Source organism: Trachinotus anak, unplaced genomic scaffold, assembly GCF_046630095.1.
Source record: "Trachinotus anak isolate AG129_WGS33_773 ecotype Australia unplaced genomic scaffold, CSIRO_AGI_Tana_v1 ptg000046l, whole genome shotgun sequence".
In the NCBI taxonomy this organism is placed as follows: Eukaryota; Metazoa; Chordata; class Actinopteri; order Carangiformes; family Carangidae; genus Trachinotus; species Trachinotus anak.
In genome coordinates this window covers 107807-174940 of record NW_027273897.1, presented here as the reverse complement: position 1 = coordinate 174940, position 67134 = coordinate 107807, and the positions used below count along the sequence as shown (strand labels likewise).

The window sequence follows — 67134 nt, the reverse complement described above, 5'->3', positions numbered from 1 at the left end:
ACATAACATGAACTTCGCCACATGGCTTCTTCAGAGGCTCTTTGTCGCCCAAAATGCTCAGAAGTAACAGAAAACAGTGAATGTAAAAACTGTCACGCAGGGAGGAAGTCCTGAGCTGTAGAGACGACGACTCCGATGTTCAAATCATCATTTATGACAGTTGATGGCAGAATATTTATATTTTCAGGTCAGATTCCTGTGGAGTTTTCTTATAAATCCTGTTTATATTTAAGTTGAGTGTTACAGTCAGTTACAGTTTTGGTCTGAGGTCAAACAAAGTGCTGAGTGAATTTCCTTCCTCCTGAAAGATTTTTAAAGTCAGGTTTTCTTACACATTTGGATCCTCTGTCGCTGACCTCCATGTTTACCAGCTTCCAGTCGTCTTTCCAGCCTTTGTTGGTGCATCTTGGCTCAGCGTTGCCTTCTGGAGATCGCTGCGATTTGAAACCGTTTCTTATCGTTTATTAATATCGTGTCATGTTGCTTGTAAGATAAGAGGAAACAGACCAAAGGTGACAACACCTACACAACACCAGCGTCGATGGGAATCAGTGGAAAAAATAGGTGAAAAGTCACTTTTGTGCGTATTTAAGTTGTGTTTAATGTTGATTAATGTTTCCTTCTTCTCTTCTCCTGTGTAAACTATGTGAGCTTTTGTTTTAGTCGAGACTTGCAGCATCGCAGACAAAAGCGCTCGCACAAACTCCCCCGAGGCCCACATTTGAAACTAATAACGCACACTTCTTTGTCAACAAAAGAAAACGGTGTCAGAGCCTCGACGGCCCTCAGGTGACGATTTACTGCACGCCGCGTTTTCAGACGTTCGCCTCAGACCTGCGCTGCTAATCATTTAGGCCTCGCTAAGATGTTTTGACAGCGCAGTCAGAGCAGCCCCGGGGCCGACTGCTGCTCTCTGAGGAATGTGTGTGTGACGTAGGCTGGAGAGGTCTACACACACACACACAGACACACACACACACACACACACACACACACACACGTCACATTTTTATTCTTTAATTTTTTGTGCAGAACACTTTTGTGTAGCGATGGTCGCCATAGCAACAATACTGGCAGATGGAGTGGTAACAGAAATAGAAGTGTATTTGTACTATGAAAGAGAGCGAAGGGAGGCAGAGGAGTGGAAAAGGATCATTTGTGCTACTTTAATGCTTCATTGGGTGAGTTCATGTCTGCCAGGAGGAGGAGGAGGAGGAGGAGGAGGAGGAGGAGGAGGAGGCGGCGGCGGCGGCCCATCCAGGAGGGCAGGTCAATGGAGGATATTGAGGATGATGATGGTCTACACACCTACCTGACTGACATCGAATCCCATTTTCAGTTGCTGTCTGAAACTAGAGGAGCTGGAATGAGCAGTTAAACATCTCACACAACTCTTGAGTTACAGGCGGGACTTCAGTGAGGTTTATCGCCCCCCCCCCCCCTCAGCATTGACTCCCCACAAAACCTCCGTTCCTGCTCCTTTTCTCTGTGCACTCGCAGCAGTTTTTTTTGAGAGAGAGAGAGAGAGAGAGAGAGAGAGAGAGAGAGAGAGAGAGAGACTCCTGCTGCTCACTCAACATGCAGCTGACTGAACAGGGTAAGAGGGTAAGGAGGGGGGCAAGAGAGGGCAACTGTGGGAGGTGGAGACAGATAGAAATGCCCTGAGCGGTGTGCTTGTCTGCGGTGGAGGCTCAGAGGAAGTTGAGTTAAACCTGAAGATGCATTTGTGTGTATCCTGTAGCTTCAAAACACACACACACACACAGCAGCTGTTGTAATGATCAGCTCAGAGGTGTAAATGTCTGTCACTGCTCTGCTGCTGCTGCACATACAGGAGGTGAATGATGAGTTCATGGCCGGAGGCTCTGGTTGTGCACATGTGCAGATCAGCTCCAGGAGTGATGATGGTGAAGGTTTGAAGGTAATAAGTTATGTGGTATTTCTGTCTCGGGTCACTGGAAACAGCCAGGTAGTTGTGCAGATGTCACTTTTGACATGTCATGTCTGTACTTGTGTTGTTATGGCTCTGTTTTTCTTCAACATTCCTGCAAACCAATGTTTTATTTTCTCTTTGTTGCTGGTTTGTGAGCAGGATATTTTATCAGACGCAGCATGTAAAGGAAAACACGGCGTCATTTAAAGTCATGAATCATCTGCATCTGCTCCTGCAGTTCCTCTGTTATGTGTTTTACACAAGTAGAACCAGGACACGTCTGATCAAGTGGTTTTTAATGCTAAAATCAGTCATTTGTGTTTGTGCAGAGCAGGTTGAACACATATCGGCCACAGCATTGACCAGTTGTCCCACACTGGCTGGTATATTCGCTCGCAGTTTAACTCAGAAGTCAAAACATTGCCAGAAGCAAAGATCAAAAGTCTTTGCTTCACTGCTTCTTTGTCTTTCTTGGTTTTCTCTCAGTAGCTGTGTAGTACACTCTGTCACTGGACTGTCATTGGCTGGATTCACATGTCAATCAAGGGGCCACAGTCTCCAAACTCTGAGAGAAAATGCTGAGTTTTTAGAAGCAGAGCTTGCATCATTTTATATTTATCTTTTGTTGACATGGGAGAGAATGTGTTTGAGCGTAATTTAATTTTCTGCAGGTGTCATTGGACGTGATCTGCTCCTGCATGTGGTGGCTGCAGCGCAGGAATCTGCAGATTCAGAGTCAGACCTCTGGTTTCTCTGGGCAGGTGGAAATGTATGGATGTGAAACGTGAAGCTGTTGAAATGAGCCTCAGGGTCGGCCTGTCTCCCGTTGTCATATTTTATGTTGAGATGTGTTGGTTAGTGATGGAGGAGTGTGGCCGGGGGTTCAGAGCAGAATCAGGGAATTTGCAGATTTTATAGACTGAAAAATATCCACAAATAAATCAGCAAGTTCAGTGGATAAAGAAACGGGCTGAGAGCAACACACAGGCGGCACCAGAGCAGCAACGATTCACTGTTTAGTGAATTATAAGAAAATGTATCAGCAGCTACTTTGATAATGGATTAATCGTTTCATAAACATCTGCTGCTTTTCTTGGGTCATGTTGTGGTAAATTGAGTGTTTTCTAATGTTTTATGAACCAAACGATTAATTAACTAGCAGAATATTTGAGACGCAGCCTCACACTGTTGTGATTTTCATTGGGATTATTTAATTTTTCTGCAAATACAAGCATTTGCTGTCAGAATAATCGGTGCTCACAGCAGCTGCTCCTGTCCGCTCTCTCCCACTCTCTGTCATCACTCGCTCCTCCTCTCATCCAAACTCCCTTCACTCCTCACCTCTGCTCACCTCCACCTGTCCCTCACTCAGAGCCTGTTCACGCTGAATCTCTCTCCACCCTCTCACTCGGCTCTCAGGTGTAACACATGTGGGTGATTTTGGTTCACACACAGCAGCGGACGTCAGCTTCTCTCCCCGAGCAGCAGCAGCTCCTCTCGCTCTCTAACCATCTTGAGCACACACTCGCTGCTCAAGTTCACTGAGTTCATTTATTATAGGGGAAATTTGGCAATGAGAGAACACGCGAGAACACGCGTACACTCACTCACTCACTCACTCACTCACTCACACACACACACACACACACACACACACACACACACACACACACACACACACACACACACACACACACACACACACACACACCCACACACACACACACACACACACACCCCACATGCGTTCCCTGTTTTATGACGTTGAACAATCACAAACAGCCTCAGATATGTGTAGCTGTGATTTGGGTTAAAAAAGTCAGCACAGTCTCACAATTTTCCATCTGCTTCACAGCTGCTGCTCCTTCTCTCTCTCCTTCTCTCCTTTCTCCTTCTCTTTCTCTGTCTCCTCTCCCCTTCTCTCCTCTCTCCTTCTCTCTCTCCTCTCTTCTCTGCTTTGTTCCTGATGTTTTGATCCAAAGTTTAGAGAAACAGTTGAGGGACGTTGGACTTTATCATTTGTAAAATTAAGAAGGAGAAAATGACGACCATAAATAGCATCGAAATGTACAATGAGTTTGAGCTAATTAAAACCTTATATTCTAATTTAAAATATTAAAGGTCCCATGTTTTACTCTTCTTCTGTGTTTCATCTGAAGTGTTGATCTCCATCAGAAGATATATTTGTGGTTTTAAGAACCAAAATCTATCTCAGTGTAGTTTTTCATCTCAGGTTTCTGTCTGGAGCTCTAGTAACAACAGGTCAGAAAACAGTCAGCCAATCAGAAGAGTGTCAGATCCTCTCTTCTGATTGGCTGACTGTTTTCTGAGTGATCCAATAAAAATATAGCAGATTTCAGGTAAACACTCAGAGAAACCAAATCCTGCAAGATTGAATGGTGGGCAGGGCTTGGGGCATGGCTGAGAGCGGTGACTGCTTTGTTCTGACATCACAAAGTTCCAGAAGTCCTGACGGCTGGTTTTAAGGCTCAGTGTCTGAATACAGGCTGTGTGCATTTCTCTGTGGACTGAGGCTTTGATACTTTCACAGTATTAATATAGAACCTAGACCTGCTTTATAATCACAAACACATGGACATCTGCCTTTATATTATATGGGACCTTTAATTTCCGACACTTTCACAGTTTTCAGCTGTAAGCTTCCTGCCTTAAAGATGCAAATCAAAAGTTATTTTCACCATCAATCACCAAAACTCACTCTGTGCGTCCTTGAGCTCTAACATTGTATAAATGTGCATTTTCATCTTCATGAAACATTAACAAAGCTGATTTTAAAGGATTTTACATCCAGAATAGTTTATATCGTTGTTCTCTCTTCTTCTGCTCCGGGCATGTTACCACCACCTGTTGATCACCTGCTGATAGTGTAACGCCATTGGTTGGACTATACATGTGCATGTGCATCCTCGTGCATGTCCACAAGATAAACAGAGGTCTAGAACTCCACAGGGAAACTTTTAGAGCATCGCTTATAGTTTTGTTGCCTTTGCTAGTTTTCACCTCCACTCACTGTACATATGAGCATACTTACATCACAAGCACACACATAAATCTCCGCAGGTGTTACTTAAACACGTTAGTATCTGTGTGTCTTTTGTGTTCAGCCAGCCTCTAATCCGAGTGGCCAAAGGGGGGGATTAGGTGGATTCCCTGCTTTAAGTGGGATGATGCAAGTTCAAGTCCGAACAGAGCTGAGCTGAGCGGCTGCCACAGACGCTCGCCCGGCCGGCTCACATGGTGCAGGAGAGGTGAGGTCTCCGCCCGCTCTCTGGCCCCGAGCTGATCCCTCTGGCAAACAGGCCGCTCATTCTGAACACATGACTCACCGTCACCGGCGGCGAACGCCTCACATTCATCACCCGCTGTGTTGTTCTTGAACGCTACAGTTCAAGTTTGTTTGAATGTGTTGTCCCAGTTGCAGAGTTGGTGTTTGGTTTTATAATCTTTGCACCTTTTCTGTGACTTTGACGTGAGCAGGGTGAGAATACGCCTCATTGATTAAAAAAAACGTGGCACAGAGGGAAGGTGGGGTTCGGCTCCGCACTGCAGGAGAGATTGATGCTTTAGCTTTAAGGTTTATCTTGTTTGATGCTTTTGTTTTTTTGCTTCCGTTTGTTCTCTGCTTGCAAGACGTAGCTTGAAGTAAATGCTTGGTTGAAATAGTCATGTTGTTTCATAAACAGTACACAACACGTGCATGCTAGCTGATACAGTTAGCCAACACATGCTAACTGGAAGTTATTCCAGAGGTTTTTGGAAACAAGTGAGAAAGGTGTGAAAGTTTCTGGTGAAGTAATCGTCCACCGTTCTGTGGGGATTAGAAGATACAGGACGTTGGGCTTCACGTTGCTGCTGATGACTGAACGACAGGACTATGAGACAGCTGAACAGCAGTAACATTGTGGACGTACTCCACCACGGACACACAGACAGTCTTTATCCGAGGCCTTGGGAATGTTGAGCGTTGATGTCAGCCCTCTGTCAGCGGCTGAGCCTTCAGCCAACACATCAAACACAACGTCATCATCCTCAGCTCTGGGTGGGCCGGCAGGTTTCAGGTGTGTTGTCTGTGGCAACGCTGTTTGTCTTGGTCTGAATCTGACTGATGTACTGATAATCCTTTGAGACTGTTCGTCAGCAGCTCCTGCGAAGATGCTGCTACATGTCTGAAATAAATCCCTGTATCAAATTCTTCTCAAAGTAGAAATACAAGAGTCTCCTGCATGATGTAATTGTTTTAATTTTAATTTTTGTGGATGAGAAATCAGCCGTTAGTCCGGCTGCAGTTTGTAAAATCAGTTTAAATCTCAGTCAGACCTGGTAATTCTTCCCCTGACGCTGTGCTGCCTCTGTCCTCAGGCGGCGGTGAACGGAGACACGTCTCCGGCTGAGGGCCTATCAGAGAACGACAGCGGCGTGGAACTGACCAATGAGAACAGCCCCCTAACTGCGGCCGAACCGCCCTCCCCCTTTAGCCCCAAACAGAACGGAGACGCTGCCTCGCCTCAAGGTAACACACACACACACACACACATACTTGTTCTTCTATCTTTGTGAGGACACTCACTGACATAATGCATTCCCTAGCCCCTTACCCTAACCTTAACCATCACACCTGAGAGCCTAACCCTGACCCTGACTCTAACCTTAACCTAAACCTAATTCTAACCATAACTCTGAAACCAAGTCTTAACCCTCAACATGTGATTTGAAGGTGTCTCAAAAAGTGAGGACCGGCCAAAATGTCCTCACTTTCCCAAAATCTTTACTGTGTAGCAAGTACAAATACAGACACACACACACACACACACACACTATATTTGTATTTTCTAACACTTAGTACCAAGGTCGTCTTCTCAGGAAACTCCCTGGGACATTAACTAGCCTGTCAAATAAAGCATCACTACCTAAACCCCCAGTTTAAGTTTAAATGAAGTGAAATAAAGTCTCAACATTTAATATTTTGTGTCAGATCCTTTAGACAACGTCAGCATCCGTGTGTCCTTGTTTCAGTCTGGTTTTTCCACCGTCCACTGTTCAGTCTCGGAACAGATCCTCGGCTGGATCACCAACCTGCTGCATGAAAATATTGAGTTTCTTTTCCACCATCTGTCTCACCGTCTCTCTCTCTCTCTCTCTCTCTCTCTCTCTCTCTCTCTCTCTCTCTCTCTCTCTCTCTCTCTCTCTCTCTCTCCAGATGATAATCAGTGTTCGCCGGGAAGCAGGAAAAGGAGCAGGAAGAGGTCAGAGGAGGAGGAGAGCACCTGGGATTCCTACAGCGAGGTTAGACCGTAGACACTCGCCTGATTCTGTGGTTAATAAATCATTTTTGGGGGAATGCACATGTGATATTTAATCCACTCTGTGTGTGTGTGTGTGTGTTTACAGGAAAAGGCCTCAGGAGCGTCTCAGCTGGGTTTGAGACAGAGACCTCGACCCAGGACCATCTTCCAGGCCGGTCTGACGCCGCACAACAACACTAAACCTCGCAGACCGAACCGCAAACAGGAGCACAGCATGTTACTGGTGAATAAACACACAAACACAAAGTTTAGTGATAAAACACACACACACACACACACAGAGAAGCAGCATGAACCAGCGTTTTTGTTTTACCCTGTGCAGAAAGGTTGATTCATCATCATGTGTAATGATGTGATGGTTTTCATTCAGCTGCTGTGTTTCCTTCAAAAACATGTTTATTTTAACAAAACTTTTCCTCCTAAAGTCTGAATCACTTGTGTCAGATCAGTTTGATTTAACCTGTGGATTTTTTATAATGCAGTGGAAAAAGATAAAGTCAGGCAGTTTAATTTAGTCTCTACTTCCCCTGTCAGTGAGAGGAAACAGGTCTCAAAAAAACAAGTTCATTTTGCTTCAAACACATAAATTTCACCCATTTATCAGAGAATAAAAATGATTCTTCATTTTCACCGTGTGTCTTTTGTTGCCTTTCTCTTTATTTATCTGTCTTTCTTAATCTTATGTTTCCATCCAAATGTCAAACAAACCAAACTCAGCTTTGCAGAAGAAAATTGGAATCATTTTTTCTTTTGTCTGCTGATCAGCAGCTCCTCTGAAGACAACACAGCAAGGTTGAACCGGAGGGAATATAAAAAACTTCTCGAATAATAAACAGCTCTATTCTCATGTAAAGGAAAATAAGGGCTGTATGTTAAGAACATAACTGAGCTTTTGAAAAATGTGAGTCTTAAAATACAGTGAAATACGCCTAAAAAGTTCAGGTTTAGTTTTTCTTCTTTTTGTTAATTTGATTTCATGTCTTAAGTCTCAACTATTTTTATAATAAATAATCTCAGCACATATTTACTGTTCACTCTCTCCACTTATTTCTCACTGACTGGAGTCGCAGTGATTGGCTGAGCAGCATCATGTGACTAGAAAAGCTGCAGGTTAAAATAGAATAAAGCTCCATCATTTTGAAGTTTCTAGGTCCGGGTCTGGATCTGGACCACAATGCAGCTATTGGTGTGTGAGGTGGAGATTTGATGTGCGCGTGGTTTGATAACAACCTGCTCTCAGGGGGAGAGTGATTCACTTAAAAACACACCTCCACAGTGAGATGATGTCAGCTGGTTAAACACAGATGCAACACGATTCTGTAAAAACCTGCAACCGTCCCTAGAGTCTAATAAAGTGTCTCTCTCGCTCTCCTTCAGTGCGCCGCTGGTCCTCGGACGATCGTGGTTGTGTCCAGCGAGGTCCCCGAGGCCCCGCGTCTGGAGCTAATGGAACAAGACTCCAAAGACTCGGCGCAGAGCAGCAGCACCACGTCCAGCTCCGAAACCCAACCAGAGTACAACGTAAGATGTGTGACAGAGTGTGTGTGTGTGTGTGTGTGTGTGTGTGTGTGTGTGTGTGTGTGTGTCTGAGAGAGACACTGACAAATGAGTCGATGGAGACTTAGAGACCAGGAAGTATCTTAGTATCTGCAGAAGGTCCAAACCAAAAAGAATAAACAGAAATGTAAGGGTTTTTGTTTTGGTTTTACTTTTGCCTTGCCTATTTTTTTTTTTTGGCATACTTACGGGAATCTACAGCCTGTAGCTGCACCTTTTGTATGGAAACCACCACAAGTCTGAGCCGATTCTGTATCTGCAAATGTGATATGGATCCTGAAATGCTTTGCACAGATGGACTCAGGAGATGTAGAGATTTCAAGCAGTGTATAATTTATCAAAGACGTGTGAAGAGAATTGAACAGCTGAATTAAACAGATGGGACATTGATCTTTAAAGGGTTAATCTTTGAGGTTGATCAAATACTGTAAAAGAGTAGAAGTGAGCCGCAGATGTCGGGAAGCATCTGTGAGATGAGGCGGAGGAGAAGAGAGAAGGGAGGAGGAGCAGAGGGAGAGAAGAGGAGGCGGCAGAAAGCTGCAGGAGAGGGAGAATATTTTAGGAAGAGGAAGTGGAGGTTTGGCAGCGACAGAAAGAAGAGGAGGGTAACTCCCTTCACAGACCACAGAACCTCCTCCACCTGGCCTTGTGTTAGTGCAGGTGGCCACACACACACACACACACACAGAGTCTGGCCGTGTTTGCTCAGTATCAATAGTTTCATTCAGGTCAAGACGACCACCAGTCTGCACAGTGGGGCCTGTGTGTGTGTCTGTGTGTGTGTGCTTGGAGACACACTCTGGAGACACATGCATGTCTCCACACTGAGTGTCTGTGTTTACTGCCACCTCCCAGTGCTTTTGTGCACCCTGCTGCGTGTCAGTGTGTTTGTGTGTTTTTTCACTGGATCCTGCCTGAACCCAGTGGAGCGTGGCTTCCTTTAGTGCAGTCAGACTCCATTACAAAGCCTAATGGGTTTCCTCTCTTAAGACGGGCTGAGGGATCATGTCGCCCGGGCTCTGCTGGGATTTGTTTGCAAGCATAGAAATCCCACCTGCTCGTTAACCAATGCACATAACTTTCAAAAGAGAGAAGTGGAGAAAGAGAAATGGCATTATCAGGGAGGTTGGATGTTTTCCTTTAAGGTTCTGGTCACAAAGAGGCCGAAGTGCAAAACAAACAGCAGAAATAAAGGAGACACCTGAGCAAATAAGGAAATCAGGGTGCACAGGCATTTACTGACAGGTGCAGAGTGATGCCAAGGTGGCCACATACTCTCCAATTCATGTTTGTTATGCTTTTAAGATTTAGACTTTTAATCATAATTCAAATCTGATATTTTTTTAATGGATCATTGAGGTAAAAGGTCAGTTTTGTCTGTGAGATTCAGTGTGTTGTCCATGTGTTTGTGATTATAAAGCAGGTCTAGGTTCTATATTAATACTGTGAAAGTATCAAAGCCTCAGTCCACAGAGAAATGCACACAGCCTGTATTCAGACACTGAGCCTTAAAACCAGCCGTCAGGACTTCTGGAACTTTGTGATGTCACAATAAAACAGTCACCGCCCTCAGCCACGCCCTAAGCCCCGCCCACCATCCAACCTTGCAGGATTTGGTTTCTCTGAGTGTTTACCTGAAATCTTCTGTATTTTTATTGGATCACTCAGAAAACAGTCAGCCAATCAGAAGAGAGGCTCAGGTCCTCTCTTCTGATTGGCTGACTGACCTGTTGTTACTAGAGCTACAGACCTTTTTAAGAGGTAAATTCTTTTATTATTAAAATGAATAAAGGACATTATTATATTGTTGGAAATGGAGTCAGAGGCTTGGGTGATATCCAAATTTAAATATAATATATTGATACAGTCCAGCCCACATATTATAGTATAATAATACAATGTATATAATAAGGTACAGTTACTATAAGTACTTGGTAGCAGGGCAAAACTGTAAAAAAAAAAAAAAAAAAAAAAAAAGATGTTTTCAATATTATGAAAGATATCACGATTTCATTCGTGGTTGTAGGAGAAAGTTGAAATGTTTTTTTCTTTCAGGAACTTTTTCACGTTACTTTGGCAAAAGTTTTTGGCCTTAGCAAAAGTCCAGACTATCGTTTTCAGCTCGCTCCTCTCGTCTTTCCTTCATTTGCTGTTTCTTTACTCATCCTTGTGAAGGGGTTTTTCAGCTTTTGCACAATACAGATATCATTACAGATTTCTGTCAGCTTGTCAAACCATCAGTCTTCGCTCCTCTTCCTCCTCTTCTCCCCAAGACTGATTTTATTTCTCTCCTCTGTTTTCTTCACCTGCAGAGTCAAGAAGAGTTTCCCAAAATATTTCAAATTGCTCAAACCTGATGTTTTTCTGTGTCGATTTCTGTGTTGAATCAGACGTTTTCTCTGTTTCAGGAACAATAAGACACTTTTTGCTGTGGTAAAGTATGAAGGACAAGACGTGACCTCATCCTCTCTCTCTCTCTCCCTCCCACATCCAGGACAACAAGGGTTTTGGCATTGGGGAGCTTGTGTGGGGGAAGATCAAGGGATTTTCCTGGTGGCCCGGCATCGTGGTGACGTGGCGCGCCACCGGCAAACGGCAGGCCAGCCACGGGATGAGGTGGCTGCAGTGGTTTGGAGACGGCAAGTTCTCCGAGGTGAGGAGGGAAAGAAAAACACACAGACTGAGGGAGAGAAATCAAATAATGATGGTTGTACACGTGGTACTTTGTCTGATGCCATGTTTTTGTCCCCAGGTTTCTGCAGACAAACTGGACTCCATCACTGCCTTCCCCAAGTTCTTCAGCCAGACTTCTTACACCAAGCTGGCCTCCTACCGCAGGGCGATCTTCCAGGCGCTGGAGGTGAGAGTCGGGCTGTTTGTTAAAGCTCAGAGGAAGTCGTCTGCTTTTCAACACCCTGAACGGCAGCACAGATTTATCAGCTCAGTAAATATGCGCTTGCACCACAGATGATAAATGTGGAGCAGGTTCTGTTCAGGTCCGTTAAAGTTCACGCAGACGTATATCAGGACTGTTTCCTCCGTCTGAGATTTTATCGTGTCTGACACCAGCTGTCGAGCAGAGGAGACGAATTCCCAGTGTCTACGTGTAGAAAATGTCTTTGACTGCACATCAGTACCTGTACTTTCACTTTCCTCTGTTTGTTTTTCTGTGTGTGTGTGTGTGTGTGTCTGTGTGTGTGTGTTTGTGTTTGCTTTAAGGCATCTACCTGACAGCTGTGTGTTTTTGTCAGTTATGTGAGTGTTAAAGTGTCGACACTGTAGTAAGAGTCTGACTGCAGGCCTCTTCATGCTGCTCTCTCTCTCTCTCTCTCTCTCTCTCTCTCTCTCTCTCTCTCTCTCTCTCCTTGCGGCTGCTGTTTTTTGTCTGCCTCGTTTGCCCCATCATCTCCCGTCAACCCAGTGTGATGGCGCTGCCTCGGCCCTCGTCCGTCACTCAGGCGTCTTCTCTCCTCCGCTGTCAGCCTCTCATCTCTGTCTCAACATTTAAAACTCTGAATATTTCCTTTTTTTTTCTTAACGTTGTCGATGTGTTTTAGATGCGTCACAACGCTGCGTCTTCACACTGATTGGCCTGATGGGGGCGCTATAACTGCACATTCATGTGGTCACTGTGTTTTGACCTTTAAAACATGACACCATTCAGTCTAATTGGTGCTTTGATGTTAAAGGTCATGGTTTAATTTTGGTGAAACTTTAACTTTAATTTTTAAATTTTCTTTGTCTTTGGCCTTAAATTGTATTTTTCTAATCTTGAAAATATCTTCCTTAGAAAAAAGTAGTAAAATTGGATTTATATGTTAATTTATTACAAGATGTGACAGATTGATTTCCTATTATTCTGAATAAATTCTATAAAGTTACATTCGTTGCTTCACTGCTCTCAGAGCTGCCTCTCACCATCACCTGTCTCCGTGTCTCTCACTGTGTGACCCCCTCCGTCTCAGATGGCCAGTATCCGGGCGGAGAAGACGTTTCCCCCCTGTGAGTCCGACAACCCAGAGGACCAGGTCAAACCCATGCTGGACTGGGCCAACGGCGGCTTCCAGCCCAAAGGAGAGGAGGGACTCAAACCTACGCACAGCGCCAGTGAGCAAAGCAGCAGAACTAGACTGTTGTTTACTGTGACTCCTCATTTAACCAAAGAAGAAGAGTCAGACTGATCTGTTTATGTGTGTATGTGTGTGTGTCCTGCAGACAGTAACCCTCTGGACCACCAGGTCCTTGATGTCTCACTGCCAGAGTATTTCCCCAGTGCAAAGCGGCCCAGAGTCAGCCTCTGTAAGAACAAGGCCGCCCCCGAGGAGTCCTACTGCAGAGGTAGAGCTCAGGACTCAAACATCTCACAAAATACTGGAGATTTATATATTTTGGAAATGTGGAGTTTTACTTGTTGGAGATGGAGCTTCTCTAATTTTATCATTTTGACATTTCAACTGAAGAACTTTGTCACATGCATTTGGTAAATCTGTACGAGGAATCACTCAGATCTATTTTAGATTCTGGCTCTAAACAAGTTTACATAATGATTTTCACTATGCGTTTGTGCCTTGTTGCAGTTTCTCTGCTCTATTTAAGGTTTAAAAAAAGAAAATGTGTTTTCAAGCTTGTTGACAATGTCTCCTCTTTTCCCTCAGAACAAATGGTATATGAAGTTCTGAAGAATAAATGTAGTATAGAAGGTAAAGACTCACACTTTCACTTTGTGTTTGTGTTTGACTAATCTGTGAACTATTAACTGTGTCATTTCCTTTTTACTTTCTTCGACCGTTGATTCACGTGTGTGTGTGTGTGTGTGTGTGTGTGTGTGTGTGTGTGTGTGTGTGTGTGTGTGTGTGTGTGTGTTTTGGCAGAGTTTTGTCTCTCCTGTGGAAAGATGAGAGCAGCAACCTTCCACCCGCTGTTTGAAGGAGGCTTGTGCCAAACATGCAAGGTAGAGCAACACAAAAGTGGCTTTTTATGGTTTATTTTTTCAATGAGTCATTGACCCTTTTCTAAACCAAGGGAACAGCCAGGCCCCAGAATTATAATGAGAATAAAATCAATAATAAACACAAGTATATCAGTAGGAATAATATTTGGATCCTTTACCTGGAGGAGAACATACAGACTGGAGGTTTTGACCAGTGCAGGTCTCCAAAGATACTGATGCTGGTAAAGTGAACTTATCATCAGCTGATATTCAGTGTCTCCAGATGAAAGTGCTACATCCCAAAGTCATAAAAACAGTCATAAAAGTGAAGGAAGCACGTCTGCCAGACTCAACTGTTACTGCAGGTGGAACTTTGTCCCTTTGTCTTCAGCCATGTTTGTTGTGCTTGTGATGCGTTCAGGTGCTCCTTCTTCACAGCAGACATTCTGGCTCGTCATAGTAAGAGAAGCACAGGTGTTATTCTTCTTAATCACATCACTTGCTGGAGCTGCACACAAACACAATATGATGGGTTTTTTTTTATTGTGAAATTGAATGATCCTGCCAGGTCCCATTCAGTCTAAAGGCAGATGTCCATGTGTTTGTGATTATAAAACATGTCTAGATTCTATATTAATACTGTGAAAGTATCAAAGCCTCAGTCCACAGAGAAATGCACACAGCCTGTATTCAGACACTGAGCCTCAGTGTTGTGAAATCTGCTATTTTTTTATTGAATCAGCCAGAAAAAACTCACAATCAGAAGAGAGACTCAGATCCTCTCTTCTGAGAGAGGAGATGTAAAACTACACTGAGATGGTTTTGGTTCTTAAAACCACAGATATATGGATGGAGATCAACACTTCAGATAAAACACACTGGGAAAGTGTCAAACTTGGGACCTTTAATAATTATTTCTGTGTGTGTGTGTGTTTAGGACGTGTACCTGGAGATGTCCTACATGTACGATGATGACGGTTACCAGTCTTACTGCACCGTTTGCTGCGGAGGTCGAGAGGTTCTGCTCTGCGGCAACGCCAACTGCTGCAGGTCAGACACACACACATAAAGAAACACCACATGCTGCACATTAACCTCTGCCTGTGTGTGTGTGTGTGTGTGTGTGTGTGTGTGTGTGCTCACCTCCTCTCCTGTGGCCTGTCCTCTTCCAGGTGTTTCTGCGTGGACTGTCTGGACATCCTGGTCGACCCCGGGGCGTCTAACAACGCTCGCTATCTGGACCCGTGGAGGTGCTACATGTGCCAGCCGCTGCTGCAGTACGGCGTCCTGAAACGGCGGCACGACTGGAACCTCAAGCTGCAGGAGTTCTTCGCCAACGACAACGGACAGGAGTTTGTAAGTGTCTTTGACTCAAGATGTCTCACATTAGAGTGGACAAATTTTAATGATCAGTAACTGTTGTGTTGTTTTTCTCAGTTTTTGTAATGCATCTATAAACAGTAAATGTTAATACGTCTGTTGGGTTTTTGTATTGGGTCACATCATAATGTAAGACCTCAGTTTGAAGGGAATCGGCACTAATGATTGATGAAGATTTAAAAGGTGGGATGATCATTGTTGATGTTCATATTTCTTCAGAATGAATGAAGCTGGATTTTAAATCTTGTCTCTGACTAATGAAAGTTCTGCAGCCTTTTACCTTTAAACCCTCTTCTGTCCAGATGCAGTAAGAACTTTACCTTTATCTTCCAGGAGAAACCAAAGATTTACCCAGCAGTCCCTGCAGAGCAGAGGCGACCAATCAGAGTTCTCTCCCTGTTTGATGGCATTGCCACTGGTGAGTGAGCGTGATGAATTTGTCCTGATGTGCCGATGTTTCGTTTATGTAAAATGCAGCAGATCATCATGTGAAGCTGTGTCTGTCGGTTCTGTTTCCAGGCTACCTGGTTCTGAGGGACCTGGGCTTTAAGGTGGACCAGTACGTGGCATCGGAGGTGTGCGAGGACTCCATCTCAGTGGGCGTGGTCAGACATGAAGGAAAGATCCAGTACGTCCATGATGTCAGGAACATCACCAAGAAAAACGTAAGGGAGAAAAACTTGAACGCGTTCCTGTTGAAGTTTAGTTCCTGGTGAACGTGACTGACGGAAGCTGCTGCGGCGAGGACAGAGCTGAGGTCACTCCTGTCACAGTCACTGTCTGTGGGTCTGATGTTTCACGGCCAGTTACACTGGCGTCGAAGAAAGTGTGAATATATGATACTGAAGTGGTAGCTCTCACACACACACACACACACACACACACACACACACACACACACACACACACACACACACACACACACACACACACACACCAGTCATACCCACAGCAGAGGCTGACAGCTGCAGTGATGTGGTTTTGGGGCAGAGGACAAAGAGCAGTTTCAACCTCTGTAAATCCCCTCAGAAACCTTTTCACTTGTTAGTCACGCTGTGTGTGTGTGTGCGTGTGTGTGTGTGTGTGTATAATCTCTCATGCAAGAGATTAATAACCACCTCTCTCTCTCTCTATCTCTCTCTCTCTCTCCCTCTCTCTCTCTCTCTCTCTCTCTCTCTCTCTCTCTCTGTTTCCTTTTTCTTTCTTTCTCTTCATCTCTCTCTTTATTGTCTTGGCTGAAGGAGGATCTTAAGAGATCAAACAGATGTGCTGAGTGAGCAGATGTTAAATTAACAGTTGTGTGCCTGACGCAGGTTAAATGAATTAAATACATTTAGAACTAAAACGATAACACAAATAATCGAAAAATTTCTTTTGATATAATCTTGGACGTTAAAATTCCAAAAAGTCTGAGCTTCTTAAATGTGAATATTTGCTTTGATATTAAACTGTCTTTGGGGTTTGGACTGTTGCAACAAGAATTTGATACTATTTTCAGACATTTTATGGACAAAATGATTCGTCAGTTAGACAAGAAAATAATTGTCAGAGTAATCTACAGTTAAAATAATTTTTAGTTGCAGCCATAATGACGTTTCTTATTGAGAGCATACAAAGAGAAATCATCTGCCTGCAGAAAAAAATTAATTAACATAAATAACCAAATATAAAATACAAAAATAACAACATTTTGTATCAGTACTGGATGATTCCAGGTATTAAAATATAATATTTATAATAAAATGTCAATATTTTAGTAATGTTGTAGAGGACAGAATTTATCAATGAGTTCCGCTTGTGTTCTAGTCATTTTGTTGTTATGTCAGTCGGCCTAACACTAGGTGGTGCTGTTGTCTCCCTCAGATTCAGGAGTGGGGCCCATTTGATCTGGTGATAGGAGGAAGTCCCTGCAACGACCTCTCGATAGTCAATCCTGCACGGAAAGGCCTGTATGGTAGGTACCTGCCAGAGGGAGTCGTGTCATTCACCTCTGATTGTGAAGTTGTATCTGAAATTGTAGAAGTGATGCTGCTCCATTGAAATTATGTTTTAGTAAATTACTGTTCATTTAAAAGCACTAATGCAGGACAGATTTTGAGCAGTGAGTGCGTACGGGGGTTTAACTCTATGGGTTGTGTTTATATGGATGTTCAGTGTGTCCTGAAGCACTCAGGGCAGTTTTGCAGATGATTTCATGGACTCTGACGATGTCTTGTTGCTCCAGAAGGCACAGGGAGGTTGTTCTTTGAGTTCTACCGTCTGCTGAGCGAGGCCAAGCCCAAAGAAGGAGAGAACCGGCCGTTCTTCTGGATGTTCGAGAACGTGGTCGCCATGGGCGTCAACGACAAGAGGGACATCTCTCGATTCCTGGAGGTGAGTCACATGGACTGTGGAGCAGAGACACCTCTAAGTATCAAATACATGGAAATGGTTTTCATATGTATCAGATGACTTGACCAAGCATTTATATTTTTACTTGTAAATTTCTGATTAGAGTGAATTCTCCCTTGATTCTCAGTGAGGACGCCAACAACAAGAACAGTTGTATTTCTATGAGCGTGGTGAGTTCATGACTTTGTGTTGTCTTGCAGTGTAACCCTGTCATGATTGATGCCATTGAGGTTTCTGCTGCTCACCGTGCCCGATACTTCTGGGGAAACTTGCCGGGCATGAACAGGTAGGCAAACAAAACGTATCTGAGTCCCAGTTTGTCATAGAAAAACAGTCCATTCAGTGTCAACATGTTTCAGCACTTGCAGAATCCAAGGCTAACATGTGTGCTATAATCTGCACGAAAGACCAATTTTATATTGAGTGTGACATTGTTTCGGTGTCGGTGTGTGATAAATGTGATTAGTTCTCTCTGCTTCAGGCCTCTGTGCGCCTCTGGGATGGACAAGCTGGAGCTGCAGGACTGTCTGGAGCACGGCAGAGTTGCAAAGGTCAGACATCTACAGAATAAGTCACTGATGAAGCAATATGTTTGTTTTTTTTCACTCTTTGCAGTGTTATTTGCACAATGGCGACTTGTTTGCATTAGTTTGAACACGTTTTTGTTGTCTCGTAGTTTGGAAAGGTGCGTACCATCACGACTCGCTCCAACTCCATCAAACAGGGGAAAGACCAGCACTTCCCCGTCCTGATGAACGGGAAGGAGGACATACTGTGGTGCACTGAGCTGGAGAGGTGAGCAGAACACACACACACACACACACACACACGGCTGATAAAATCAAATATATGAGTCCCCTTTAGCTGGATGGTTATAATTTAGATGATATTTACATGAAATCTTTAGTGTCACACAACTTTAGCATCATTGTGACTCTGATTCTAACGGTCGTTGTGTATTTCTTCCCCTGCAGGATCTTTGGCTTCCCCGTTCACTACACGGACGTGTCCAACATGGGTCGTGGAGCCCGACAGAAACTCCTGGGCCGGTCCTGGAGCGTCCCTGTCATCAGGCATCTGTTCGCACCGCTCAAAGACTACTTCGCCTGTGAATAGAGACCAGCCATCACCAGCAAGCTGATGCCTCTTGTGAATACACACCAGCCTTTCTATTGTGACACTGGCTTTCCAGAAACACCACCATCTGCAAAGAGCTGGGAAAAAAATCCAGTTTCACTTTTTTTTAAAAGAACAAAAAAAAACAAAAAGTTGGTGTAGCTGGAAAAATTGTGAAAGTAGCTGTTAGTTTGTGTCCAGCTATTTCTGGATTCTGGTGATAACACACCTGTAGCCTTAAACACTTAAACACACATAACACACACTAACACAAAGATACACAAATACAACACAAGGGAGAACCATGGCTGTGTTGTCACTATATCCAACAGTGTCAGACAGGGAGGGTCAAAGGTCAGGTGAAAGGTGAAAGGTGAAAGTACAGCCACTTTCGGAGGCCAGAGGGCTTCGTTGCCTCTGTGGAGGAGTTAAAGGGAGTGAAGATGACACCCACTCCTTTGTTTAGTCTTTTAACAGTAGGACTGTATCAACATTAATATGATTTTTTTTTTAGAAGGCATTGTTTTTATCTTGACAACACTCACTAGTTGTAGAAAAATATGAAACACAGCACCAACGGTACAGCTTTTTAAGTGTCTCCGTATCGAACTGTTCGCTGAGGGTGACAGGCAGGTGCTCATACAGGCTGTTAATCTGAAAAACACTTGAACCAAAGTCACATGACGGACAGCTGAAGTCCTGCTCTCTTTAGTCTTGACATAATATTGTCTTTTTTTAATGATTTTCGTAAAGGTCTTTTTAAAACACCAAGATATAATACTACTGTTATATGCCCAAATTAAAATCAAGGTTATAAATGTCTACAACTGTGCTGGACAGTAAAAGTACAGCCTCTCTTTTAAACCAAGATATAATAATGATTATTTTGTTTGCATACCATAACTACATATCCCATAGGTTTTGGCCTCAGAAATACTGTGAAAGCCTCATGGGAGCTGTAGTTGCTAGATGCAAACAAAATAGTGCTGTAGTATGTGTTTAGATTCAAATACAGAAGGAAAAGTTCATCAGTCTCACATTTGAATATTAAGACCCATGAAAGACCAGTGGACCAGAGGCTAACCTGGACATGAGGCAGGGTTTTGGTTTAATGCTTAGATTAGATTTTATTTGTTGTTTGTCATAAAGAAAAAAACAAACAAAAAACAAACAACAAAATGACTATTTTACTTTTTGTCATTTTCTTTGAGATGAGCTCATATGAGCAAAATAGCTTAGTCAAAAAAGAGAGAAAAAAAACATTTTATTAAAGATTTTATAAACATGTTTTTGTATAGATAGTGAGTTAAACAGTTATGATGTCACAGCGACTTCTCCCTGAGAGCTACACATACACATACTTGAAACAAGCCAATGCAAAAACAGAGATATAGAGAATGAGCTTCTGTCTTCTGTCAACCATCCCAGACAGCTGAGAAATTAGGGGCGATGACATTTATCCTACTGTAAATGTTTTAAAAATACAATTGTTTTAGTTTACTGTAACAGCTGGAAGCCAGTGTCTCCACATGTGGATGATCCTGGATTGAAAACAAAAGTGAGTGTCACTGTGTGTAAATGTGGTTTTACAGCAGTTTCTGTTCATAAAGAACAAAAAATGATGGGAAACACTGGTGAACACACTATATATTTTTAAACTAGCACTGACTACTTTTTTTTTTTTTTAAGGAGTTTTTCAGTTTCCAAAAGAAAAGTGACTCAATGGTGCTGGCTGATACTTTACTTAAGTCTGTGTGGTGCACATGCTTCGCTGTGCAGTATATATAATGCTATTTAATGCTCTTCAATATTGATAAAGACCAGTGCTATAACAGCATTGTTGCTGTGCCTGCAATCACATGTCATACTGTTTGCCTTAGCATTAGCATGTTCACCACACAGAGTGATCTACTGGACAGTTTAATTTGGTACTGATTCTCTTGACCAATGGACCAAACTTACAAAAACTTGGTGTAGTCATTTGAAATATCTTTTTTGTTGTTGTTGTTTTGATAACTGGAAGATGTTTAATGCTGTTGGCTGTCACCAAATCAAACTAAATGGGCATTACCTCAGACAAAGGGGCAACTGTGCATCACTCCTCCTAAAGGATCTCTGTTCTGTGAATATATACTGTAGCTTTCTGCTCCCATATGCCCTGTATATATAGCTTGTATTTTTATCACTGGAACTGTTTTTACAGTGTTTTGTGTACTGTATCAATAGAAAGGTTTACAAGTGTTTTATTCTCATTTGACCAAGAACTACATTGTTTGTTTTGTTTGTTTTTTTATACAAAATGCACAGCTTTGGTAAAGAACATTTTACTAATGTTTAAATGACTAGTTCAACTCCTCTGTGGTGGTCAAAAGGCCCCAGACAAAGTGCCACAGCAACCTTTTTTACTTTTTAAGCCTGATTTTAAAGTCATTTGAAAAACCAAAAAGTAATTGTTTACATGCTTCATTAACACTGCTGAACCACAAAAAAGTTTTTTGTTTTTTTAACTGCTCTTTTAAGACATTTTATATTGAGAACACATACAGTATATATTAACACAGTATAAAGCTTGCTTGAAATTTCGAATATTATAGGACAATATAGAGCATATTAATCAATAGCTTTTTGATATCTTGTGTTATTTAGATGAAAACCCTTTCAGTGTGCATTTGTAGGCTTGAGTGTGAATAAGATCTGAGAACTGTTTCTACTTTTTTAACTACAGCCTTTTGTGCTTTATCTTTTATCAGAATCACATTTGAGGATTATTTTTCCAATCCAAAGTGCAAAAGCATTTCAAAAGAACAGATTCTGTGCTATTTTTATACTTCATTTGAACTGTTAGTGGAAAAGCATTGATTTATTTTTTTTATGTTTGTGTACTTCTTATAGCAACCTATATATAACTTTTACTCAATAAAACACAGCTTGGCTGCTAAAAACCACTGATGTGTCTTGTGTGAAATGCTAATCCCTCTGTGTACATTTATTTTGTGAATAATCCTCTCAGGCATGAAAGGCTTAGAAAGGTCAATAAGATTGAAAGTAATTATGTTGTTATTGGTTAATCCACATCGCAAGCAATTATTTTCAATATTGGTTAATCCACAATTTTTTTTCATTAATTACTTAGTATATAACATAACAATAATGACAAATACTCAATGATTATTACCATTATAAAGATCTGAGCCAAGAACTCTAATTAAAAGTGCTTGTTTTGATTAATCAGGATTTCCTGGCAGAGTAGTGGTGTACAATCTGAGTGTCGCTAATATAGAATTGGACGTTTTCATTGCTTCTTGTGGAGGACGTCACCAGCTCAGAGCACATACAATAATAAAACACAGTGGTCCTGATACAGAGCCTTGTGGTATCCCACAGGAAAAAATCATAATGAGAATGATGTGTTCTTGACAGTTGTGATCAGTAGTTTCACACTCAAGCGGAACTGGAAAGAACTTTTGCTCCCTCAGTTGCAAAACCAGAATGAAGGAATGAAGGAAACAGCAACAGTTCAAATTTATATTGGAAGTCTGGAAGAGGTACTAAATTGGGCTAATCTGAGAGGTGACTGCAACTTCTCTCTAGTGTTATTGAGGAGGGAGATTGGAAAATGGGACCCATATAGCAAAATACTTGGACCACATGCTTGTTTTCACCTGGCCCAGTCTGACCCATATACAGCATGACTGGCAGATGCTGTTTCCACATCTGGACCAGTTCTGGTGCACACGCAGAGAATCTTCTGGCTGTCAGCCAGTAACTGAGGACAACCATCAGAATCTGCCCGGATGTGGAAGCATATGGGCCAGACTTGGACCAAGGACCCAGGCATATATTTTGGGTCAGCAGTTGCAGTTTGCTTTGCAACTGATTTAAAATATCTGATGTTTGATACAAAGGCGTGTAGTTGGTATGGAGCCTATACAAGCTGAGAATTCAGTTCAAATGACAGATCACACAAATCATTTTTCATCTTGACCATGAACATTATGAATCAAGCTGTTATCTTGCTTTATTTACATGTCTGGGTCTTTTATTACAGTTTACGTTGCCTTCTTTTCTTCCACAACAATAAAACATTGATGTCTGGACCAGACTCTGGTCCCTCGGAAAGCCTAACTCCTCCGTTCGGTTTCGTTTTATTTACTTATTTATTTCATAAAGGTGTCGATATTTTATCTAGAGTGAATTAAATGTTGTTAATATGGTTCCAACTATCGCCTTAGTGTTAAACTACAGCTCCAGCAAAATGTCAGCTAGCGGCTAATGAACGGCGTAAGCTACAGTTAGCTACAAAGCTAACTGTGAAAAGTTAGACGTTGCTGCTTGTTAGCGAACGTTAGTTTCTATGTGAAGTGATTTTGTGATAACTAGCAGACTCATCTGCGCAGTCTGGTTATTTCGTTATATTTTTAGTCATTTATAATTTGTCACATCGCCAATCTCCCAGTCTAAGAAGAGGGAACGGGGGGACGCGGGTGGGTTCAGGGGGTGTCGGGGTCCGGAGTCTCATACCGGTGGTTTCAAACCCGTGAGACGCGGAGCGGAGCGGGTGAGTGGAGGACTGCGGCTTCTCTGCCGCATTCCGAACTTATTCCTGAAAGATTCAGGATTAACATTGGCGTCTATTTACGCGACTAAACTTCGTAACTGTGCGTTTTATCGCCGTGTTATGTGTTGGGGCGCAGAAGCGTTGTGTTAGTGTTTACGTGTGTAAGCTAATTAGCTTGCGTTATGTAGCCACACCGGCTAATGTCTTGACTGGACGATTGTTTCATCCGTCACACGTTTAGTTACCATTGTTTCTGGATTGAAGTCACTTAGCTAAGTCGCCTTGGTATAGAATAAGACAGCCAGCCTGTCTTACTTTGATAAAACTTTTAGAGTCTTACGAACACTTGACGCTACCGTCCGTCGCGGACTCACTTGGCGTTTGTGTGATTATATCGCAGCGAACAGTGTTTTTGATTAACTCTATTTGACCTGGGGCAAAAGTTTAATTTAGAGCATTACGCGCATTGTTATGTAAAAGTCATGTTGATGGCTATTTAGCTTTCAGAGTTAGCACATGGTTAGGGAATGTTAAGCTCTCCGCTCATTGTGTATCCGGTGTTGTTTGGACTCCTCGCTGCCCATTAAAACGTTCCGGTTCCATCATGGCGGCTCTCGCCGCTGGAGATGTGGAGGTTGTAAAACTTGCTGCAAACTGCTAACTGACCTCAGATCAGATTCTTTAAAACACAACAGGATCTGAACTGAGCCCCAGTATCAGCGCGGCCCTGGTACATAATCTGACCCAGTGTCAGTTGCCGGGACAACTCCGTGTTCTAGAACTCATCCCTACTGTTTCGATTCTATTGGTCAGAATGTTACCCGCTCTAACGTGATTGGTGTAGACACAGAAACATCTGGTTGGGTTGGGCACAAATGGTTGCGTTCAGGTCCCCAAGGTGATTAATAACGGCCATCACAAAATAAAGTACAGTCACTTATTTGTGGTAATTTGTCAAACGTAAGTTGCAGTTGGTGACATTTTTCACACTTAAGTTTGAACTGATGTCATGTTAGTAATGAAGGCAAAACTTAACTGTCAAAAACAACAGTTGCTAGTGTGGTCATTTGTAAAGGCTGTGAGAAGAAATGAATTTAGCGGCATTATTGGCACAAGAAAAACGCCAGTTACCCGGTTGTTGACGAAAGAGAGTCAAATAAACTGGAGCACATTGCCAAACTCATTAGTAATAGCTAGTTCATTAGTAACAGCTTTCTTTTCATTTACTGAAAATGGATGAACGACACTGTAACATAATTTGAATGCATCATTTTCGCGGGAAAAGCCCAAAGTAGCTGTCTTCGTGACGGGTGTGTGCTGGGTAGTAAACGAGACCTGTAGCAGCCTCTTGACAATTTAAAAACACTGTTTATATGATTTTGTCATGGGCTGTTTTCTTGGAGTTCGTCTACACGTCTACTGAAAGTAGTTCAGTTTAGCTAGTTGTTGTGGGACAGTGGTTCAGCTCTGATTTCAGTGCTGTTTGTAGTGTCACCTAGTCCAAAAGGCATGACAAAAGTCTTTTCAACATGCCTGGAAAGAAAGGTGGGAATAATATTGTTTTGTAAATGCACAATGTAATTTAAAATACATGTTTTCTGCATTTTATTCCACAGGATTGTGACAGGAAATAACCGTGACTTCTATGTCAAACATGTTGATTTGTTTAATAATAGACCATAGTTTTAGTCGTCTGACTCTAATCTAAAGACATAGTGATGTGGTGCTTGTGCAGGTCCATCCCTTCAGGAGATGGCAGCAAACTTAGGTGTGGATGCAGGACATTTATACAACCGCTATGAGCTGCTGGCTTGGCTCAATGAAACTTTACAGACAGCCTTCACCAAGGTGGAGCAGGTGTGCACAGGTAGGTCATGAGTTCTGCTGTTATAATGCATATACTTTGGAAAATAGAGGGTCAGTGTAAATTAGCATTATGTGGTTATTTTGTGACAGCTAGCTATTGAACTTCACTCCTCTGTTGTTTCATAAAACATTTCCTGTAGGTCCTGTGGTTATGTTTACCTCAGTATTTTAATGAAAAATCAATTTATCAATACCATCTCCACCTCCAGGGCTGGTGTGTGATTGTGCTTTTTCCATCTTTTAATAATTTCCCATAAAGTCTATATTGTGTGAATGATAAAATTAAACCCAACAATTGTACAATTATAGTTTTATGAGTAATTGACATGAGGCTGAAGTTGTTGTTTTGGAATTAAGATAATTTCTTTTCTTAGCTTAATGATTTCAGACAAATCCCATCACTAGCCTGCTCAGCTGAGCACAACTTCTCTCCTGGGTGCAGTTCAGGAGCTGACTGCATAATGTGCTGCTGCCTTAATAAACCGTTTTCATGGTTAATCTGGTCCTTAGTGTTCGGACTTGAATTAAATATTTTTATGTGTTTGTATGAACATTCAGGTGCAGCCTATTGCCAGCTGATGGACAGGTTATTTCCTGGGTCTCTGGACCTTTCCAGGGTCCGGTTCCAAAGCAGTAACACTGTGGACTCTATCCACAACTACAGTTTACTGCAAGCTGCATTCAGAGCAGTTGGAGTGACCCGAGTGAGTATGATCATTTTTAAAATATAAAATAAATTTGACAACATGTTTTGAGTGAGACTAATAAATCAATATCAGCTCATCACAGACATATTATCAGTGTTTGTTGGCTGATGAGAAGAAATGCACTATAGAAAGACTGAGGATATTTTTGAGGTTAGAAAAGGTGTCACCACACAGTAGTAGTAGTAGTACCAACCCAGCAGATAGAAACAAACAAACTTGGTATTTCTGAGGTTTCTCTTTCCTCTCTCCAGCACATCCCCATTCAGGCGCTGATTATGAGGAAATTTGTGGTGGCTCAGACTTTCCTGCAGTGGTTTAAGATGTTTTTTGATGAGAATAACAACGGCAGGGAGTACCATGCTTTGGAGGCCAGAGGGGGCCAGAGTATGAGCATGGCTGCTGCTGACTCAGGTGCGAACAATGTGTGTCCGTGGATTTTTCCTCATGATGAGAAACCAAAAGAAATTTAAAGTAAATGCTAAAAAAAACAACACTCTTGTAGACCAGGTGCTGAATATTGTTCAAGCCTTTTGGCTCTTTCCGCATCTATCTTCTTTCTGATTAAAGCTGTAATGAACATTTGTGTAACATAGACTAATGTCTGACTGACAGAAGGTCTTTACTTTAACAGAGATATGAAGCCAGCAATGTTACATATTTCTTATGTGTGTCTTTCTTATTCCCGTGACAGATGAGCTTTCCTCCCTGACTTCTCGTCAGAAACTGGAGATTATTGTGAAGATGGAGGGCAAAACAGTGGAAGAACCAAGACAAGAAAAACCCAGGGGGAATTTGAACAGGAATGCTAATGTGGTAGTTGTGATATCTGATGATGATGATGATGATGATGTGGTGGATGTGACGATGGAGCAGAAAACAGAGAAAATGGAGATAACAGTGACAGGAGACTCAGAGGAGGTAAAGAGAGCAGAGCCAGCAGCAGTGGTCAGCTTCATCAGAAGATACTGTTCTGACAATGTGGCTACAAGTAAAGACTCTTCTGGCCCTTCAGTTTCTACACTGTTGAGACCGTCCCGCCAAGAAGACATCGTCGAGGCCTGCTCACACATACCGTACTGCCTTTACCTGTACATGGGGGTGGAGCTGGGTGGAGGACAGAGCACAAGTGTCATCCTGATTGGCTACTTTGACCAGAGCTCAGGGGTCAGTGTGGTGAAGCTGCTGCACACTCTGCAGCTGAGTGTGGACGCTGTGGATCCTCAGACCTCAGCGGACGTGGACACTGATGCACACCTTCTGATTGAGATGCTGAAGAAATGTGGACTTTTTCTGTCCAACCTTGCTGTGTTTTACTGTAACACTCCACAACCAGAGGTGAGCCAGGTGTTTGTATCACAGCTCCAGACTTACAGCCCGGGGTTAGTGTCGCTCTGCGGACTCCCTGGGATTGCAGGAAGAGCGTGTCAGAGCGGTCTCCTTGCTTCCTTTAGTTGCGTGGTTGACCTGGTTAGAGACATCCACCATCACTACTCCACCCACCCCTCTGTCAACGACAGTCTGAAAGAGGTATTTGCTCATGCAGAGTCTTATAACCTATCTCATCCTATCTGTGCACAGTGTTTATTTTTTATCTGCTCTGTGCAGAAGATGGTCAGCAGCTGGAGGGATTTAGTGGAGTATTTTAAGTCACTGGGGCAAACAGAGGATGCTGACCAGATCAGAACTCAGCTGATGGATTATAAAGTTAAACTTCATTTCCTATTCCTCTCCCAAACGTTGGAGCCCCTTCGAGCACTTCAAGAACTGCAACAGAACGGCACAGCGGATGTGGCTGTGGAGCTCCAGCTGACCTCCATCTTGATTCAGTCCTATGCAGCCGAAATCCTCCAGCCCTCCGTCGTCGAGCGTTTCCTCAGGAGACGAGACCTGCAACTCCTCCACAACGAGAAGGAGCTGCTCCCCACGACAGAGGTGGACGTGGGCTCTCATGCCAGAGAATTCCTGTGGGCCACCGCTGTCGTGGATCTTGGTGAACAAGAGAGGAGTGACTTCCTGAAGGGCGCAGTGGCTTTCTATAAGGCAGCACTACAGAGTTTAGTGCAGAGTATTCCTGAGCAGCTCGGAGACACGGCACTGAGGAATATCACCACAGTCCTGAAAAATCCTGAAAACATCAACGTAAGAAGATTTATTTCTCTTATTCCGAGACATAATACAGTCAGTAAGAGCTCAGTATTTTTGAATCAGAATTAGGCAGATTTTAATGTAAAAAGAATAAATGAAACTAAATCATAGTGGAGATGCAGTAGAAACTGAGTCACTGTAAACGGGGAACTTGCTCTCCCCAGAGGTTATGTACAGTATTTTATGTAACATTTTAAAATCTGTCCTGCTCATCTGTACATGTCTGTGTCCTCAGGATTATAAATTGTCCATGAGTGTGTTGTCAGAGTTGGGGGTTCAGCTGGGTGTGTGTCAGGCCGAGTCTCCAGAAACACATCAGCTGGCACTCGACTATCTCACTTTCATTGAGAAAGTGAAGGAGCAGCAGACGGCAGGAATGGGAGGAGATCTTTGTTGGGCAAAGGTAAACTGAGGTTTCCTCATGGTTCTAGAATAAAATGAGTTACTATCTCATTACTGGGATGGAATAACACGCTCCACTTCCACAACAGGTGTCAAAAACATTTTCTCTCTGTGTGATTATAGTATTAGAAATGTACCTACACAGTAAAATAGAATAAAATAAAGTTTTCATCTTCTTTTTACTGACATGACAGTGTTTGATTAGCGATAAAACCAGTTTACTTCATGTAGAAATGTTCTGTTTAATATCAAATGAGCTCCCTGTATCACCTCTACAGATGTTACGAGGCACGAGACCACAGTCTAATCTGCGTCGACTCCTCCTGACCCTCCTGGCCCTGCCGAGCTCTCTGTGCAGGACACAGGTGTTTGATAAGGTGAGTGTTAGAAGCTGAATCATCCAGTTCATTGTGCACAGGTGGGTGAGGAAGGTCTGATGACTGAGAACTGGAGACAGGTGAGACGGTGGATCTTGGGAGTCAGGTGATTGTTGTGAGATTTTGTAAAGACATTCATGGTCCACATGAATTTGGTAACGCCCCAACTTTTCCTCCATCATTAGTTCAGTTTGTGTATTACCTTTGTTTTATGACTAAATACCTGCAGAAATAATGGCATTCCCATCAGCCTCAGTTGCACTTTGTGTTAAGTGCTAATTAGCAAATGTTTTCAAGTTAAAATAAGATGGAGAAATTGTTTGAAATTAATAGATGTGGGTCCATGTGATTGCTCCTGTCTCAAGGTGTTACAGAGCAGCAAGGCTCCTCCTGACAGCAGGGAAGCCCCCAGAGCCACACCTCAGCCGGGCAGGCGCACAGAGAAACCCCGCGTCCGCAGAAGGAAACTACCTGTCCAGAGAGGTTATGACGGCAAGATGAAAGACACGAGTTCATCAGAGGACAGTGACAGTTCTGTGGCCAAACCCAGTCTACATGTTTCTTCCAGACACTTCATCATAGAGGACTCGGACTACACAGATAATTCCTCTGGTTAGTTCATGTTTCTGTACCAGCTTCATCTACAGCTGAGTGTGTTTATTGCCCTGAACTAATGAGGCGATGCCAACAGCAAACGTAGTTAATAATAAACAATGACTGTGCTGTGTTTTTATCAGATGTGGTTGACGTCACTGAAGAGTCTAGAATATCTCAGACCATCAGACTAAAGGCAGAAGGTAAGAAAAATATAATATATAATAATTAATAATTACTTGATCTCCTGTAACTTTGTCTTATTGAGCAGATTTACTACCCAGTGTTTACTCCAATGTCTCCTACTGTACTGACGCTTCAGTGTTGTTCCTCACTTGGATGAAAGCATCTCTCAGATGAGTAAATGTCTGCACTCATGACTTCGATGAAGATCAGATCACATTTTATGACTAGTTAATGCAGGAAATTGGATCATTCCACAGGCTCCAACACTTTTTCTTGCCGCTGTTTGTGTATTGAGACGATTCATTGTCACTGTGTTGCAGGCAGCCAGAGTCCACTGGCAGAGTTTGAATACGTGTTGGGCAGTGATGATGATGATGACGACATGGCTTCATCAAGCACAGTGTCCAGCTCAGCAGGAGTACAGGTAAGGTCCACCATCATAGTGTTTAGAAAATACTCAGTAAATTAACTGACTAGTTTTACTTACAACACATTTGAAGCTGTACTCTTTTTGGCTGATACATAGCCATCACATATCTCATTCACTCACATTCACTCTGCTTTTAGCTCTTTTTTGGTCTCCATCAACCAACACATAAGAAAAATACCTCATTATATCTCTGGTCTCTTGTAATTTTTATATTTTTTTAAACACTATTAAATTAAAACCCTCACAGACTCAGTGAGATTGATAAAATAAAATGAGACGGCTTCAGTCATGGGAGTCAAGTTATTAAGGAAGGAACAGTCAGTACTTGTGCTTTAGTGTGTGTGTGTGTGTGTGTTATACAGGGTGTGAAGGGGGAGCTGGTCTGGGGTGGAGGGGTGGAGGCCTTCTCTCCCTGGCCAGCCATCATCATCCCCTGTAAGGAAGAGAAGCTGTTTCCAGGGAGGAGGTTGGTGGAGTGGTACGGACAGAGGGTGTGTTCTCAGGTGAGTCCGACGTTCAGGGAATCTGAGTTAATACAGTGCATCATACAATCCTGTACATAGATACTTCCTCTATGTAGAGACGCTACAGTAATATTGTCACATTCTCACCAGTGAATCCTTGTGTTTGGTACCAGATGAGTAACCAGTTCCACTACTGGTCAAACAGTTAAAACACTGACTGTATATTCATATGAAGGGCTGATCCCCTGTTGAGAACTTGCCCAAAATGAGAGCTAACAGTAATTTATTTTGACGGTATTTAATTATCCTGTCACATCTCTGTGACACAGGATAAGAACAGTTTCCTGATCTGCTTTTTAATTAGTGTTTTTACTGTGTTTGTGGAATTTCTTGTGCTTGTTTATTTCAGCCTTCCATGTTTTTCGCCTGCTGAGTTCCTGATATTCTAAAAATGTTCACTACATTCTGAAATCTATTTTTATATCCAGTCCCGTTCTCTGCACTGACGTCTTGGCTCTGATTCCAGGCCAGTTTGCAGGATCTGTCACCATTTGCTGCATTCAGCCAGCACTTCTGTGCCAACTCCTTCGCCACACTCGCCACGTACAAAGAAGCCATTTTCTTGTCACTGGAGGTCAGTGAGTCTCTGTGTGTATGTGAAAATAAACAGGAATCAAAGTTAGAATCTGAAACTTTTCCACATTCAAATGTTAAAATATGACCAGACCTAAGTTATATACATTCTCCCATTCTCTCTGGGACGTCCTGTGTCTGCCAGAGAGCCTCAGCGAATGGCTGATTTTACTGGTTTTAATCCCTTTATCTGTTTGTTGTGGAGAGGAGACCTCTGTGGAGAATCCAGCTCCAGGTAGAAACCTCCTGAACCAGTGACACTGCAGGAATCTAAACTGGGAGAAACTGACGGCAATGATGGCGAAGACAACAACTTTTATGATCCCACGCTATTTTTCATGACGTTTTGATTGAGAGACCCCTAGAGGCAGAAGTTAAACCTGAGGTGTTCAGATGTGTTTGCATATTTCTCCACTTGCATTTCATATTTATGTTCTCCTCTGTCAGGAGGCAGCACTTCGCTGTAAGAAACATTTCTCTGTGCATCCTGAGGACAAAAAAGAGCTGCTGAAGAAGATGGTAGACTGGGCCCTCAGAGGTTTCCGACCCACAGGCCCAGACAGACTCAAACCACTGACTTCCATAAACGGTACAAACATCTGATTCAGAGCCCTGAAACCGTGCATAAATTATGTGATGTTCACATGTATGACTGCGATTTTTCCAGGTGCTGCTAAATCATGTCACAGGCAGAGGTTGAATAATAAATTCCTCCTGAAAGCCTCTGCCTCTCCCCGGATAAGGAGCAAGAGTAATGTCAGTGCTGAGATGAAAGAAGTGGCCTCCTCCTTAAACAAACTGTCGTGCAACTCCAGAGAGAAGTCCTCCCTCAAAGGTGGAGGTGGAAAGACTGCATGGGAGGAGAGAAGTGGTTTTGTGGGGAAAAGCACCAGAGGAGGGATGAAGGAGAAGGGATCCAGAGGAGGATGGGGAGGCGAGAAAGGAGGGAAGGGTCAGAAGGAGAAAAGAGGTCTGTTATATGGGCCTGATGTTGACGTGTCACCTGACTTCGTACCATGCAAGAAGAGGACCTACACCAAAACCTACAACAAGACCAACCAGGAGAGCAGTTTCTACACCCAGCCAGACCAGAAGCTCAGAGGTAAACAACAGAATTTAGGCTCCGAGCCTCTCTTCTGATTGGCTGACTGTTTTCTGAGTGATCCAATAAAAAATATAGCAGATTTCAGGTAAACACCAAATCCTGCAAGGTTGGATGGTGGGTCCAGGTAGGCGGGGCTGGGGGAGTGGCTGAGGGCGGTGACTGCTTTGTTGTGACATCACAAAGTCCCAGAAGTCCTGACGGCTGGTTTTAAGGCTCAGTTTCTGAATACAGGCTGTGTGCATTTCTCTGTGGACTGAAGCTCTGATACTTTCACAGTATTAATATAGAACCTAGACCTGCTTTATAATCAAAAACACATGGACATCTACCTTTAGACTGGATGAAATCACCATCATTTATAGGCATGGAAATTTGATGAAAAGCTTGTGATTTAGACATTTAGACATTTTCAGGTCAGGTACATGAACCATATCCCATCACCTCTTCTACTCTTCAGGCTTAATGGGTCATATGTAACAACTTATCTCTATGTAAGAACGAGTTTGTGTGTTTAATTTAGTGACGCATAAATATTCACTTGTGACATAAATAAGTTGACTTTGACCTGAAGAACAGCTGATGGAGCTGGTTCTGACCTGTGATATTTCAGTGAGTCGCCTTCACAGAGCAGCAGATTTTATTGACAACTTGTGATGTGATTCTGCAGTTTTGTATCACACATCATTCGCTCATTATTATTATTCCTGGTTTTCTTGCAGAGGAGACCATTCATAAGATCATGGACATGAAACTGGACATTGAAGGTGAGTGATTTTAATTCTAAATTCTATTTATGCAGGGAAAATTCATTTTGTAATGTTAAAAGGATGATGATGACATTATATCATCAGTCAGTTGATTAGAGGCTGTGCTACATGTGCACATTTGTTAAGAAATACTCCAGTGACTCTTTCATCATGTGTCTTTAGCTGCATTTGTTGTATCCATAGATAAATTCACTCAGTTGCTCATTTGTTCCTCAGTTGTTTTGTCACTGTGTTGAGTTTGCAGGCTTCTGTTTGTGTTGTGGAACTGAAAAGGTTGAGATATCCCACCCTCTGTTTAAAGGCAGCCTCTGCTTAAAGTGTAAAGTAAGAAACCATCCACTTCTCTTTATGTTACTAAAGTATTAAACTCTTCGTATGCACGTCCACATTTTATATATCGATCTTTGGCACAATTCATTATACTGAATCCTCACAAATGATCATTAAACCAGTTGTTTTTACTTTTGTTACTCTAGAATTAAAATGCAAAATGTTTTTATATCCTTCTGTAATGTAATATTGTTATAAATACATAATATATATAAATACTAACTGATTCTGACCAGTCAGCATGACTTTCAAAGCTCAGCCATTAAATGCTATTGTAACGATTACTTCCTAGGCTGCGCACACATGCACACTTGCATGGAAATGACAGCTTATCTTTTTAACTAAGCCAAAGTAAACACCAGGCAAATATGTTGAAGAGGCAGAGCTACTGTTAGCAGGTCAGAATTGTGTTAATATGTTGCTACTGTTAACCTGGGATGCATGCAATGAGAGTACCTAGTTTATCATTCACATCTAAATACTGAGAAACACTGACATGTAAAGAAGAGGACATCTAAGTTTTAGGGAACTGTGGAGCTGTGTCTGACCAGTCTGACCGCTGTTTGTCAGACTGGTGTAAAACACAGTCTCTCATTTTAATCCAGCTCTGTTCTTCAGGTTCTGTGTTCTGTTATAAAACTGGTTGGATATTTGATTTTGATATGGAAATGCAGACGGAGGGTCATCTGAAGCTGCAGATGTCAGAACATGACACATTCCCACGTCTGAATAACACAGAACATAATGGAGTCGGAGCATTTCAGCACGTTCTTTAAACCACTGAAGAGTCCCTGACCAGTGGCTGTGACGTTGTCTGTGTCTCTGTAGAATAACTTCACAGAAACTCTGTATCGATATGATGAAGATGGGTATCAGTCCTACTGCACCATCTGCTGCTATGGCCTGGAGGTCATACTCTGTGGCAACGACAGCTGCTGCAGGTTGGTCTGTTCATCTCTGTCTCTACGTTTCAATCTAACTAACTAAAACAAGTAGACAAGTAGAGTCCAGGTTTTCCTTGAAGTAAATCTTCTTCCTCTCCGTCTGCAGATCGTACTGCAAGGACTGTCTGAACATCCTCGTAGGGCCAGGGACGTTCGAGTCACTGACGCAGCTGGACCCGTGGATCTGTTACCTGTGTCAGCCTCACCGGCCCCATGGAGCTCTGACCCCCAGGGAGGACTGGAGCATCCGCGTTCAGGAGTTATTTGCCAACAACAGCGCCATGGAGTTTGTAAGTAAACAACATATTGTCACCATTTTTTTCACCTTCTTTCTAAATACATAAAAACTTAAATGTAAATTAATTCTTCACTATGCAATGACAGGATCATCTGCGCACAGTTTATATTCTTACTGATCAGGAGGTTTATTAGTATTGAATTAAAAACTGTTTGGTTTTAGAGCTGCAACCTACGTTTATTTTCATCTTCTATATAGAAAAATAACCAACAAAATAAAAGGTGGGATATGTGGGAATATAAATATAGAAAGGATATATGTATATTCTATAAATAGGAAATATAAATGGAACTAAAATAAAATAAATGAGACCAAATATCACAAATAAGTGACAAACTGACGACACTGCATTAAATAATTAAATACAGAAGTGGCACGTGTTATAATATTGCAGTGTACTAATAAGGATCTTAATCTTAAAAACACAAACTTAAATCAGGAACTGAAATTCCCTTTTTCCCAAAAACAAAGTCCATTAATAAGGAATCACACCGGCTCAGTTACCACTTGGTTTTTTCCTCTGTAGGAGCCGCACCGTGTTTACCCGTCCATCCCCGCCAACCTGCGCAGACCCCTGCGAGTCCTTTCGTTGTTTGATGGCATAGCAACAGGTGAGTTCACAGACCTAGACTGACTTCAGGAGTTCAGAGCGTTTTCACAAATGCTTTTTAATTTCTACACGATTCCCAAAGCTTTACTTAAGGACAAGTGCATGTACGTGCTCAATGAGGGTGAAGATGATGCTGAAGTATTACATGACTGATGGTTCAGTCCTTTAATTTGAAACATTCCTTGTACTGTAGTTCACTGAGTAGACCGTGAGCACTGTGTAAGAGCCAACAGAGAGAGAGGACAAAGATAAAACCATCAACGTCGTCTTAAATCTCAGGCTGAGGATGGTTTTGAGAAACAAAATCTGGTTTAGGATCAGATTAATCAGAGTTTGAGGTCTCACTCTGCTCTGAACTCACTTTCTTTCTGACACATTGTTATTATGAACACACAGTATGAATGTGTGTGTCTGTGTCGTGTCAGGCTACCTGGTGCTGAAGGATCTTGGCTTTAAAGTAGAGAAATACGTCGCCTCCGAGGTTTGTGAGGATTCACTTGCCGTGGCAACCATCAACCACGATGGGAAGATCGTCCATGTGGGTGACGCCCGGTTAATCACGGAGAACGACGTATGTCCACACACACACACAAAACATTTCAACCAGAACTGAACATTAGAACCTTGATGAAGGTTTTAGGTCATTTTAGAACAGTGTACCTAATAAACTGAGAACTGGGTGTTGATCTCCTGATGTGACTGAAATGACATTTAGCTGATTATTGAGCTGAACCAGCTCTTTGTTCCTCTTTGACGATCCAGATCGAGCGGTGGGGTCCGTTTGATTTGCTGATCGGTGGCAGCCCCTGTAACGACCTCTCCATCGTCAACCCGTTCAGAAAAGGCCTCTATGGTACGTAGCTGTGTTATATACACATGAGCTTTAAATAAATTGATGGGCAACAATTAAAAATTGAATAATTATGTTAATGATCACCATATTAAGATGCCAAATAGTCACTGATTCAATCTGGAAAGGTGCTTTTAGGTTTTATAAATGATCAAATAAATTAACCAACAGCAAATAATCATTATTTTCAAACCTGATTAATAAATATTATTCCCACCCTCGACTGGCCCACAGTGCTGTGATCTTATTGATTATTTTTCAATCACAGTTTTTTTTTACAGATGGTTGGTATTAGTGTTTTAAACTAGTGTTACGGTGCAGAGGTCTTTGTTCTTGGGTGTAATTCTCCGCTCTCTCTGGCAGAGGGCACCGGCCGGCTGTTCTTTGAGTTCTACCGCATCCTTCAGCTGCTGAAGCCCAAAGAGGGAGACCCCCGGCTGTTCTTCTGGCTGTTTGAGAACGTGGTCTTCATGAACACACACGACAAAGTCAACATCTGCCGCTTCCTCGAGGTTCATCCAGTACAGTTCTCTTTGGTTCCTGGTGGATCCTTTAACCCTGACTCCTCCTCCTCTCTCCTTCCCTCTCCTCTGTCCATTTCCTCATCCTTCTTCTTTTCCTCTCATCTTCTTGCCACATCGCTCTTCTTCCTTCCTTGTTGCTCTGCTGTTTACTTTTAACTTGGAGAAGGACTGGCTGAATGGCAGAGAGCTGACTGTTGCTTCTCTTCCTCAGTGTAACCCGGTGCTGGTGGATGCAGTCAAAGTGAGCCCGGCTCACAGAGCTCGTTACTTCTGGGGAAACATCCCAGGGATGAGCAGGTATGACATTTAATTCATCATCAGTTATAAGAGTTAAATTACTCAAAGTAAATAGTTTCCAGCAGCAGCAGTGGTGGAGTAGACCTCCACACTAAGAGAAAGGAGTTGTTTTGTGTCTCCGTGTGTTTGTTTTGCATCTATTTTTTACTCATGTTGTGTTAAATCATACCTGTCCTGTGTCTCTTTTTAATCTGTTTCATGTCTCTGGATGTTTTACATCTCAGTTTGTCTCTTTTTAGTCATTTTACGTCTGTTTTTATTCATTTTATGAGAAGTCATCCTCATTTTGTGTCTTTTTATGCCTCTTTGTGCCCCTGGACTAGAGCCTCTTGTCCTGGGGCCACCTAACTGTTTATATCCATGAGCCTGTGCTGATAAAGTCGTTCAATAATCCATTCATGGTTTCATATGTTGTCTTTGTTTCTTTTATTTGTCTGTTTGTCCATCTTGTAAAGCACTTTGTAACGTATGTTTTTAGAAATGCTGTATGAATGAAGTTGGTCTGTTTGCTGTTTATCTCCCATCAGGGCCATCATCGCCTCCCAGAGTGACAAGTTGAATCTTCAGGACTGTTTGGAGATCGGTAGAGAAGCCAGGGTCAGTGACTGGACCTGCTGCTTCTGCTCTCTCCTTCCTTTTAGTGTATTTATAACACCACTGATAATTGTGTTAACCGGCATTGTATGTTGTTTTTGTTCCAGGTCACTAAAGTGAGGACGATCACCACCAATTCAAACTCTCTGAAGCAGGGGAAAGGTGTGTCTCTGCTGCCCGTCCTCCAGAACGGCAGAGAGGACAACCTCTGGATCACTGAGCTGGAAAAGTAGGCATCATGATACTGCTGTGTGTGTGTGTGTGTGTGTGTGTGTGTGTGTGTGTGTGTGTGTGTGTGTGTGTGTGTGTGTGTGTGTGTGTGTGTGTGTGTGTGTGTGTGTGTGTGTATGTATACTTGTACTTGCTACACAGTAAAGACCAAAAAAAGTATTTTACTAACAGAGTGAGGACATTTTGGGAAAGTGAGGACATTTTGGCCGGTCCTCACTTTTTGAGACACCTTCAAATCACATGTTGAGGGTTAAGACTTGGTTTCAGAGTTATGGTTAGAATTAGGTTTAGGTTAAGGTCAGGGTCAGGGTTAGGGTTAGGCTCTCAGTTGTGATGGTTAAGGTTAGGGTAAGGGGCTAGGGAATGCATTATGTCAGTGAGTGTCCTCACAAAGATAGAAGTACGTGTGTGTGTGTGTGCGCGCCCACATCTTCTGTTCATCTGCTCACAACTTCATTAAATAAACTTTTGTGTGTGTCCTGCGTGTTGTGTAACTGCAGTCAGTCTCTGGGCTGAAACTTTCAGATGTGTGTTAATGTGCAGAACGTTGCTCTCATGTTGTACTGACTCTGAGCAGAGAAAATATAGTTTTCATGAAACCAAACACAGCACTCCTGTGCTCCTGCTGGACGGCCTTCAGCCCGCCCCCCTGCTCTGCTAACCCCCCTTCAGACAGTCCCACTGATCTGAGTAGCCAACCTTCAACAGTGGTCTCTGCGTGCAGCCATCATGTCTGAGGCTACGTCCACACAACTATGCTTTCATTTTAACGCGCACCTCTTTTGCTCGGGAGTAGTGTTCTAGTCTGGACGGGTAAAAACATTGACCTTTGGAAACGATGCCATAGACACAGCTGATCGCTCCCTGATTGGCTCTTAATGAGCCTCAGCTGCCAGTGGTGAAAACATGAATTACACGTGATACTGACCCTGTTGTCTGTGCTAGCAGCTGTTGTTCATTGAAATCCTGCATGTTAACACTACAGCTGCCTTTGCTTTCCTCGTTGGTAGTATTTACTGCAACTAATCAGCTGCGCACACCTGAGTGTAGACAGTCGGCTTCCTGTTTACACCGGCTCGCACATGCCCAGTGTCCGTGAATGGTCACACATGTATGTGTTAGTATGGACACAGATCGTTTCTGATATTGAGCTAAAACACTTGTCTGGACAGAGAGTGTTTTCAATTTAAAACAAAGACGTAGTCGTGTGGGTGTAGCCTGAGACAACGGGCATTGTTGTTTCAGGAAGCAGTGAAACTAGTACGATATCACTGAGGCCCAGGTTGTAGCAGACGCATGAGTTTGAAGGCTGATCACACACCAAAACACTGCACAGCAGCTAATAATTGTCTGAGGTCAAAACATCAACATGTTGATGTGCGTTGCAGCTGAAGTGATCGCCTTGCAAGAAGGTGTCTGGTTATAATAATAATAATAATAATAATAATAATAATAATAATAATAATAATAATATTATTTATATAGCACTTTTTTTTGTGCTTTACACACAATAAAAATCATCTTCCCTCAAGACACATAAATAAAATAAAAGAGAATAAAACAAGATAAAATAAAACAATTCACACAAAAGCCTGTTTATAAAAGTGTGTTTTAAGAAGGGATTTAAAGGACTCAATGGATTTTGCTAACCTAATGTTCTTGGGCAGGCTGTTCCAGAGCACAGGTGTCCTTACAGCAAACGCGCAGTCACCTTTTGTTCTGAGCGTGGACTGTGGCACAACTAATAGGGCCTTACTTGAGGATCTGGCTCATAGTAGTCTAAAAGGTCTGCAATATAGCTTGGGGCTAGGCCGCTAGGCCATGTAGTGCTTTAAACGTCATTAATAAAATTTTATAGGAAAGAAGAGTCTGCGTTTTTCTTTTTTCACCCACTTCAGTGAGTGAGATCATGTGGACTGCAGCTAACAGATCCCTTCTCCTTCTCACCAGAATCTTTGGTTTCCCCAAACACTACACCGACGTGAGGAACATGAACCGGCAGCAGAGGCAGAAGGTGCTGGGGAAGGCGTGGAGCGTGCCGGTCATCCGTCACCTCTTCGCTCCACTGAAGGACTATTTTGCCTGTGAAGAGCTTCTGACCACCACCACCACTTCTACCTCCTCCACCTCTGTGTCCTCCCCTGCCTCTCCAGACCTGCAGCAGCTGAGATAGAGGAGGTTATGTTTTAGTATGTATAGATGTGTGAGGAAGGTTTTCCCTCCATATGTTTGATGAGAAGCAGACGGAGCATAAATGGTCTCTTGTGTTCAGTCCAGCTCACAGACAGGCTTTTGTGGATCATTGCCTCATGGTCATTTTCCTCCACTGCCCTCTAGTCTCTCATCACACATGTAGTTTCTGTTCATATGAGTCACGCTGGCCCCCAAAGCTGCTCTTTGTCTCGGGTAGAAAATGGCAGATTATGCTTCCTCCAGAAAACTTTGCCGGATGACAGCTCTGTCGGTGTATAAGGTCAAAATGAATGGTGCTGCGCGCTGATGATGTTATATTCAGCTGATCTCCTCCAGGGCTTCGTGGTCAGGAACCGTCGAAACTGTTTCTCATGAACATTCTGTTTCTAACTATTTTTAAATGAATATAAAAAATCATGGTCAGATGCTGCATTTTAAAAACAGACATTTTCACCACTGCTACATTTATTTTTAACTGTGGATCTTGTCGAACTGAACGGACCTGAGAGCTGTCTCGCTGCTTTATTGTCATATTTGAATCATGTTTGTTGTTTACAGGAGAAAAAAAAGACTTTGCATTATTTTTTCTTTACATTAACATCTAACACAGTTTTAAAGCTCCATATTTTACACTTCTCCAGTTTTATCTGAAGTGTTGATCTCCATCAGAAGATATATCTGTGGTTTTAAGAACCAAAAACCATCTCAGTGTAGTTTTACATCTCCTCTCTCAGGCTTCTCTCTGGAGCTCTAGTAACAACAGGTCAGTCAGCCAATCAGAGGAGAGGATCTGAACCTCTCTCCTGATTGGCTGACTGTCTTCTGAGTGATTCAATAAAAAAATATCAGATTTTATACTGTATGGGACCTTTAATACAGACAATTGATTGAATCTTATACCTAAAATGTTTGTGGGCAGTGACCATAATATCCAGTGTTTATAATTTTTACTTTGTTGTAATGAATAATCCTCGACCACACACGTAGTAATTGACTGGTTCTTGTATAGAATACTAATGCAGTGGACTGGGACTGACTGATGATTGTATCATGAACACGGGTTTGGAGGACTGTTTCTTGGGTGGGGGGGTTTAAGTGGACTATATAACATTTTTGCACATAACAACAGGGGAATGATTTTGAGGTATGAAGCCTGTCAGTGTGGCGGTGTGGAGGGGGACTGAAGTCTCCAACCCATCTGTGACCATCTCTGTCAGGCACCAGATACTGTTGTTTCATACATGTGTACCCCAGGTTTATCTCTCATCTGTTCATGTTGTTTATTTGGGATGGAAACGAGGAATTTTTACTTGAGATTGTTGACAAGACCAATACAAGAATAATAATTAAAACACATTTCAGAGTGATCCAGGAGAAGGAGTCTTTATTTTACTTTATTTATTCTGTTGTTGAGGTTGGTGTTAACAGCCTGGTGGGTGTAATTTTATTGGCTAAGAACTATTTATTTGGGCTCACTGTATTTAAATTTGACTGCTTTGGGTGAGCAAAAAATGATTTTATTTTATTACTTGGACCCCTAATAATAAAAATGACCCCCACCCCCAAAACAGATCAACTGTTTGGCTCAGTTTTTGTAGATGCAGCCTTTTCATGCTTCCATGGCTGACTGAAGAGGAAATCTCTTAAATATCTGTTCTAAAATTCTTCTTTTTTTCCTCAAGGTTTCATTAAACTTGCTGCTTATCATAAATCATAAAACATAAAAGAACAAGTAGCTATGATGAAATTTCACAGGCTGAATCTCAACGAGCAGTGAGAAGTGATCAGAGCTGATTGGAAACAGCTGTGTCACCTGCATGGTGGAGGTTTTAAAACCTCATGAGGCACAGAGAGTGTTTTTCCCTTAGTGACTGGAGCCATGGAAGAAGGTTGGGCCTTGCTTATTTGTGTGCTCACTGCCTGGTTTGCCAAAGGTTTTTATATTTCTTCTGTTTGAAGCTTGTGTTTAATAAATTGGTGGTGGAGTGAATCATGTAAAAATAAGGTTAAATGATTTCAGTCAGTCGTTTTTTGAGTGGGGTATATTTTGGCATGAATTTAGAAAATCGAATTCCCAAAATGTCATTTAGTTGTAACAAGATTATGAAATATAACATTTAATTGACATCATGTTGACTGTTCACAGGCTCTTGTTTGCCAGTTAGTGGCACAAATGAGAGGAATGATGATCGACTGAACGGTGAGAGCATTATGTGTTAAAAGAACATCTTCTTTTCTGAGCTATTTTCTGAAACTAACTTAATTTCTCTTGGCTTACAGATCTGTTTCCCAATGATCTTTCCATAAAGAAGGCCCTTGGACTTTACCAGTCATTGGAGTCCATGTTGGAGCAACATGCTAAAGAAGGTGAGCAGCTCCTCTGAATCAGTTTAAGGCTTTGCCAGGCTTTTAATTGCCTGATACTGAAAATCCAACAGAATATTATTTAAAACTATGTGAACTGTACAATATCAGGTTTACAGTTGTTTTTGTTTAACTAAATCATTAAACTAAGGTATACCTTCATACATGATCTCTTGAATGTAGTAAGAGCTTTCAGTTGTCATGGTGGAATGCAGCCAATTCAACTGAAGTCCAGCGATTTTTATCCTTTTAGGTCAAAACCAAGTTAAGTCTGAGAATATAAATCAAGTTTTTGTTTCAATCTAAAGTCTTCAGGAAGTGAATTCCTTCTGTGTCAAAGTCTAGAAAAGTTAAACAATTTGTTTCTTTACTTTAGTTGCTTTAGCTCATCAAATGTCTTTCAGTTCAACTGGAAACTAACGAAGTGGAAGCTGAGATATTGGGTGGCCGCCTGACACCTTCACAACAACCCATCACCGGACCAAAGGACGTCACAAGCGACAACACAACTGCTAGCATGACAGCGAATGACAATGCGACTGCTAGCATGAGCGACAATGCGACTGCTAGCATGACAGCGAATGACAATGCGACTGCTAGCATGAGCGACAACGCGACTGCTAGCATGACAGCGAATGACAATGCGACTGCTAGCATGAGCGACAACGCGACTGCTAGCATGAGCGACAACGCGACTGCTAGCATGACGGCGAATGACAGCGCAACTGCTAGCATGAGTGACAACACAACTGCTAGCATGACGGCGAATGACAACGCGACTGCTAGCATGAGCGACAACGCGACTGCTAGCATGAGCGACAACGCGACTGCTAGCATGAGCGACAACGCGACTGCTAGCATGACGGCGAATGACAACGCGACTGCTAGCATGACGGCGAATGACAACGCGACTGCTAGCATGATGGCGAATGACAACGCGACTGCTAGCATGAGCGACAACGCGACTGCTAGCATGAGCGACAACGCGACTGCTAGCATGAGCGACAACGCGACTGTCAGCGTGACGGCAAATGACAACGCGACTGCTAGCGTGACGGCAAATGACAACGCGACTGCTAGCATGAGCGACAACGCGACTGCTAGCATGAGCGACAACGCGACTGTCAGCGTGACGGCGAATGACAACGCGACTGCTAGCATGAGCGACAACGCGACTGCTAGCATGACGGCGAATGACAACGCGACTGCTAGCATGACGGCGAATGACAACGCGACTGCTAGCATGATGGCGAATGACAACGCGACTGCTAGCATGAGCGACAACGCGACTGCTAGCATGAGCGACAACGCGACTGCTAGCATGAGCGACAACGCGACTGTCAGCGTGACGGCAAATGACAACGCGACTGCTAGCGTGACGGCAAATGACAACGCGACTGCTAGCGTGACGGCGAATGACAACGCGACTGCTAGCGTGACGGCGAATGACAACGCGACTGCTAGCGTGACGGCGAATGACAACGCGTCTGCTAGCGTGACGGCGAATGACAACGCGACTGCTAGCGTGACGGCGAATGACAACGCGACTGCTAGCGTGACGGCGAATGACAACGCGTCTGCTAGCGTGACGGACAACGCGACTGCTAGCATGACAGTGAATGACAACGCGACTGCTAGCATGAGCGACAATGCGACTGCTAGCATGACAGTGAATGACAACGCGACTGCTAGCATGAGCGACAACGCGACTGCTAGCATGAGCGACAATGCGACTGCTAGCATGACAGTGAATGACAACGCGACTGCTAGCATGAGCGACAATGCGACTGCTAGCATGACAGTGAATGACAACGCGACTGCTAGCATGAGCGACAACGCGACTGCTAGCATGAGCGACAATGCGACTGCTAGCATGACAGTGAATGACAACGCGACTGCTAGCATGAGCGACAACGCGACTGCTAGCATGACGGCAAATGACAACGCGACTGCTAGCATTACAGCAAGCGACAATGCGACTGCTAGCATGACAGTGAATGACAACGCGACTGCCAGCATTACAGCAAGCGACAATGCGACTGCTAGCATGACAGTGAATGACAACGCGACTGCTAGCATGAGCAACAACGCGACTGCTAGCATGAGCGACAATGCGACTGCTAGCATGACAGTGAATGACAACGCGACTGCTAGCATGAGCAACAACGTGACTGCTAGCATGAGCGACAACGCAACTGCTAGCATGACGGCGAATGACAACGCGACTGTCAGCATGACGGCGAATGACAACGCGACTGTCAGCATGACGGCGAATGACAACGCGACTGTCAGCATGAGCGACAACGCGACTGCTAGCATGACGGCGAGCGAGATGCATGTGGAAAACAGTAAGAAAGCTGCTCATGAAGCCAAAGAGAAGGCAGCTAAAGGAGGAAGTGGAGACGCTTCAGATCTTGGAACCTTAGACTTAACTCCACTACATTCACATCAGGGTCTGACGGTCGCATTGAGTCATTTTTAAAGTAGGAAAACATTTGAGGAACCATGCAAGAGCTCATTGTGCATCTGAGATGTGTCTGCATGTACCTGCTTTATCTGTTTCTGCTTTGATTAAAATTCTTAATATTTCTTGTTTGCTTATTTTATTTCCCTTTTGTAAATTAACAGAAATAACAAACATGCAATTACAGTAGCTTGTAGTGGTATTTGGGTAGATGACAAATTCCTTCAAATGTCAGGAAATTATCACAACTTGAAGTAGAAACAGCTAAATTTCCTCTGCTTTTAGGAAGAGGATTGTTGAAGCAGTTCTCTTATGGGTTATGTGCCTCCACTCTTAAATCCTTGGATGCAGTCATTCTGCCCTAAAGTTTATTACTGGTGTTATTACTCATTTCGTCCTGTATAAAAGTTGAGTTGTCTTCTGTAAGATGTCTTGGGCCTATGTATTTACCTTTGAGGCCCTTGCTGGGAAGGATTTTTACTGCAAGTTCCTCACATTTGTTCTGGGTTTGGAAGATCTGTAGTGTCTGTTCTACTTAGAAATCTTTGATGCACTCTAAAATTCATTGGTAATCCTTGGTCAAGTAAAATCTATAGTTTGCTGTTCCCTGCACAAATCATTTTAAATATGCTCCAATCTGAACTGAAGGAGCATTTGGACTGAGCCATGTACCACATATAGAGTGACGCAGCCAGAGCTCAGACTTAAAGCCTGTTGAATGTCCATCATCCAATCAAAAGCAGTTTATGGTGGCTGTAAAGTGACGCAAACAGAAACAATACTCAGACTGTAGCATTCACTTCATCATTGATTGGTATTAAGGGGCCCAAGGTGTGTAAAGAAAACATTCCCCACACCATTACACCAAAACCAGCAGCCTGGAGTGTTGACACAGGCAGTGGTTTCAGTTGAGGCCATTCTCCTCACACCTTATCGACAAGGTGTTTCAGTCCACAGAGCAGCTGCTCACTGGATGATTTTCTGTTTTTAGCTCCATTCTGAATAAAAACTTGCGAGACCTCGTTCTCATGTTTGATGTAAACATGAACTGAAGCTTCTGACCTGTTTCTTCAGGACATTGCACTGCTGCCACACGATTGGCTGACTGGATTATTTCATGAATAAGTAGGTGTAAAGGTATGCATCACATATCTGATTTTTAATACTTTTAATATTTGTATATAATTTAAGTTTCATATTCTGTTCAAGTTGTGTGTTTATTGTACAGATTTTCTCCCCATTAGTTTTATGTCACTCCAGTCATTGTTCTGATCTTGATTTAAATTAAACCTGCAATCTTTTTGGACCCTGAGACTAATGGAAACAAGAATTAAATACAGCTTTGATATATCATCACTTTGCTAATACATATGACAAACTTCTTAGCCAACATTTGCGGCAGTTATGGAGCGACATTATTAATTCAACCCCACCTCATTCACATCAACACACAAATTATCTAATATTCGGGTTCACAAAAGAACAACGAACATAAATGTCCTTTTTAAATTTTGTAAAAAAAAAAACAACTTCGAGGTGTAATACCGATGAACGATCCTATCTAATTTTAGAACCAACCAAAACACTACATGGTAAATTCCAGATATTGATCCAGTTAAGACCTGATGTTAATTAATTTAATTTAATTTTTGTTTGTTTTTTGTTTTTATTTATCATATTTTTTATTTTAAAATGTTTTATTGATTTTTATTCACCATCACGCTTTCATTTCATTTCCATTTTCATCCTTTTTTATTTTATTAATTTTATTATTGTTTCATTTAATTGATATATTTTTTGTTGTATAATTCCATTTTATTTTTTTTTATCTTATTTTGTTTTATTTTCTTTATTTTCTTGCTGTTGTTGCTTTTTTTGTATTGTGTTGTGTTGTATTGTGTTGTGTTGTACTGTGTTGTGTTGTATTGTGTTGTGTTGTATTGTGTTGTATTGTATTGTGTTGTATTGTGTTGTATTGTGTTGTGTTGTATTGTATTGTATTGTATTGTGTTGTGTTGTGTTGTATTGTATTGTGTTGTATTGTGTTGTGTTGTATTGTATTGTATTGTGTTGTATTGTATTGTATTGTGTTGTGTTGTGTTGTCTTGTGTTGTGTTGTGTTGTGTTGTATTGTGTTGTGTTGTACTGTGTTGTGTTGTGTTGTGTTGTATTGTATTGTGTTGTGTTGTACTGTGTTGTATTGTGTTGTATTGTTGTGTTGTGTTGTGTTGTATTGTATTGTGTTGTGTTGTGTTGTGTTGTATTGTATTGTATTGTGTTGTGTTGTGTTGTGTTGTGTTGTGTTGTATTGTGTTGTGTTGTATTGTACTGTGTTGTGTTGTACTGTGTTGTGTTGTGTTGTGTTGTGTTGTGTTGTACTGTGTTGTATTGTGTTGTGTTGTGTTGTGTTGTGTTGTGTTGTGTTGTGTTGTATTGTGTTGTGTTGTGTTGTGTTGTATTGTATTGTGTTGTGTTGTGCTGTGTTGTGTTGTGTTGTATTGTGTTGTGTTGTACTGTGTTGTGTTGTGTTGTGTTGTGTTGTGTTGTGTTGTATTGTATTGTATTGTACTGTGTTGTGTTGTGTTGTATTGTGTTGTGTTGTGTTGTGTTGTGTTGTGTTGTCTTGTATTGTGTTGTGTTGTGTTGTACTGTGTTGTGTTGTGTTGTGTTGTGTTGTATTGTGTTGTATTGTGTTGTGTTGTGTTGTGTTGTGTTGTGTTGTATTGTATTGTATTGTATTGTATTGTATTGTATTGTGTTGTGTTGTGTTGTGTTGTGTTGTGTTGTGTTGTGTTGTGTTGTGTTGTATTGTACTGTGTTGTGTTGTGTTGTGTTGTGTTGTGTTGTGTTGTATTGTATTGTATTGTGTTGTGTTGTGTTGTGTTGTGTTGTATTGTGTTGTGTTGTACTGTGTTGTATTGTGTTGTGTTGTATTGTGTTGTATTGTGTTGTGTTGTATTGTGTTGTGTTGTACTGTGTTGTGTTGTGTTGTGTTGTGTTGTGTTGTGTTGTATTGTGTTGTGTTGTCCTGTGTTGTATTGTGTTGTGTTGTATTGTATTGTGTTGTGTTGTCCTGTGTTGTATTGTGTTGTGTTGTACTGTGTTGTACTGTGTTGTGTTGTGTTGTACTGTGTTGTACTGTGTTGTACTGTGTTGTGTTGTGTTGTATTGTGTTGTATTGTATTGTGTTGTGTCGTACTGTGTTGTGTTGTATTGTGTTGTATTGTATTGTGTTGTGTTGTGTTGTCTTGTATTGTGTTGTGTTGTGTTGTGTTGTATTGTGTTGTGTTGTGTTGTATTGTACTGTGTTGTGTTGTGTTGTGTTGTATTGTATTGTATTGTATTGTATTGTATTGTGTTGTGTTGTGTTGTGTTGTATTGTGTTGTGTTGTGTTGTGTTGTACTGTGTTGTGTTGTATTGTATTGTGTTGTGTTGTGTTGTGTTGTGTTGTATTGTACTGTGTTGTGTTGTGTTGTGTTGTCCTGTGTTGTGTTGTGTTGTGTTGTACTGTGTTGTGTTGTATTGTATTGTATTGTATTGTGTTGTACTGTGTTGTGTTGTGTTGTGTTGTGTTGTCCTGTGTTGTATTGTGTTGTATTGTGTTGTGTTGTGTTGTCCTGTGTTGTACTGTGTTGTGTTGTGTTGTATTGTATTGTATTGTATTGTGTTGTACTGTGTTGTATTGTGTTGTATTGTGTTGTACTGTGTTGTACTGTGTTGTGTTGTGTTGTATTGTGTTGTGTTGTGTTGTGTTGTATTGTGTTGTGTTGTATTGTATTGTGTTGTGTTGTCCTGTGTTGTGTTGTCCTGTGTTGTGTTGTGTTGTGTTGTCCTGTGTTGTATTGTGTTGTATTGTGTTGTGTTGTGTTGTGTTGTACTGTGTTGTACTGTGTTGTGTTGTGTTGTATTGTGTTGTGTTGTATTGTGTTGTATTGTGTTGTATTGTATTGTGTTGTATTGTGTTGTGTTGTATTGTATTGTGTTGTGTTGTCCTGTGTTGTGTTGTGTTGTGTTGTGTTGTACTGTGTTGTGTTGTATTGTGTTGTGTTGTATTGTGTTGTGTTGTGTTGTGTTGTATTGTATTGTGTTGTGTTGTACTGTGTTGTGTTGTGTTGTATTGTGTTGTATTGTGTTGTGTTGTGTTGTGTTGTGTTGTGTTGTATTGTATTGTATTGTATTGTATTGTGTTGTGTTGTGTTGTATTGTCTTGTGTTGTGTTGTGTTGTGTTGTATTGTGTTGTGTTGTGTTGTGTTGTATTGTGTTGTGTTGTGTTGTATTGTACTGTGTTGTGTTGTATTGTGTTGTGTTGTGTTGTGTTGTGTTGTGTTGTGTTGTGTTGTGTTGTGTTGTGTTGTGTTGTGTTGTGTTGTGTTGTGTTGTCCTGTGTTGTGTTGTGTTGTGTTGTACTGTGTTGTGTTGTATTGTGTTGTGTTGTGTTGTCCTGTGTTGTATTGTGTTGTGTTGTATTGTGTTGTGTTGTGTTGTCTTGTATTGTATTGTGTTGTGTTGTCCTGTGTTGTATTGTGTTGTGTTGTATTGTATTGTGTTGTGTTGTCCTGTGTTGTATTGTGTTGTGTTGTATTGTATTGTGTTGTGTTGTCCTGTGTTGTGTTGTACTGTGTTGTGTTGTATTGTGTTGTGTTGTGTTGTCTTGTATTGTATTGTGTTGTGTTGTCCTGTGTTGTATTGTGTTGTGTTGTATTGTATTGTGTTGTGTTGTCCTGTGTTGTATTGTGTTGTGTTGTATTGTATTGTGTTGTGTTGTCCTGTGTTGTGTTGTACTGTGTTGTGTTGTATTGTGTTGTGTTGTGTTGTGTTGTATTGTATTGTGTTGTGTTGTCCTGTGTTGTGTTGTGTTGTGTTGTGTTGCTTTCGTCACATTTAGGCGTTACCCATTTCGTCGTGACGTCATGAAATCGGTCCTTCCGCTGCCGGTGGAGTGAGCGTGAGCTGCCAAGAAGAGGAGCAGAAAAGCAGAAGTGGCGAGGACGTCGAAACAAACGCAGATCGTCTTTTTGTGACACAGAGTTGCAGCCGAGAAAAATAAACCATCGTGTCCAGGAAGCGTGATCGACTCTCGGTAGGTTCACGGCGCTCTCTCATGCTACCGTTTATTAGCCGGCATGTGAAGTGGCGGCTAAGCTCTGTTAGCTAAAATGTTAGCTTGTCAGTAGCAGAGAAGCAGAGCCGGGATGCGTCAGCTGGATCCCCGGGTTAACCTACTAACTCGGACAAGGCTTCAAGAATAGCAGCCCTCTGTTAGCGGCGTTTCAAATGCGGACATATCCAGAGCTCTGGACTCTAAAATGAAAAGTTTGTCGCATTGTCAGTCACAAGCTAACTGAAGCTAACGCGATGTTCGGTGAGTCCAGGGCGGGGAAACGGCTTCACGTCTGTGAGACAAACTGGCTCACGTTAGCCGGCGACAGAAACGTAGCTAGTCTTAGCTACATCTTACTTTTAAGTAAAAGGTAATTGGCAAATAATTGATTTAACTGTCAGATGGTAGCTTACTAGTTAATTCCCCATACAGACTGATGGGTAGCCGCATGGCTAAGCTAATTTCTGAGAAAGCTAAGCTGCTTATGACTTGGCTCCCTGCGGCTAACGGTAGCTTCCAAGTTTCTGAACGGGCCCTGTTGCGTTGAGCCGCTGTTACTCTCCATCAGCCGTGATGTTAAATAGAGTTACGACTATTATTTTCATTGTAACCGATTGTTTTCTCGATTCATACTTTATCGCTTTAATGAGGTTCAGAAAAATGTGAAAAATTTAGTGATTCGCCACCACAATGGACAAGAATATAACACAAAACATGAAATAAACGTACAGAAATCTGTTGTTTTACGAGTGTTCTTCCTTCTGGAATATCACTATTGTATGGCTGTGCTGCGTGCTATCTATTTCAAGTGTATTTATGGATGCGTGTTCTGGTCAACAGTTAAACAGTAAATGTTCAATAGAAAAAATCCGATTCAGTGCTGAGTAATAAATTATATTCTGAGATACAAATGATATTTTACCAAAACCTATGGGGAGGGGGATACATCCAAAATAAATATAGGTTAAGGGCACAGCTTAAAGAAAGAACAACTAACATCAGTGTATGAATTTTTATAAAAATAGTGACAAAACCAATTAATCATCACCAAAAATTTAGAATCCACATTTTGTTTTGAGTTGAAACCAGGGGTGTGATAATCCCAAGGTGATACATATCTCCTCATTGATATGCTTTAATTTTTAATTTGACAGGTGTAAAGTGGTTTTCAAGCTAGACCAGACAAATGCAGTAAAACTGCTGGATTTCTGTTGTTGTTCTGTTCTGTTGGATGTCTACAACTCTTTCACATTAAATAGATCAATATAGTTTAAGTTTACATTACAACTTTACATTTCACCTTAACTGTCGGATCCAAACTTCAGTGTCATTAAACTTTTTGTTTTTGTCCAACCAACAGGCCAAAACTCAAATCTATTAAATCTACAATGATATGAAAAAGAGAAGCAGAAAATTATCACATTTGAGAAACTGGCGACAGAGAATGTTTGTTGATTTTACATGTAAAACTCTTGGAAGTTAGTGGTAGTGTTAGTTTACCTGCACTTTATTGTTGAGTAGCGTTTCCTTGAATGGGTTCACTTCAAAGGAAAGTTTTTTATTTCTCAACAGTGATTAATTGATAGACAGAAAATTAATCGGGTAGTTTGCTAATTTATTAAGTCATTTTGATATTTGGCAACATTTTCCTTGGTATATGTGATAGTAATTTGGCATATTCAGGAGTTTTGTACAGTTGTTGGAACAAAACAAGACATTTAATAATCTTATTTGACTGACTGAAGGATTAACTGAAAGAATAATTTGCACATTAATCGATAATAATCCTTATTTGCGGCCCTAAATTGCTCATATAGAAGGAAACATGTTGAAGCCATTGGTTGTTAAGTGGCAACCAGAGGTTAAAGATCAACATTTTTATTTGATAAATCAGCAACTCCACCTGCGGGACCAATCCCTTGATATGACAGCAGCTCATATGATTGAATATGATTGAACACATGACCGAATGTTTGTGTTGTCTTTCATTTAGATGAAATCACCTACCAGGATCAGATTATTTGCTCATCCAAATACAATAGTCGACTACATCTGAGGAGAACTGTTATTCCTGTTAAGCCTCCAGCTATTACTCTCAGCTGTTGAGGAAATAGCTGACTGCAGCAGCAGGGACTGTGGATGAGGGTTTCTGCTGTAACCAGAGACCTTATGGCAACATTCATTAAATACAGTATACTGTATGTACATAATGATTATAGTGCACGCACAATGACTCAAAACCTCAGCCACTTTTTTGTAGTTTCTGTCTTCTGTAGTTGACAACACCACTGCTATCATCCAACAGAAAATGACTTTGCATTGGGTAGTTGTAGTTCAAGACAAATGCTTGTGGTTCTTATTATAACACATTGATGTGGGTGTGTCTGTAGTCCTGTCTTCAGTGTAAAGTTGTGTGTTCAATGATTTGTGCTGCCAAAAAGCCAGAGGCTGGGCTGTGCAAATGTCACGTTAACTTTGTGACACTGTCTGTCATCAATTCATTTGATTATTTTACAGAAAATGTGTTATTTTACTGTCACCTACGGTTGGAATGACTGCGTAGTCGATTGGCAGAAGATTAGAAGTATTTTAATTATTTGAAATTTGAGCGTGTCAGCTTTGGCTTTGGGATATTTTTTTGTACTTTCCAATGAGAAAATACTCAGTAGATTGATCCATAACGACAATAATCACTAGTTGTAAGTAGTTAAAGGCCCTTGTCTATCTGAGAATTTACTCTGCCTTTCTCTGTGCATTAGAAACCAGTGTAAAGTGAAAAATACCTCATGATAATGACAATGTCAAGGATTCAAATGAACTCCGAGCGGGTGTGTTTTGGCTGTGAGCGGTTATCTGTCAGTGGCCGGAGGTAGCCAGTGGAGAGCAGACAAACTGTCCTCATGGAAACGTTTCTCTCCATCTCACTCTTGTCTTCTCGTGTCGGCAGGTGACTGACGATGGCTGTGAACGTGTACTCCACCTCAGTGACCAGCGACAACTTAAGTCGTCATGACATGCTGGTCTGGATCAATGAATCCCTACAGATGAACCTCACCAAGATTGAAATGTTGTGTTCAGGTAAGAAACGTGTTTTTAATATTCCTCTAGACCTAGATCTCCTGAAACAGTTCCAGGATGGAGCACTCACGTTGGAGGAATGGAGGGTGTGAGCGTGTGAGAGACTTTGCATGACTGTGTGACTTCATTTGAGTACACACCGGGTCATTTACAGCTGATGCTGAATACATTGACAGTGGGAGGGTAGAAGCGTCTGTTTTTATCATATGAGCCAGTAGAACATGTTCTTCAAGGTCGCAACTGCAGCCTCTTTCCCAAACCTGATGAGAGGTTAAATGAAAAACACTGCAGCTACACTGTGCTCAGGGATGAAAGAGTGAGCTGCAGCCCCGAAATAACTTTCAAAAACACACAATCACCAATCAGAGTACCTCACACAGAGGCTCTGATGCTGACAGGAGCACCAACCTGGGGATGAGATGTGACAGATCCATTTTACCAGTTTGGGCAGCGGCTAGCAGCTCTTACTTTCTCCCCTGCTTGTGTGTATGTGTGTGCACACTCTGTAACTGCAGGTGATAACATTGCTCCCTTGTTATGTGTTTCCTCTCAGACAAACGTGTCTAGCAATGTGAAAGGAGTCAGTGGCTTTTTTTTTTTTTTTTTTTTTTTTTTTTTTTTTTTGGAACAGATTTACCCATCTTTAAAAGACCCTTTCATACCTGCAGATTTTGGTGTAAAAGGGTATAAAACAGGAAAATGTCGTCCTATTGCCTGAGATGACTTTCTAATATCCTTCACACCTTTATTTCACACCCACCTGCCTGTGTGTGCATGTGTTGTATCTCTGCAGATGTTAATGTTTAAATCCACAGTTTTTTAGTGTGTAATTAAAAGGCTTGTCAGAACAGCAGATACCAGCACAGGCTGATTTAATCCCAGGTGGACAGATACATTCAACTGCATTTTCATCTGCAGATGAAGAGTTCATATCAAAGTAAGAGACTTTACCATTGGGTAGGGACACCGTACACTTACAACAATAGAAAAGAACTTAGAAAGCCTTTATTGTCATTGTATTGCAAAAAAACACAATGAGATTTAGAGTGCTACTCCATCTGGTGCCACAAACAAAAGAAACAGACACACACATTACCCACACACAAGCTGTATAATAACAATCTATAGCCCAGATCCTCTGTAGTTTAGAGATACTGAGTGATGCACTTGCGTAATAATTTAATTTCCAAAATAAGAAAAGAGTTGCTTTGTTACTTTCAGATGATCTGACACTGACCATGGCGCTGCAACACAAAACCTGACAGGAAAAAAACAGTGTTTAAGCTCTGGTAACATGTAGGAACACAAACAATCTGTAATAACTTCATCTAAACAGAAGCAAAGAAGTTACTGCGTAGGAATGAGTAATTTCACCTGTGTTGTGCTGTGATACCAGCCCTAATGTGCATCTGTGTTTCATTGTGTTCAGATGAGCAGAGTAGTGAATGATGTGACACTCCTGTTTTGTGAAAACTGCTTGTTTACCCTTGAGCCAGGATGTCACCACTTGGCTGCCATTCACTGTCCAACAGTGCAGAAGAAAGGTGTTAAAAAAGAGCTGACGTGATGGTTTGTGAGTTAAATAAAGAATATCTTCTCTGTTCTTACATGTAGGAAAGATGAGCTCTATTTTTTACCCTTTTCTTTTTTAGGAATCCACCAGTTTGGAACCTGCAGCACCCGACCCAGTCCCTGTAACAATTTTACTAAATTAAAATCTCAGAAGATCTGTAATGCAACGTTTGTTTGTGGGGGGTCTTGTTTTTTCCAGGTGCTGCCTACTGCCAATTCATGGACATGCTGTTCCCCAACTCTGTGCCTCTGAAGAAAGTCAAATTTGGTGCTAAGCTGGAGCACGAATACATTCACAACTTCAAGCTTCTGCAGGTTGCCTTCAAAAAGATGGGAGTTGACAAAGTAAGTAGTAACACGCACCTACATGTCAAATTACACAGTGCACCCAACATAAGTGCAAAATGGCTGGAAATGTTTGAAGGAATTTCTGATATTAAAGGGCAGCAACAGAGAACAGTTTTCAATACATTTTCATAACATACAGTCATGTGCTGTGTGTTCAGTCAGTTACCTGTGTCACGTTCCTTTTTTCCCTCATTACATTTAGAGGGAATCTGCAGAGCTCTGTGGGAAGAACATATGATATTTTATGACTGAAAAAAAAAATCTAATTCATGTTGGAACAACATGAACTGCATGCAGGAGGCAGTGTGGTTGAAAAGTTGCAGCCTATTTTCATATTATCAGGGCTCATCCTGTATGATTTAAAATTATTATGTAAAATACGGGAATGTAAAATACTGGAAAAAAAACATTGGACTACATGAACATGCCTGTAACACCTGTTCAGTCTCATGTACTTTGTCGCTCATGTTAACATGTTAATATCTAATTTTAAATCAGCATTTCTGCTAACTTCTGACTGAGGCTACATTTTCTTTTGCTGCTTCACAATAAAAGCCCTTCTAGTGTTCTACTGGTGAAAAGCTTTTACTCTGACGCAGCTGCAGGAAGTGTTTGGATTATGATGATAGAGTCTTAACAGCAGTGGACTTGGTTACAGCTCTGAACAGTAGCACTGAAAATGAGAGAGAATGTGAATCATGTTGCCTGATTATTGAGGATTAATCTGCACTTGGTCCAGATTACCAGGCAGCCCGTCCACTATTTTCTGTGGTGGTCGGTGGGGGGTACAGTACAGCTATACTTCAACCCTTCTCTTGACACATACTCCTGTCACTGCAAAGAATGATCATGTAGAGGCAGACAGTGGTGTGTTTCGTAAGGGTTGTGTAAATGCTTGCAGAAAGACGAAGAAATGTTTAAAGTCCGGAGTTGTGAAATTGAAACTGCAGAACAACCCTGCAACTACAAGAACAGGAAGTGTTTTGACCCTTGATCACTGGCTGGTTGTTAGAGCTGAGTGTCATGAAGTGTTTTAAGAGTCACGTCACCAATCGTCCCCTCACTGCTGTTTGCGATGCAAACTGAAACTCCTATCATCCCCTCCCAACCAGCTGAGCTGCCTCTGCTGATCCTGTCATGAGTCATTTTGTTTTTATTAGCACTTTGTTTGCTCGTCTGTCATCTGTCTGTGGATCCTGTTTCCTCTGTAATGTTTCCAACTCTCAGAAAGCAATGAGACAGCAATGCATATGCAGAAATACAACTCAAATGTGCAACTGTAGTTTCTAAGCCCTGTTTTCTGGTGTGCTTTGTTTAAAAGAAGATGCACATTGTTCAGCTGCCATCCTTTAAAAAAAAAATTAAAAAAGGCATGAAGTTAAACTCCACCTTTCTGCACCAGTTTTACCTCTTCACTTTTTCAGAGGAAAAATAAATGTGTGTAACAGCTTTTATAACTTTATAATGTGTTGATATTGTCAACACAGATTATAAAAGGCAGGGCAGGTCCATCTTACTCACCCTTTGTTTTCACACTGAGCATGCAGCTGCTTGCAGGACTATTGACAAAGCCGCCATAATTTATTCATGGGCCGGCTTCCTTCCTGTCGTCTATTTGTTTTATGTCATTACTGTGGACCTGTGTGCTGCTTGAAAATGCCAGAAATGACTGTTTATCCACAGATCAATGTTAAATGTGGAGGACATCTGTGTATTCATTGTGGCATTGTGTCTGTGTTGTGGCTTTGCCCTCATTCATGCTTTGTCATTGTGTATTGTCTAGTGATCTCAGCTTCCTCCATCTCTGAGTAATTTGGTTTTCTGCTGAGCCTTTCCTACTGATTGCTGCTCTTTTCTTGCTGTGGCTGAGATTCTGCCCCGCATCATGTTTTAATGTGTGCGCCAGCAGAGAAGACTTTTTAAAATTGTATTTAACAAACATCTTTTTTTGGTTGAGCATCCACCACAAGCCGTACATTTAGTTAGAAATTTTATTCCAGCAGCTCAGTAGTTGCTCTCTGAGTCAGTATCAGTGAAGGACGCCTCTTTACAGCAGTTTTATTTTTCATTTGTAAATGTTTTATATTAAAGGTCCCATATTTTACACTTTTCCAGATTTTTTTTGAAGTGTTGATATCCATAAGGACAGATTTTTGTGGTTTTAAGAACATTTACATCTCCTCTCTCAGGCTTCTATCTGGAGCTCAAGTAACAACAGCTCAGTGAGCCAATCAGAAGAGAGGCTCTGAGCCTCTCTTCTGATTGGCTGAATGTTTTCTGAGTGATCCAATTAAAATATAGCAGATTTCAGGTAAACACTCAGAGAAACCAAATCCTGCAATGCTGGATGGTGGGTCCAGGTGGGCGGACCTTGGGGCGTGGCTGAGAGCAGTGACTGCTTTGTTGTGACATCACAAAGTTCCAGAAGTCCTGACGGCTGGTTTTAAGGCTCAGTTTCTGAATACAGGCTGTGTGCATTTCTCTGTGGACTGAGGCTTTGATATTTTCACAGTATTAATATAGAACCTAGACCTGCTTTATAATCACAAACACATGGACATCCACCTTTAGACTGTGTGGAGCTTTTAAATGTTTCTGTGGCGACAGCTTATCCCCCAGTTTGGCTGAAATAAATGAAGACAGATGTTGATATTTTTCTTTGTGCTCGTAGATCATTCCAGTGGACAAACTGGTGAAGGGGAAGTTCCAGGACAACTTTGAGTTCGTCCAGTGGTTTAAGAAGTTCTTTGATGCCAACTACGATGGGAAGGAGTATGATCCAGTGGAGGCGAGGCAGGGTCAGGATGCCATGCCCACACCCAACCTCGCCACATCAGCTCTCAACAAACCCCCTAAAAAGGCCATCAGTCAAGGTCAGAGCTCTGGTTGGTCAAACGGTTTGAAACTGATAGTGAGTGGGAAAAGGCTGGTATAGTTCCCCTGCTATGAAAGATGAAACACCCTCTGCTACATGTCTCTTCAGCTCCTCAGAGGCCACCTGTTGCCAAGGTAGCACCCAAGGTGGCTCCTGTCAGCGCAAGGAAGCCGGGGATGGGAGGATCCGATGAGGAGAGGGCGGAGCTCCTGAATGAGGTCAGTGCACCACTGTGGAGAAAAAAAAATGATTTGATTACTGAAAAATCAAATCACAAACCAAACCTTAAGAATCACTATGGGAAAATGAAGTAACTTGTTAGTTTTACAACAAGCAAATTAAATTTGACATAATATTGAAATGAGCTTGTTATACTGTCAGATTAAAACGTAATGCTGTATTTTCCCCTTTTGCACAGCTGGAGATCCTGAAGTCTACCATTCAAGACATGGAGAAGGAGAGAGACTTTTATTTTGGTAAGCTGCGGAACATTGAGCTGATTTGCCAGGAGAAGGAAGGAGAGGGCGACCCCACACTGCAGAGGATCGTAGACATCCTCTACGCCACAGACGTGAGTTTCTCATGTTTCTCCCTTTTTTTAGATCAGGTTTATTCGTTCTGAAGACCAAACAGTCGATGGTGGATTTTTAAGATAGAGAAAACAAAAAATGAATCAGTAACTTTTTTCAAAATATAAATGACTCAACAGTATTAAGAATTACCATCATTAATCGTTTTGTAAGAAAGAAAAAAAATGATGTTTTTAATGTCAACACCTTATAGAAACTGTCCAGCATCTGTAAACAGCTGGAAACAATACAGCTGAGCACTGAGGTGTAAATCAATTAACTTTATCACTGAAGGACAAGTCTGGTGATATTCTGTATTTTTCTTATTGTCAGTCAATCCCATGAAAAGACCAAAACCAGCAAACAGGTATTGTCCTCTGAGCCACAGAATCCTGAACTATTAAAACACATCAGAGTCTCACTGTTGCACTGGGTGACCTGTTCCTTCATCACCATGAACACACACTGTAGCTTATTCTGCCTCAATCCCACACACACCATCTTGCTGCCCCAAATACTTATTAGAGCACCAAATTTTGATTAATCCGCCCCGGAAAATAGTCCCTAACAAATGCATTATTTCTTCCTGTTTGAGTTAAAAGCTACTCACACTCAGCTGCAGGAAAATTACTGAGCTTTTTGTTTTTTAATGAAATTATATATTCGTTTTTTAAAGATTTATGTCGTCAGGAGGAACAATTAGGTTTGTGCCAGCAGCTAGGTAGAGGAAAAGTGTTTAGCGATGGTGGTGATTTGTTGGCAATAACAATGTAGAATACCAGCCCTATTCTTTAAAATACCCTCTGTAAACCAGTGTGCTCTGTAATACGTTCTTAGCTCAGCATCAGCTTAAAGCCCATTTGCTGTGTTGTTAACAACTGCTGATGCCAGTGTAAATTCCTGCAGAGGAATGGCATGCAGATCGCTCACTGAGGCTGAAAGTCTTCACTGATACGTGTTGTGCAGACAATGTTCAGCGTTCCTTCTAATAAATATAGATGTTAGGTTGGGTGTTTGTCTGATTCATTGAAAATTATTTTTGGGCACAATATCTAGATAAGTCTGTCAGTGTGATCAATCATTTTGATTGACTGAATATATTGATTAACCTTTATGTGCTCATTTTGTCAGTAGGTGTAAGATCATGAAATAATGTTTAATCTGCAGCCTGGTAATGATCACTGCTAAAGGCAAAGTCTCTGATCCACGATCTGTCACAACACTTCTGATGAGAGAACTATGTAGTTTATCAGCTGCATTAAAACACAGTATATGTGACAACAGAGGAGGGAGGAGACTGAACAGAGGTTCAGATGAGACCGCCTCTCCCCCTCCTCCTCTTTGTCCCTTGCTCTCATTACAAACATCAAAAACTACTTTTGCTCTATGTGTTAAAATTTAATTTAAAATAAACTGTCAGCAAATGCATCTACCCAACTACAAGTGGATTTCACCCCTCGGACACAAAAATAAACCCAGCATGTGAAGATAATAGTCTCTAGCACTCTTCAAAATCCATGTTCCAAAGTTCTCGACAAAGGCAGCAGAATAAATCAGACAAAACATAAGATCAACAGGTTTCAAAGAAAAGAGAAACGTATAAAGAAATTAGGTGTTTAAAAACCAAAACAGAGTAATGATAGTGGAGCGGGGAGAAGAGTCAGGGACACACATGACTCATAGACCCAGTGGATACACACACACCTCTACACACACCTGATTGTGGGGTTTTGTCAGATTGCACAGCACTTGTCAGGATTGATGGATGGAAAAAGGGTGGAACACGGGTTGTTTTAAAGGTCCCATATAGTCTAAAGGTAGATGTCCATGTGTTTGTGATTATAAAGCAGGTCTAGGTTCTATATTAATACTGTGAAAGTATCAAAGCCTCAGTCCACAGAGAAATGCACACAGCCTGTATTCAGAAACTGAGCCTTAAAACCAGCCGTCAGGACTTCTGGAACTTTGTGATGTCACAACAAAGCAGTCACAACCCTAAGCTATGACCCCAGGAAAACCTTACATGGTTTGGTTTACAGAGAGAAGCCTGAGAGAGGAGATGTAAAGCTACACTGAGAAGGTTTTTGGTTCTTAAAACGACAAATATATCTTCTGATGGAGATCAACACTTCAGGTAAAACACAGGAACAGTGTAAAATATGGGACCTTCATGATTTAAATCAGTTGAAAAGCCTCAACATGACGACTTTGTGTCCCCATTGCAACCATGACCTCTATCAGTGAGTTGGTGGGAAAAGATGACAAACACAAAACTGAAAATCCAGGTTTTTCTAAATGTTTAAAAGTCTCTGCTCTTCACTCATGTCCCCCTCCTCCTCCTCCTCCCCCCTCTGTCTCCGTCTCTCCAGGAGGGTTTTGTGATACCGGATGCTGAGGAGCAGGAGGAGTTTTAATATTCAAGACTGCAAGCAACTTTTCACTTAGATGCCCTGGTCTACAAACGAGATCCTACCCCGAGCCAAGACAGCCAGTTTGGTTTTATATCCAACACCAAACCTGATCTCGACTTGTGGCCCCTCCACCTCCCCCACCTTTCCTGAACCCAAATCCTGACCTGCTGGACTTCCTCCTCTAGCCTTCAGCCGCCATACAGCTCCACTCCTCTATCAATAATCGACAAAGCCTCGGTCACTGCCTCTTCTCTCTACATACCCGTCAGTCTGCAAGAATCCCAGTCCCAGCCCTCACCTGTAAATCCCAAGCCTTCCCAAAACCAGATTGTGCAGTGTAAATCTGGTTTTTGTAATGGACTTCAGTGTGAAAAACACGGTGATGTTCTCTGTATGTGTATACGTGTGTGTGTGTGTGTGTGTGTGTGTGTGTGGGGTTGTATGTGTTTAAAAAAAAAAAAAAAAAAAAATTTGAAACAAATCAAAACGTTACAAACCTCCTCTGAAGACCCGGCTGTCAGTTCACCAATCACTTTGTCCCAAACTAACCCCGATGGTCTGGGTTGTTGTTTGACGGCACTTCAGCCGTCTGGTGCCTCTGCTGTTGACACTGAATTTGATTTGCATGCACAGAAGTGAGAAAAAGCTGGAAAAAAACACACATTCCCAACTAGAAGTCTTAGTCTTGCATCATTTTAAACCAAATTTGAGGTGAGGTTTATATGACTGGTCCCAGTTTGAAATGGTAAAATTGGAATTTGATCCAGGCAGCAGGCTTCAAGAAACACTGCTAACATCAGATGTAGATGAGTTTGTCAGCAATATGAACTGAGGAGAAAGCTCCCGCTGGACCACACATGCTGATGCTGAAGGGCTCAGGGTTTAGTCTGGGACAAGGCAATAGTCGGGTCTTCTCTTGGCCTTTTTTTTTTTTTTTTTTTTTCCCCACCTGTGACTAATTGTCGCCACCAAGGACACCATCTTGATTTTGTCCAGTTCAGCTTTCTGTAAATTGATGCTACTGTTTTATCACATTTTTCCTCCCACTCCATTTTTTTTGTCTTGTTCTCCATGCTGGCCACGTCTCACCTTTTTTAAAAAAAATATATAAATATAGATTTGTTTTCTCACGCTCACTAAATGATCACTCTGTTGGAAAGATTTTACTTGTGTGCAGAAACTTGTTTTTCCAGCCACCACAACAGAGAAAAAAGGGGTTTCGGAAAAAGTGGTTGGCTGTTGTTCTGTAGCAGATCAGCTTCTTTTTGCCACCCTCTCCCTCCCACTCACCCTTGGTGTTCACATTTCACGCTTTGTAAACGTGCAATTCTTTAATACCAGGAAAGTGGCTTATTCCTCTGCTCGACTTGAGATGACGTTTAAAGCTTTTGCTAACAGCCGCCTTTTGATCAACATGCCAGTGTTTAATTAAAAAAAAAAAAAAAAAAGACTGCACGATCAACAGTGATTGGTTTTTTTTTTGACGTGTTTTTCTTTTGGAAAGTCTGTTTTAAGGCAGATGCACTGTTTTCTACCAGTGGCCTTTAATCAGCCCCCAGCCAACATTACAAACACTGTGAGCTCTGACTGTGGCTGTTTGGTGTGTTCACCACATGTAGCCGGCCACAGTCGAGACAATTGATGAAACTTTGTGGGATCAATATGAAACTAAAAACTTCCACTTGCCACACTGAAGACACCCCCCCCCCCTCTAATTTGAAACCGGTTTTTTCACTGTACTATGTAAAATGTCTTGTTGATTTCACACAAACCCTGTTAAGAGTAACTTCTTGTTGGAATGCATAATTTTATCAATGGCCTTACTCATAAATATACTCTTTGTTTTCATAAGCAGATATTTTTTATTTTACATTAATGTAAGTCTCTGCTGTTTTGGGTAAATGTTTGTACTGTTACACTCATTTTTTAATGTGTCCTGGAAATAAACAACGTTGGAGGTGTTTTGGACAAAAGCTCAGATGTGTCAGGGTGCAGCCGACCAGCTGTCTTCCATCAGACGCTCAAAGCAAACAAAAAAACAAACCAGTATATTCACGATGTTTCATGCTGGTCGACTTTAATTTGAAGGATTTCTGGTGAATTCATTTTTTGCCACTTGTTTGTTTGTTTGTTTCCACAGTGATTATAAATGTAGACTTTTATCACAGCTGCAGACGTACAAAATGATTTTCTGTAGAATTAAAGATCAATTGGCTTTGGGTGCTGAGTTGAGCATGTTCATCTTTGGATAAACAGATCGGCGGTGTAGTATTTAAATGTTGTAGCGGCATGTTTACACAGTCGACAGCTCACGAGCCTTTAACGAACACTGCCATGAGGAAGAGTGAATGTTGCACAGAATCTGAGGGTGCCTGGGCTTATTTTTTTATTTCTTATTTTTTTATGTTTTCTGGTAGTTGCCTTCATATTCAGACACATCTCTACTTTGACCTTTTAGAACTAATTTCCAAAGCGTAATTTCTCAGAATGTATTTGTCTTTTTCAACAAAGAGTGGTTTGAAGTTTCTTTTATTAAGCACGGTCACCCTCGTGGTGTGTTGACGTACAAGTGCTGTAGGTTTTTTTTTTTTTTTCAAGTCTAATCTGTGTACTCCAGCACACTGGCTGGTGACTGTGAGGTTAACTTGCTGTCTGACTTTCAGCTTTAATTTGAGAGTTTCCATGTCTTTATTTATTGAACAGTGTAGGATGTGTTTTCTATTTTACTCACTTTTTCACATTTTTAAAGGTCCCATATTTTACACTTTTAGAGTATTGATTATCCATAAGAAGATATATCACTGGATTTAAGAACCAAAAACCATCTCAGTGTAGTTTTACATCTCCTGTCTCAGGCTTCTCTCTGGAGCTCTAGTAACAACAGGTCTTGAGCCTCCTCTGATTGGTCGACTGTTCTGAGTGATTGAATGAAAATATAGCAGATTTCAGGTAAACGCTACTTTGTTGTGACATCACAAAGTTCCAGAAGTCCTGACAGCTGGTTTTAAGGCTCTGTTTCTGAATACAGGCTGTGTGCATTTCAACAAGAAATGTCTAGAAGATATCATGATTTTATTTAGATTAATTTTTTCCAACACATTTTTGGAGCTTGAAACCAATTAGCTTTTTCCTTTGATGTTGGTGCAAACTCTACATCAAATTAAAGCTGAAAGTCAGAACTTGGACATCACAGTCACTCTTTACTTTCAACCTACTTAATGTGCTGAAGTACAAAGACAACACAAGAACAAACTGTCACTAGAGATAATGTGCAGGGTTTCCCCTGAAAAGCTCCTCACTGTCAGGATTAAGTCTGTGCTAAGAAAACTTTAAACTTTAAATCTACTATTGTGGGTTAAGATAAGGTTTTTGAAACATCTTATTTTACAGATGAATTGATTGTTTCAGCTATAAACTGTTAAAAATGTCTTTTACAATTTCCCACATAAGTCTTATATTGAAATGTGTTGTTTTGTACAAGTAACACTCAGAAACACAAAGATTGATCAATTTATCAAAATAGTTGCTGATTCATCTTTTATTGGTCATTAACTGTTTCAGATGTACTTGCCAAATATGTGCTTTGAAAGCTGAATCACAGCCGAAGTAACCAAATGGTTGAAAATCTGATTGATGCACATTAAACCCCACTCATCTGGTACTCCAAGGTGGATAAAAGAAATGCTCCACATTAATTGCAGGAGCTGCTCAGGACGGATTTAACCAGTTTAAGGTTCACATTTTGTGTCGAAACTTGACATTTATCAGTTATTTAACATGTTTCTCCTGGTGGTGACACAGTTCTCGGGGATACCAGTTTTTTTTTTTTTTTTGGTGGGTTAATGCTGAGACCAATCGTAGCACACTGAGGACGGATGCACCCTGCAGGACACTGTAGACCCCTGCCACCCCCCACTCCCCCTCCTCTGTTTACTGTGAGCCTTGTCAGTGCAGCAGAATCACCTTAACCTGAGCACTTGTAGCGTTTCGGGCAGCCCTGAGGTGTGAGTGCTGTCGAGCCTCAGTGAAGGAGCAGTTTCTGTTATGCAATGTCAAAAGGGAGCGGTTGTCCCCCTTTACATAGTGGCCTCTGTACTGAACCCAGTGCCAATGCAACCTCCTCCCTCCACTGACTCCCTGACAGTCTCTGTGTAATGAATCATGATAATCACTGTAACAGCTCCAGTTTCTTTTCCAGTGTGATTTGTAACGAATGAAGAATGAGATTTTTTTTTTCTCTGGAGAGGTTTTGACAATTGCCTGGTTTTTGCAGTTTTCTTCCTGACAAGTAACTGAAAGGTTTTTGCATAGTTAGTTGACTCCTGTCTAGTTTAATGATAGAAGTAAAGTGTGTCATTGTAAGTGTAAACTGAGATGGACTGTGTGTGTGTTGTTTGGTATTAAACTGGTTTCTTTTTCACTCACATGCCTGGCAGAGGTCATGGTTGCTATGGGAGCACGTAGTCGTCATGTTGAGGCCTTCAAAGTGAGTAAAATCATGATTTAAAGGTCCCATATTTTACATTTTTCTTTGTTTTATTTGAAATGTTGATATCCAGAAGATTATAAATCAGAGCCAAAAACAATCTCAGTGTAGTTGTACATCTCTCTCGGGCTTCTTTCTGGAGCTCCAGTAACAACATTTCATGAGCCAATCAGAAGAGAGGATCTGAGCCTCTCTTCTGATTGGCTCATGACCTGTTGTGCTTAAACTCTTGTTTTCTTTGTGATTGAATAAAACATAGCAGACAATTCAGTTAAACACTCAGAGAAACCAAATCCTGCAAGGTTGGATGGAGGGTCCAGGTGGGCAGGGCTTGGGGCGTGGCTGAGGGCGGTGACTGCTTTGTTGTGACATCACAAAGTTCCAGAAGTCCTGACCACTGGTTTGAAGGCTCAGTTTCTGAATACAGGCTGTGTGCATTTCTCTGTGGACTGAGGCTTTGATACTTTCACAGTATTAATATAGAACCTAGACCTGCTTTATAATCACAAACACATGGACATCTACCTTTAGACTGGGTGGAGCTTTAAATGTTTCTGTCGATGACAACTTATCCCCCAGTTTGGCTGAAGACCTGGAACATCATGCAGGTGTGTTTTTGCTGAAAATGTCCTAGTAAAGTGAGTAAATGGCTTTAAAGGTGACAGTGTCTGACCTCTGACCTTTCCCCTCACAACAGTCAGTGCATATGTGTGTGTACACTGTGGCTCTCTCCTCTATGTTCAGACCTCCCTCTCCTCTCTTCTCTCTGCTGGACTTTGTTGTGTTTGTTATATTCTGCTAAACTCGATTTTCTTGAATCAAGTTTCTTACAGACAATAAAACAGTATTTCCTTGTCGATGGAGGTCTGTTGTTATGTTTGTCTTGACATGATCTAAGTTCTTGTTCATCGTAAACACAAACCCACGAATCAAAAAGTCAAATCAAATTTATTTATTATACATCTGACATTTATACATTCTTTAAAAAAAATCCTCAGTTTTGTTTTGGAGCATTTTTTATAACTTTATCATACTTATTAGGACATGGTGACTTCACACACAGTAAATCCCAATACAACTCTAACCAGGGTGGGTCTAAGATAAATAAATGTAGGGAAGTAAAAATAAAAAATTTAATAGAGTAGAAGTATAAAATAGCATAAATTAAATTTAAGTAACGTAAAATTACATTAAAACTGTACATAATTACAGTACTTCAACAAATGTACCTTGTTCATTTCCACCAGAGGAAAAAAAGAATAACACATTATTTGGTGTTTACTTTCTATTATATCTATATTCAAGTCAACAAGTTATTTGTACTTAATCTGCACCTCTGCATTTTATATGAATCTGAATGTAATAGTTACATGGCTGCAACATACAGTGAATGAGGAGGAGCATTATAATACAAAAGGGAACAAAGCAGCCTTGTGAGTCACACATGATCCTTCAGTTCAAGCCTGTGTTCGACCTTTGACCTTCAGCGGTCCAGAGCTATGACACCACGAAGGGCAGGAGGTGTCCGGACTGTTACTGCTTCAGTTCTGCAAAGTTTCCTTTAATTAGAAAGAGGCACTGCTGCTCCTATACACATTTATTTATTATTGCATTAAGAATATTTTCCCCAGTACTTTTATTGTTGTATTTCCTGTTTTACATCGCTGTCATATATAACATAGTACAGTGAAGAGAGGACAGACCAGAGGGGTAAACACCAAGTCCCCACTTCTTAGGGGGCTAAAAAGGTCCTGTTGAAATGATCAATTGATTGAAAGAAAATTAATCAACAACAATTTTGATAATAAACTAATAGTTTTTTTCAAAAACAAAAATACAAACACTGGTTCCAGCTTCTCAAATGTGAATATTTACCAGTTTCCTATGTGAGTAATCTCAATAATAATAATAATTAAAGGACGTAAATTTAATTCATTGTATACCATCACCATATCATAATAATGATCTGACAATAATCTCCTTTAACCCAGGATTCAAGCGTAATGATGTATTGTTCCTCTCCTCTACATATAGTTTGTCACCCTGTGTACCCCCCCCCCAGAGGAGGCGCTGCTGTCTGAACTGTTTCCTTCCATAAAGGTGAACATTATTGCCACCTGCTGTTTGT

The 67134-nt window shown here is 41.6% G+C and overlaps 4 protein-coding genes across 7 annotated transcripts; all 4 read left to right on the top strand.

The window, feature by feature from the left end:
* Positions 1 to 6247: 6247 nt before the first annotated feature.
* Positions 6248 to 21576, top strand: dnmt3bb.1 (DNA (cytosine-5-)-methyltransferase 3 beta, duplicate b.1; the record flags this gene model as incomplete). Its single annotated transcript, XM_071473149.1, has 20 exons — positions 6248 to 6464; positions 7152 to 7237; positions 7343 to 7480; positions 8635 to 8778; positions 11309 to 11467; positions 11567 to 11674; positions 12780 to 12921; positions 13030 to 13152; positions 13470 to 13514; positions 13686 to 13765; positions 14682 to 14794; positions 14917 to 15100; positions 15458 to 15542; positions 15644 to 15789; positions 16988 to 17078; positions 17349 to 17497; positions 17716 to 17801; positions 17997 to 18066; positions 18192 to 18310; positions 18490 to 21576. Coding segments are annotated over 20 exons (2427 nt in total), but the record flags the coding sequence as incomplete, so codon positions are not given.
* Positions 21577 to 22303: 727 nt separating this feature from the next.
* Positions 22304 to 41377, top strand: LOC139615312 (uncharacterized). Of its 3 annotated transcripts, XM_071473153.1 has the most exons (27): positions 22304 to 24734; positions 24925 to 25056; positions 25614 to 25759; positions 26014 to 26173; positions 26454 to 27289; positions 27368 to 27901; positions 28143 to 28310; positions 28588 to 28686; positions 29052 to 29298; positions 29424 to 29483; positions 29787 to 29890; positions 30259 to 30399; positions 30887 to 30994; positions 31441 to 31582; positions 31661 to 32095; positions 32818 to 32862; positions 33110 to 33189; positions 34024 to 34136; positions 34246 to 34429; positions 34964 to 35048; positions 35473 to 35618; positions 35810 to 35900; positions 36261 to 36409; positions 36633 to 36718; positions 37246 to 37315; positions 37420 to 37541; positions 39494 to 41377. In XM_071473153.1, the coding sequence occupies exons 1-27, from the start codon at positions 24719 to 24721 to the stop codon at positions 39714 to 39716; spliced, it is 4722 nt and encodes a 1573-aa protein (XP_071329254.1). In that variant the 5' UTR covers positions 22304 to 24718; the 3' UTR covers positions 39717 to 41377. The 3 variants fall into 3 exon arrangements, with proteins under 3 accessions (XP_071329254.1, XP_071329252.1, XP_071329251.1); XM_071473151.1 differs by having other exon boundaries at positions 22304 to 23189; positions 26454 to 27901; XM_071473150.1 differs by having other exon boundaries at positions 26454 to 27901.
* Positions 41378 to 41522: 145 nt separating this feature from the next.
* On the top strand, positions 41523 to 44689 carry LOC139615314 (streptococcal hemagglutinin-like). The gene is made up of 4 exons (XM_071473154.1): positions 41523 to 41670; positions 41883 to 41936; positions 42017 to 42103; positions 42505 to 44689. The coding sequence occupies exons 1-4, from the start codon at positions 41616 to 41618 to the stop codon at positions 44580 to 44582; spliced, it is 2274 nt and encodes a 757-aa protein (XP_071329255.1). The 5' UTR covers positions 41523 to 41615; the 3' UTR covers positions 44583 to 44689.
* A 4795-nt stretch (positions 44690 to 49484) lies between these two features.
* Positions 49485 to 62481, top strand: mapre1b (microtubule-associated protein, RP/EB family, member 1b). Of its 2 annotated transcripts, none has more exons than XM_071473148.1 (7): positions 49485 to 49646; positions 52615 to 52745; positions 54517 to 54662; positions 57337 to 57538; positions 57649 to 57758; positions 57959 to 58111; positions 58443 to 58471. In XM_071473148.1, the coding sequence occupies exons 2-7, from the start codon at positions 52625 to 52627 to the stop codon at positions 58452 to 58454; spliced, it is 744 nt and encodes a 247-aa protein (XP_071329249.1). In that variant the 5' UTR covers positions 49485 to 49646; positions 52615 to 52624; the 3' UTR covers positions 58455 to 58471. The 2 variants fall into 2 exon arrangements, with proteins under 2 accessions (XP_071329249.1, XP_071329248.1); XM_071473147.1 differs by lacking the exon at positions 58443 to 58471 and adding an exon at positions 60479 to 62481 and having other exon boundaries at positions 49488 to 49646.
* Positions 62482 to 67134: the final 4653 nt, after the last annotated feature.

Excerpts from the sequence above, each read along its gene's own strand:
- LOC139615312 (XM_071473150.1), top strand. Across the intron at positions 35,049-35,472 it reads GTTTGATGGCATAGCAACAG|GCTACCTGGTGCTGAAGGAT; the intron begins GTGAGTTCACAG and ends GTGTCGTGTCAG. Across the intron at positions 36,719-37,245 it reads AACATCCCAGGGATGAGCAG|GGCCATCATCGCCTCCCAGA; the intron begins GTATGACATTTA and ends ATCTCCCATCAG.
- LOC139615314 (XM_071473154.1), top strand. The coding sequence starts at position 41,616 with ATGGAAGAAGGTTGGGCCTTGCTTATTTGTGTGCTCACTGCCTGGTTT. Across the intron at positions 41,671-41,882 it reads CACTGCCTGGTTTGCCAAAG|GCTCTTGTTTGCCAGTTAGT; the intron begins GTTTTTATATTT and ends GACTGTTCACAG. Across the intron at positions 42,104-42,504 it reads GGAGCAACATGCTAAAGAAG|TTCAACTGGAAACTAACGAA; the intron begins GTGAGCAGCTCC and ends AATGTCTTTCAG.
- mapre1b (XM_071473147.1), top strand. The coding sequence starts at position 52,625 with ATGGCTGTGAACGTGTACTCCACCTCAGTGACCAGCGACAACTTAAGT. Across the intron at positions 54,663-57,336 it reads AAAAGATGGGAGTTGACAAA|ATCATTCCAGTGGACAAACT; the intron begins GTAAGTAGTAAC and ends TTGTGCTCGTAG. Across the intron at positions 58,112-60,478 it reads ACATCCTCTACGCCACAGAC|GAGGGTTTTGTGATACCGGA; the intron begins GTGAGTTTCTCA and ends CCGTCTCTCCAG.